At 43.5% G+C, this 71,865-nt stretch overlaps 3 protein-coding genes across 15 annotated transcripts in view; all 3 read left to right on the forward strand.

Annotated features, from left to right (window-relative positions):
• osbpl8 (oxysterol binding protein-like 8) overlaps positions 1-7,619 on the forward strand; it is a 93,457-nt gene extending 85,838 nt beyond the window's left edge. For 7 of the 10 annotated variants that reach the window (XM_076296790.1, XM_076296792.1, XM_076296796.1 and 4 more), the window contains 6 exons: positions 1-36; positions 764-949; positions 2,647-2,803; positions 4,379-4,484; positions 4,726-4,831; positions 5,178-7,619. The exon at positions 1-36 is cut by the window's left edge and continues 101 nt beyond it. In XM_076296790.1, coding sequence (XP_076152905.1) covers positions 1-36; positions 764-949; positions 2,647-2,803; positions 4,379-4,484; positions 4,726-4,831; positions 5,178-5,310 — 724 coding nt within the window. In that variant the 3' untranslated portion in view covers positions 5,311-7,619. The remainder of the gene's footprint in view (positions 37-763; positions 950-2,646; positions 2,804-4,378; positions 4,485-4,725; positions 4,832-5,177) is intronic. The other 3 variants (XM_076296795.1, XM_076296793.1, XM_076296794.1) reach the window with 3 other exon arrangements.
• Positions 7,620-32,180: 24,561 nt separating this feature from the next.
• nap1l1 (nucleosome assembly protein 1-like 1) lies at positions 32,181-60,640 on the forward strand. Of its 4 annotated transcripts, none has more exons than XM_076296800.1 (15): positions 32,181-32,279; positions 36,436-36,475; positions 37,771-37,853; positions 39,740-39,842; positions 49,076-49,217; positions 49,788-49,880; positions 50,565-50,699; positions 53,905-53,976; positions 54,118-54,257; positions 54,695-54,840; positions 54,941-54,960; positions 55,354-55,476; positions 55,581-55,613; positions 55,880-55,930; positions 58,584-60,640. In XM_076296800.1, exons 2-15 carry the CDS (start codon positions 36,459-36,461, stop codon positions 58,620-58,622), a joined length of 1,197 nt encoding a protein of 398 aa, XP_076152915.1. In that variant the 5' UTR covers positions 32,181-32,279; positions 36,436-36,458; the 3' UTR covers positions 58,623-60,640. The 4 variants fall into 4 exon arrangements, with proteins under 4 accessions (XP_076152915.1, XP_076152916.1, XP_076152917.1 ...); XM_076296801.1 differs by having other exon boundaries at positions 50,565-50,693; XM_076296802.1 differs by having other exon boundaries at positions 49,788-49,868.
• An 892-nt stretch (positions 60,641-61,532) lies between these two features.
• Positions 61,533-63,803, forward strand: phlda1 (pleckstrin homology-like domain, family A, member 1). Its single transcript, XM_076296804.1, has 2 exons — positions 61,533-62,173; positions 62,823-63,803. Exon 1 carries the CDS (start codon positions 61,676-61,678, stop codon positions 62,144-62,146), a length of 471 nt encoding a protein of 156 aa, XP_076152919.1. The 5' UTR covers positions 61,533-61,675; the 3' UTR covers positions 62,147-62,173; positions 62,823-63,803.
• The last annotated feature ends 8,062 nt before the right edge of the window (positions 63,804-71,865 follow it).

The raw sequence follows: 71,865 nt of genomic DNA on the forward strand, positions 1-71,865 counted from the left end.
CGCCCCTGAGGAGCAGGGCGAGTTTGAGTCCGAGAGGTCAGTCTCACGCAACTGGATATCAAGTGCTTTGTTTTTTTTAATTATTTTTTTATTTTAAGTTTAGAACCACAGTTTTTCATATTGGTCTCACCAGACTCTCGTGTGCTGCAATAGAGAGGCAAACATGTTTGTTCAAAAAGCATCCAGTGAGACCAAGTGAACCTGTAAAGAGGGTTAGACCGCATAATGAAGTATTATCTTCATTATAATGCATAGATTACCTCAATCCCAATCTCCACTTTGCCCCTGTCATATTAGGCTCATACAAGAACTCATATTATTAACACTTGCCTTGCTCTGGAGATTGTACACTCTTAAAACAAATGTGTTGAAAACAACACAATGTGTGTTGTTTTTAACATATGTCTGTGTCCAGATAGGGACAACACAGTTTGGGTTGTTTCCAAAACATGGCTTTTTGTTATTTGTTACAAAGTATGTGTTGAAAATAACACAACTTCCATTGAAAACAACATGCATTGTTTTTAACACATATCTGTGTCCAGATAGGGACAACACAGTTTGGGTTGGAAACAACACATTCGTTTTTAAGAGTGTATTGGTCACTTATCTCTTATTCGGATACTGCATATGGTCTGCGTTTGCCGTCACCCAGTCCTCACCCTCTCGTCCCTGTGTGTGTGTGTGTGTGTGTGTGTGTGTGTGTGTGTGTGTGTGTGTGTGTGTGTGTGTGTGTGTGTGTGTGTGTGTGGCGTTGGCGCAGGTTGTGGCAACATGTGACGCGTGCCATCAACAACAAGGACCAGACGGAGGCCACCAACGAGAAGTTCATCCTGGAGGAGGCGCAGAGGAAGTCGGCGCGAGAGCGCAAGGTCAAGTGCGAGGAGTGGAACCCCGCTCTGTTCGAACAGGACTCCATCACGGGAGAGTGGCACTACCGCTACGCAGAGTGAGTGGCACAATGTGATGCGCACACACACACACACACACACACACACACACACACACACACACACACATACACATATGTACAGCATATACGCAAACAGATTAAATACATGTTGGGAACAAACTAGCATCTGGCCAGTGAGCAGGGAGTTAATCAATACTCATTCGTCATGATTAACAAAGCCTGCATAACAAAGGACAAGCTAAGTCAACATTTGCAATAATTTCTGTGACTAGAATATCTAGGCAGGTAAATATCTGACATCTAGTGGCAATATTAAGCATTGCACACAGATGCAAATTGACTGCAAAGGCAATGCACCAATGCACACAATGGAGTGCATGGGTGAATGAATATAAATAGTCCTTAAAGGTAGAGTTTGTTCCAGTTTTGGGCTGGGTCATTGAAGACCATTGGGCCAGCTCAGCAGGTTCAGCTCAGAGTCCTGAAATCAACATAGATAAGCACTGAGTGTATTTCACTAATTTACGGATTGGGATAAATGCAGAGACCAAATTTCCCTCACAGGATCAAAAGAGTATATATACTATACTTATACTTTACTGAAAGCACCATAGATAAGCACTGGCTATTGATTAAACCTTGTTACAGAGCTCAGTAACTTTCCACTGGGCCCAGGGCTGAGAAACCAGAGGCCAGTGTGGAATGCAGACCACGAGCCAGCCTCAACTGTCCCATATTAGAGACTGACCTCACTAATGCCTCTGCGTCCACATTCACATAGAGGTCAGCTACCAACAGAACACAACAGAGGTTTTTATAGGAGTGAATGAGAGGTCGAAGTTCAAATACCAGATAGACATACAGCTGAATATGAAGATGAGCTGTTAACTTGCTGTTGATGTTGCTGTGTCTTGCTCAAGAACAATTTTAGCTGAAGCCTGGGATTTTCTAGTCTAGTTGCTAGGCGACTGCAAAATCATGCAGTTGAGGCGTCAGTCCATCAGTTCATTGTGATGTCACATGATATGATGTGACTGGACAAGAGGCTTTAGCAGGTATGGTGCATAAAAAGTGGAAACCTCCAAGGGCTTGATTTTAGATTATGTTTGTGAAAATGACAACATCAGTTTCTTTTTTTGTAGAAACTTATTCGTAAAACCCAACAGAAGTTAACATCTTTTTTTCTATATAGAAAAGATTTATAGCCTGTTAGTCACTCCTAAAATGGTGACTCAAGCCTCCTCACCCCTGACTTCAACTAATATGTTCATTTTACTTCTGGTCAGAGCACTTGAAATGGGAATTTTAATTGTAGCCATTCTGTTCATAGTAATCTTGAAATGGTGGCAGAGGTCCATTTGGATTATGAGCAGACTTAATCCTTATCAGAACATCTAATCTGCCCCTGGCACGCATTATTCATCATGGGTAGTGTGAGGAACAGTGACACCTGGTGGATATACAAAGTACTGTTATAAGAGAGAGTTGAACCAAACATATAAAATGCCAATTAACATTGATGCAAAACTGTAGAGCTACAAAACTCACTACAAATCTAATCCTGCATTTTTTAATGTATTCATGTGCTCAAATTCTTACCGGCTATATAAACACGTTTTATATTTTTGACTCATTAGTCCTTGATTGAGCTGTTAACTTGTTTATTGTGGCTACCTTTGATTTACAGATATGCTATTACTTACTCACCCTTCCTCTCTCTTTGTCTCATTCAGTACTCGGCCGTGGGATCCGCTGAACGATCTGATTCAGTTTGAGAAAGACGGCTTGATCCAGTCTAAAGTGCGCCACCGCACCCCTATGGTACGTTCTGGCAGTGTTATTAGTCTCAGTAACCAGGGGTCGCGGAGGGACAATTGCAAGTGCCAGCAGGTAGGTTAGAACCCAACCCACCCCACCCCACCTACTCATTACCCACTAATCCATCCATCCATCCATCCATCCATCCATCAGACCGACACATTTCCTCTTCCTTCCACCCAACCCCCATCCCTTACTCCTACCCCCATATCCCTTCTTTCTTTTCTCCCCTTTGACCTCCCATCTTCACCCCCTCCCCCCATCTCTCCCTATCCCTCACCGCCTTTGCTTCTGTCTCACCGGCCGTCTTGGTCTCGCCTGGCTGCCTGCACCATGCCACCGCCCCCCTCCCAAAAATAAAAGACCAAAAAAATAAAACAACAAGAGAAATAAAAGCTAAACATCCAACTAGAAAATATTCACCAAATTCAGAAAAGATTAAGGGGGAAAAAAAGAATAAAAAAATAGAAACAGCCAACCCAAACCAACGCCTGCAACGCCTGGCACCTGCTCGGCCAATCCCCTTTCACCAGGCCCGGCCGCCATCTTGTCTCACCGCCCACTCTCTGTTTGCTGTTGTTTATTCAGTTATTTATGTGCTCTTTGGTTTGTTTGTTTTTCATCAAAGTCTACTGTAATTTTGTCTTTGTTGTTGTCTTTGTTGATTCTGAGTTGTTTTGTGTGTTTGTTGGCCTTATGGCTACTTAATTTTCCTTTGTTAAAAGTTTGGAGTTGTATTCATCTTTGTCCTTTGTTTGTTTCTTTGTTTTGTTTGTTTTTCAATACCTTTGTTTACTGTTTGTTGTTTACTTTGATGTGCTCAGCTTAAGTGCTCGCCATATGTGCTTGAATGGCACTCTTGCATGCTTCACTGCATTGCAGTATTGATGATAAGCAAAGCATGCGTGTGTATTGTAACCTATTGCCTTACTTTTACTGTATTTTTCCCACCTTGGATGTTTTTCCTGTTTAGACTTTGCTGAGCAACTTGCATTTGCACTAAATGTATATTTTTCATATTTTCAACGTACAAACACCCTGACTTAAGATACTTAAGTATGAAAGACTGCGATAAAGGCTGTTGATAATTGAGCTCAATAAAATTGAACCCTCTCTTCCGCGTTCCCGAGGCAAAGCCTTGATTAGCTTGAAAAGTTTATGACTCACTCCAAGTCACCATGTTTGTTTTCCCAGATACAGAACCAGGTGACCGTTACGGCACTGGGAGGAGCTATTTGAAATTGACAAAAAAGTGTATTGGATTAGAATTGCATACCGCTCCTTTAACTCAAATTTTGGTATATCCACTTTGCACTGGTCATTTTAACTATACAGTGTCCAAATTGTAAACTTAGGCATTTTAAGTCAGATACACTTGAACTCATGAACATTGTATGACTTGTTTTTTAGTGTTTGTTGTGAGAGAATATGTGTGTTTGTGTGTGGGAGTGTTAGTGTGTGTGTAAATGGATGAGAGTGTAGTGTGTGTAAGGTTGCATGAGAGAGAGAAAGAAAGAGAAAGAGTGTGTGTGTGTGTTTGTGTGTGTGTGTGTGTGTGTGTGTGTGTATTTGAGTGTGTGTGTGTGTGTGTTCGAGTGTGTGCGCGTGTGCACCTAACTCAGGTGTGTGCATGTTACCATCCTCCAGGTGACGGGACCCAAGCGGAAGCTGAAGCAGGCTGATAAGCCCAAGAGTCCAGAGAGCGGCTGCTCCTCCCCAGAGCCTGATCGACAGGACTCCTCTGGCAGTGAGAGTACGACACACACACATACACACACGCACACACACACACACACACACACACACACACACACACACACACACGCAACCCATTTAGTGCATGCACACATACCCAAACCCATCCTTTCAACATGTCTACGTTCACACACACACACACACACACACACACACACACACACAAACACACACACAGATGTGCAGGGATGTGTCTGTGTGTGCTTTTGTCTAACATACAGTATGTGGTCTTGTGACAGGACACAAAAGCAAGCACAACAGCCGGTTAAGGAAAAAAGGAACAGACCTCAGTGAACTTCAAAGTGCCATTGAATCCATAAAGCAGACGCAAGAGGATATCAACAGGTAAGCAAATCGACTCAAATCCACAGTTTTGTATTTCCTGTAGTCTCAAGGTCACATGTGAGTCCTGTTGACTTTCTAGCCTCAGACATTTTAAGATTTGATGCAGGATCGGGTCCTGTCCAAATAAAGGCGAAAAGCGCAAAAAATCTACTTTAAAAAAAAAAAAAAGATTTGATGCAGGAGTCACAATGATCCTTCTGTGTCTCTCTTTGGATAAGACTATAACTGTAAATTAATTGATAAGTGCTGTTGGTGTCATACACTCTAAGATACATCTCTAACCATTGGTGTGTGTGTATGTGTGTCTGTGTGTGTGTGTGTTTGTTTGTTTCCATGGCATTGGCAGGAGTGTGAGCACGCTGCGTAGTCGGGCGGCAGGCCATGGGGCGTCGGAGGGAGGCTTCCTCCAGCAGCGAGACTACCTTATCATCTTCTTCCTCATCCTACTCCAGGTCTTCATCAACTTCCTTTTCAAGTAACGGCGGCAATGGACGCTTCAGTCTCTCCCTCTCACACGCACACACACACATACACACACACTCCTGTACATACACACAGAGCTGTGGTCACACAAGCGTCTGTCCCAAATCCCGCACTCATTCACACATACTCTCACTTAAGACAGACTGCTACCAGGAGCAAGGATGGAAGGAAGGAGAGAGAGAGGAGAGAAGAACGATTAGTGTCTTACCTGGAATACTTCTTTCCCTCTATCTTTTTATTTTATCCTCCCTCCCTCCCTCTCTCCTGGCCAATGTGGAGTGCGCAATCCTTATATTCCTCATACTTCTCTCTCTGTAGTTGTTATGAGGTCAGAGAAGGAAACAAACGTATTATTTATTGTTTTTTTTTGTTTTTTTTTTAATAAATAAATTAATAAACAAATCGTCATCAACATGGGAACACTCCACGCCTTTTCCAAAAGTTGCTCCCAGTGGATGACCCCCTTAGCATCTGGAGCACATCTGACCAATCCGATCCCACCAGGAAATGAACTGAACTGAACTGAACTGGACTTCACTGTGGGTGGTTGGATGTCTTTTTTATTATTATTTATCTCGTCTTGGACATCACTCCAGTCTTTATTACGGTTTCTCATCACAGGATCCACCACAACATCTGTTAAACACCTGGATGCTTTTATCTTTGGCTTCTTCCTTGGTTCTTTTATGTTTTTAACACATTGCTGATTTTAAAAAAAGAAAACTTTTTTTTATTACGATTATTATTACTTGATTTGTTGTCATGTATAGTCTAGAGATATGGATAAATAGGGGAGTTGAATTGCAGTGGTCCAACTTATTTGATGTCTAAACTGCTTTAAAGGAAGAAAACCTTTATAACGGAAAGTGATTTTAAAAAAAATGAAGATTTTGTATAACGGGAATTAAACAGCAAAAAACAAAAACAAGAGAGAATATCTTTTGGGAACAGTTTCATTCACAACTTCATCTCTTTGAGTATCGTTTTGCATTTTTGGTCTCACTCTGAATGGACGGAAATGCTCATTATATCTCAGCTGTATGAATAAGCATGTACAGAATGGAAACCTTTGCATTACACACTTGCCCGTGCCGTTTTAAACCTTTAGTCCTCCTAGATAATAGACACCTAGGGGAAAGAAAAAGAAGTGACTTTAATTTTGTAGTAGATGTTATTCTCTTCCTGAGAAGATGATTAGACGTAAAGTGGAGAGCCAAATACAATATATAGACTATAGAGAAATAAGTCCTGAAGACTTCCTGTAAATATTACTTGATTTGTTTTTTGTTTTTCGTAGCAGGTGTGTCTTGTTTTTAATGTTTTTGTTTTATTTTGTTTTAGATTCAGAGCTCTGTCCGTCTCTGTCCTTCATTATCCATGTGTCTTTGCTCAGTGGGCCTCTCTGTGTGTGTGTGTGTGTGTGTGTGTGTGTGTGTGTTTGTGTGTTTGTGTGTATGCGCACGTGTATGTGGGTCTGCGTGGGTTTGTACATAATGTGAGTGTGTGCACGTAGTCGCCTATTTGTCTGCTTACTGCTTACTCTATGTCAAAATGAAGCCAGACGATTTGAATGTGGTCATAATCACTTTAACGACAATTAACAGACAACAGTAAACAACTGTGCCTTTTAGCTGAGGTCCAAGATTTTTGGGGGGTGGGGTTAGAGATATCACATGGGGGAGTGGCTTAAAAATGAAGGAGGAGCTTTTCTTTTCTTCCATAATATGACTGGACGTGCCATAACAAGCCTTAGATGAGTGGTCCACTTGGCGACTGTGGCTCTCTGTCTGTCAATGACAAGTCTGTAGTGCTGCCCTGTGTGTGAGTCTATATGGCTGTATGTGTGTGTGTGTTTCTGGAGCTGACTCCTGCCACTGATGCCCTGGAGCTTTCTCTTTCTCTCTCTCTCTCTCTCTCTCTCTCTCTCTCTCTCTCTCTCTCCATCTCTCTCTTAATCTATATCTTTCTTCTTCTCTTCTCCACTGTGGCACCAAACTAAGGGAACAACTAATATGTCGGCTTTGTCTTTCTCATTTGATGTAAAAGAGCATTTTATTTTTACTTTCTTTTTCTATGTCACGTTTTTGCTTCTAGGGGTTAGTGCAACGCCTATTTTTCCAGCACCAATTTATACACACAAGGTAATTATCTTATTGTTCTGTGTCGTTCATTGTCACAAAGGAGACTCTGAGAATACGGAGCGACACCTCTCTCCCCACACATCCGTATTTATTTGTAATAATAACCTGGGGATGTGTTGTTGTCATATGTAACATATCACCAAATTAAACAGTGACATCCTTTACCACCTCATCCTGCCTGGTCATTTATGGGGTGTGTTTTGTACCTCTGTCTGTCGTGTGTGTGTGTGTGTGTGTGTGTGTGTGTGTGTGTGTGTGTGTGTGTCCGTGTCCTGTTTCCTTTGGGCCTTAATTTAAGTGATGGGAATTTTTTTTTTTAAATTAGGGGCCCTACTGTATTCGAGTTCCATTTACAATGGTAAAAGATGCATGCTCAAAATGCCATGTATAGAACAGGTTTGAAAGAAAGCTGGGTAAGAAATATGGGATTTCGGGGGGAAAAGAATAGAGTAAACATCAGTTTTGCTGAGCACCTTACAGTAACTCGCTTGCAATGTCAATCGAGTGCTGAACGCGCTTGTGTCGGTCATTCCATCAAACACATGCAGTTGATTTGGAGCGTTAACGCAGCGATAAGCGGTGGAGTTTATCATGCGCCAGACATTTATTTTGAATATCTGTGATGTTTCATAACCTTAAACCTTTTCACCACGAGGCGAAGGCGATGTAATTCACAGCTCTGCAGAACTTGCTAGAAGAAAATAAAAAGATAGAATGGTTATGCATTGTGTGTCTACAGCTGTCCAGTGGAGGGCGCTCAAGTACATTAGCAGAAGGGGATGTGCAGACTCATAGGCACTAATATACCTGACCTGATTTAAAAAATAAGATGCAATATAGGCAGAAATTATATAATTACATAATATGTAATATGCACTTGACAATGCAGTAAAACAGTTCCATTTCTCGAGAGATCTGCCATCTCAAGCGGCTTCACATTCAGTAGTCTATCAAGGCAAGAGGGCACAGCAAGGTATTAGGAAGATATATCCAGCTTCTAATTCTCCACACAAACTGTGTGTGTGTGTGTATGTGTTTGTTCCTTCAAAACATTTTTATCACTTTGCTATAATAACAAGCAAACTGGTGCAGACAGACAGTGATGACTAATTCATAGACACGGTGAATAAATTGGCTGTGTCGATGGGAGAGCGAGAGACAGATACAGAGACAATGAATTGACGCGAGGAGAAGAAAAGAGCCAAGCCTTATCGTATAACGCAGCTTGCATTTCAAAATCAGCGCTTTTGTTTCTTTGCCCTCCAACCCCACACCTTGGAGCTACTTAATCTGGCTCTAAACCCCTCAACACACACACACATCATCAACACTATTCATTTGCACTTTTCATTAGGTTTCATTTCACTGGGTGTCAGCAACTTCAATAGACAACAGTCATAAGTGAATCCTGTTTACAGCAGGGACTTGTTTATTCATAATCAATTCAGCATGCGGGTAATCATAACAGGGTGATTTAACCACAGCTTAACTCTTCTTTTATGCTTCCCTCGGAGGGTTTGCGTTGCTGAGTGCCACCGGTGATGTGTACAGGATGCCAGCCTCACGCATTGGCTGACGGGGCGGACACACACACAGCTCTGTCTGGGAGCAAGGCCACTGGGAAGTGGGAAGTAATTATATTCATCAGAGGGAGATCAGTCTGGCAGAGGCTGATGGGAAGGGTCCTTAAAGGGGCAAAAGGCCATAGCTTTTGCCCCACAAACAAATCCAGTGGCGTGTGTGTGTGAGAGAGAGAGTGTGTGTGGCTTATGTGGATTGCATTCGATTTCCTTGTCCCCGTTGTTGACTAGTAGCAGCAGCACATTTCAGCTCAGAACTGGCATCTTCGTAAAAGCCATCTCAACACGAGATAGGGTTTCTCCCACTCTCTTATTTTATTTATATCTTCCCCCTCGAGCACGTAGCTTTAATGAATTTGATGAAAGTCTGCCAAAAAAAGAGCTCTGCCACTCTGATGTGACCCAGCTGGTGGCCATGTCAGCTGGTCCAGATGTGGCAGTGACCGATGTGGGTTAGCGTCTCCTCTCTGTGGGTCCCAGCCCATGTCCCACCCACCGTGTACAAAAATGGCCGCTAAATAAATGCTGTGTGTTCCCTCACTCAAAATGGATCTTTTTTTCTCTCTCTTTTTTCCCCTCTTCATTTTGAGCTCACGTGTCGACACGAGCAGACAGGGAATCTGACCCCAAACCTCTCACCTCTTGATGGCGCAACGGCTTCCCTGATGCATGTCGTCGCCACGGCAAAGATTCTTCATCACCGGTCTTGGCGCCTTGCGAGAAAGACAAGCGGGCTGGTTTGAGGTCAGCTGTCTTGTTCTGCCGGGCTTCTGTATGGACGCAGGAGTGGACAGGAAAAGAGAGAGGGAGGGAAGATGGGGGTGGCTCGGTGGAGTGTGAGGGGGGAAAGAGAGGAGAGATTGAACAGCTGGAGCTGGTTCTTATTTCTTAATCCCCCCTCCATCCCAATGCATGCTGGGATAGCGCAGCGTCCCAGGGCCCTGCGGCTCATCCCACCTGTCAGTCGGGATTGCATCATCAGCCTTTACACTCACACACACGCAGACACACGTTCACTTTCACACACAGATACAAACTTAGTACATGCATAGAGTCTCGTACTTTTCCATGCATTCACTACCTATTAAGAGCTTCACACAATCAGCCACTGTATTTGAGTTTGACAGACAAAACCTTTTGTCGGTGCTGAAAATAGCCCTAGTGTGCTGCTTCCTTCAGCTTTAAAGATATCATTGTTACAGCATTGATTGACTTGAGAGCAGCATACCTGCAGCATTGGCAATGTACTGAAATGTTCCCAGTGGTGGAACGCCCTCTTCTCCTCTCTGGAGGTTGTTGATGTGCACAGGTAGCCTACAATCTCAGAGGGAAGTAACTTCCCTCATAACAAATGCTACTTTATCTTGTGTTCAGACAGGGATTGCTACTCCCTAAACCAGTTTCTGTTTGGTACAGGTTGATACCTGAGTCTGCCTCAAAGGTGAGATGGGTGAACACGATGAATGTCATTTGTATGGTTTTGCATGTGTTGCTAATAAATAACCAGAAATTATCCAGAGTGCTGTGAGGCCGAGGGTTCTCCCATCTGAGCCCTCCAAGTGAACAGGGGCTCAGATATTGTGTTTGTGTGTGTGTGTGAGAGAGAGAGTTTTCTGAGCAGAGGGTAGCGGCACCCCTCCCCTCCGTGCTTAAAATGCAGGTGCTGAGCCACCATGCCTCACAGCTCAGAGCCACCCCCCCACATGCCCTGAGAGTTCCTCCACACACCATAGAGGAACCACTCAGATTAATCCCCCTCATCATAATATTTGCCTAATTCAACAACAAAGACTGCTCTCCTAACAGGAGATGGCTCTCCCCTTCTGCAAAATACATGCACGTGATCTTCCCCTCATTATACTGGTTTGACATTGTGAAATCCGCTACCTGTTACTGATTCTATCAGGCCTTCTAGGTGTTGGCCATGTTGGGCTACAAGGTTTCCTCACAAAATGCAGGTGATTCTCTCTTCCCTAATGACTCCGACCTTACCACTCTCTGTCCAGTCCCCTATCACATCTACTGTGAGCATCCGCCAGTGTCCTCCAACAGGCCAGTAGCATCCCCCTCTGCCTTAATGCTGCAGATGATCCATCCCTTCATTCCTACCTAGGGGACCGTCCCAACATCTGCATTGAGAAACACTATGAGACCTTCCCAACATCTCATGCGTTAAGAATTAGTATGCATTTTAAAAGTGACAGTCTCTCTCTCTTTCTCTCTCACTCTCTCTCTCTCTCTCTCTCTCTCTCTCTCTCTCTCTCTCTCTCTCTCTCTCTCTCTCTCTCTCTCTCTCTCTCTCTCTCTCTCTCTCTTTACCACATGCTTGTCTGTACAGAGCTGGACCTGTACCTGGCTGTGGGGATTCTGAGGTACAGACCTTGTAACAGTTTCCAAAAATAGTACCTGCCTCAGGCCTTGTAAGTAGATTATTAATGGTCAGCTGTGTATTTCAGCCTCTTTGTACTCTTTGTACTCTATATCTACTCTGTAGATATTATAGCTCTTCTGTCGCTTTGCTTTGTAACAGATATCTGACTCTTTTTCTTTTCTTGCCCACGCCGACAGGCTTGAGAGGGACCCGCGTTGATAAGTCTGAGGGATTCAGTGGCAGAGCAGATAATTGGCTACCTGCACCTTTGATCACCACAGAAGCAAGGCCGACTGTAATCCTCTCACACGCTCACAAAAGCACAGTTTCTTTTACATCCTGCAGCTTCTGGCAGACTTCTCTTCAGTAGGAATAATAGTGATGCCTTAGTGAACATTCTGCATAGCCAGTCAAGCGCTAAGCTACGTGCTACGTGCTACATTAGTGATGACCATTTCCCTTGAATACCTGAGGGACGTTGGCAGTTCGGTGGTGGGGGTGGGTGGGGGGCAGGGGGGTTTTGTATGGCAGGATTTCCTTGTCCTCATTGGCAGATTCTACACCCATATTTGGCACACTTTTGCCTGACAGAGAGAGGACTGTTGCTAAGCTACCCCATCTCCGACAAGGCTTTAGGATGCTACAGTTTGGGTTTTTATTTATTTTATTTATTTTGAGAGAGTGGCAACTGGAGCAGTGGCAGTGAGAATGTGTCGCGCATGGTGTGGATGTGTGTGTGTGTGTGTGTGTGTGTGTGTGTGTGTGTGTGTGTGTGTGTGTGTGTGTGTGTGTGTGTGTGTGTGTGTGTGTGTGTGCACAGATAGTGGCAGGCATTTGAGCTGTCGGTATTCAGTGCTAAGGTAGAGAAAGCCTCTCTCACATTCTGCACTGAAAAAGGGATCCCCTCCCTGGCTGTGCAGGAGTGTACATAGAGTGAAGGAGAAGGAAAAGAGAGAGAGCTAAAGGGAGGGAAGGAGAGGAGATGAAGGGAGTGAGAGAGACAGAAAGAGAAAGAAGGAGGGAGAGAGAGAAATGGGTGTAGAGGGGGAGGACACGGATAGAGAAACCAGAGCAAAAGAACATTCTCAGGGGCGGAGGGAGAGGAGAGGAGTACCCTCATTTTTAATGCACTCATTATGCAATAGCAATACTCAGTACCCCTCCTTTCCCAAACTCTATCCCTCTCTCTTTGTCCTATCTCTCTCTCCCCCACCTCCCTCTTGCACAAACATGCTTACACACACACACATACACACACACAACTGTATGCCCTCATAATCCGACGAACAAGGCATTTCTCTTTATCACGAGGCAGCCGCTCACAACACTCACTAAAGCCTCCACCCTGAAACAGAAGCTGGGTCTCTCTCTGCACTCCCCCATCACTGGCGGGGGGGGGGGTCACGTGTGTCCTCTACCTCATCCACCCCCCACCCCATCTCCACCACTGACCCATCCTTTTGGTCAGGACCTTGAATCCCGTCGCATGTCCCCTGGCCTCCCCATGTGCCGGACCTTTAAGCTGAAACAGAGGAATGCCCTCACATAAAAGCGCCGGAGGCTAGGGCAGGGACAGGGTGTGGTGTGTGGCATGGCATGGTGGTGTTGGTGTTGGTGTGGCGTGGTGTGGACGCGAGTGAGCAGCGGGTGGTTGCGGGTGTGGACGCTGCTGCCTCAGCACTGTCTTTGTCCCCACTGGAATGGCCGGCACATAAAAGAATTGCTGCAGAGCGGCTCCCATTCAGCGGCGGGATTAGCGGTGCATTACTGTCCCCCTGCCCTCTGTCTGATGCACACACACACACACACACACACACACACATATGCACACATGTGCATGGACACACACACATACACACACGTGCATGGACACACATGTGTGCATGAACACACACAGACACTCAAAAACATGCTCACACACACACAAAACACATATACACACACACACACATGCATACATACATACATGTGCATGAACACAGACACACACACACACACACACACACATTTGCATTCATTTATCCCATACATAAACCTGCTCAAATGTATGCAAACATTCACAATCGTGTACATATCTTATATTCTCATATTTCACATATGTAGACAGATTTGTACATTCGGTCTCTCTTGAACACACACACACACACACACACACACACACACACACACACACACACACACAGACATAATGCCGATACAAACACTCACACCTAAAGCATGAATTGTTGTGTCAGGGGGCCAGTGCAGCAACGCACTCCCATCAGCACAGTTTGTTTCTGTCTTTTGTTTGTTTTTTGGTGCATTTTCATTAGACTTTTCTCTGGCGGTTCTCCCGCTTAGAGGGGGGGGGGCGATATTTTTGAACCATTCTATTTATAGCTGTGCAGTGTATGACCGAGAGGGGAAACCCTGCTGCTGGCTGTCCTGTAGCCCCAAACAGCCCCCTCCCCTCCAAGTCCCCTCCACTGACTGCCGCCATCTCCCCTCTCCTTTCTCCTCTCCTCCTTTCTCCTCTCCTCTCTCATCCCCTCCTATCCTCTCCTTTCTTCTCATCCCATCTCCACTCTGCTCTTCTCCTCTCCTCTCTTCTCCACCTTCTCTCTCATCTCTTCTCCTCTCCTTTCTTCTCTTCTCCTCTTCTCTCCACCTTTTCTCTCCTCTCTTCTCCTCTCCTCTTCTCTCTACCTCTCTCCTCTCTTCTTCTCTCCTCTCTTCTCCACCTTCTCTCTCCTCTCTTCTCCTCTCCTCTCTTCTCCACCTTCTCTCTCCTCTCTTCTCCTCTCATCTCTTCTCTCTCCTCTCATCTCTTCTCCTCTCTTCTCCTCTCCTCTCTTCTCCACCTTCTCTCTCTTCTCCTCTCCTCTCCTATCTTCTCCTCTGCTCTGCACTCCTCTCCTCCCCACCTCTCCCCCCACCAACTGGCCCCAGATCAGTCACGCTGTGGCGTGCGCCATCCACCTCCACCAGCATTCACTGGAACCACCACAGCCACTCTGCAGCTGCAATGGAAACCCAGCTTGCAAGGAAGCGTACAACCAGTGCAACAAAGTGCCACGCTCAGATATGTGCAGCATACTGCAGTCGTTCGTCAGTGAGAGTGTAAGAGCATGACTTAATCTTAGAAATTCAGCCCCCCGGGCAGTAGCGGTATGCATATTCTCTGTGCTATAAATTACCCCCAGACAGACAGGTATTCTTAACTTAAGAATCAAACTGAATGAATCATATCACAAATTTAGGCGTGCGTGTGTCATATATTCATTAATTCGAAATGAGTCTCTCGTTTGTCAGGATGTCCTATTTTCAGACGATAATTTGATAGTGCAGTGTGAGGATGAGTCACTGGTCATAAGTACCACACAGCATTGGAGACTGAGGAAGAGCATGAGGAGTAGGAGCTAGGAGCAGTTCCATGGGCTTGGGATACAGCTGCCCTTAAAAGCCTGATGTGCTTCGAGGCACTGAACAACACAGTGTGTGTGTGTGTGTGTGTGTGTGTGTGCGTGTGCGCGCGCGCCTGTGTGACAGCAGAGACATGCATGGTGGTGTGAGTGATAGGTCTCATCTGCTGGTCTGGGTGAGGTTCCTCTTGCCACCTCCGCAACCTCTGTGCTCTTCTAATTCTTCTCTTCCCCGCTGTTGTGCAGTGAGGGTTTGTGTGTGTCTGTCTGTCTGTCTTTCAGTCAGTCAGTCAGTCAGTCAGTCAGTCTCTGTCTGTCTGTGTGTCTCTCTGTCTGTCTGTCTGTATACTGTATAAAGGTGAACTTTTGTAAATCTTTACCTGAGTCTGTCAGTATATGTTTGTTGTCCATGTTTGTAATTGTATGTGTGTGCATATATGTTTGTGTGTGTGCGAATGCACGCACGTGTTTCTTTTCACTCTCATCTGTGTGGGCGACTTGTGAATGTGTCATGTAGATGAATGAGTGCTTTAGTGTTTGCGTGTCTGCACTCGTGTGTGTGTGTGTGTGTGTGGGTGAGAAAGAGAGCGTTCTCCTGTAACAGCAAACATTGACCATAGCCACCCTCGGTCTGTGGGCAGGCATCCTCACAAAGTGTCTGTAAATACAGCCGCCTCTCTGGGGGACTTCAGCCATGGACGACAGGAACTAGTGGGTGTTTTACTGCACCTCACCGTACGTGTCAGAACCGAGAAGAGGCGACAATGGCTCTGACACCGGTCCAAAAATAGTCTGTTCAAAGTGGTGTGACAGTTTGGGCTCTGCTTGAAAGGCCACTCAGACTGTGTCTTTGTTTGTAGTCATTCCAAGCTGTTATGTCGCCATTCTAAGCTGTTCAGTAGCGCCTAACATAGTTGAGGCATACCTCCTATTTACAGTATATTCAATGAGTGTTGTCATTTCAGTGGAAACCTGGAAAAAAACTATTGAGAGCGAGGTCAGGCTTGCTTTTGTAATATATCATCCGACTGTAACCAGTACACACATAGCCTGTAGCAGCTGGAGGATCTGGGTACTGTTAACATCTGTTAGCTGTTAGGCTGTTAAACTGTAGGCTAAGTAAAATGTTTATTTTTTTCCTTTTGTCTCTGAAAAGACACACACACACATACACACAGACAACTTACACGTTTGAAAATGGAAGAATCGTGCATTCATCACATCATTTAGGCTGCCGTGTGTTTTGCTCCTGTAGTGCTGCTGATGGAAGAAGGTTCTAACAACATCAATATTATGGTTGTGAGTGACACGTAAGAACCACAAATGCTGAACATCTTTAAATATCTTAACAATACCAGTCACTTTTGACAAAAGCGTCTGCTAAGTGACTAACATAATAAATAATACAGGCTACAACTGTCCGATGTTACTGGCTGAAGAACAGACAGACAAGTGCCCAGAATGATAATCACAGAACGCCTCCTTGACCTTGGGTGACCTCCAAGACATGCGGGGGAGCAGGGACACCAGACGGTGAGGGAAATGAGACAAGTGCCATCCTGTCTGATTCCATGGTGACGCGCCGGCTTATTTTAGGCAACCAGGAGAGCCTTGATGGCCTCTTAGCACCAGCCATAATGATTACAGTAAGTAATGAATCATGTCTGTCTATTTTTTTTATTGTTACCTCTAGGAAAGCATGGTACATCTAACATGAAGGTATTAATTTGTGTTTGTTTTGACAGAAAATGAAGCCCAATAGCACAAGTACGATGAGCCATCTGCGACAACAGCTTGAGAATCTCTGCCTTAAGACCTTAACCACATTCTGGAGAAGCATTCACACTTCTCCCCCGTGACACTTTTCTGTTCTGTGGTCTTTCTGTTGCGGGTTTTTGTTCTGAATCGAGTCTGTTTGCAGAGTTTGCGTTGTTTATATGTGGTTATACTGCACTCTTCCAGTAGCAAGTTGTGTCTCCTACTATCTCCATCTCTCTCTCTCTCTCCATCTCTCTCTCCCCCCTCTCTCTCTCTCTCTCTCTCTCTCTCAGTGCTGCTCTGTTCAGCTGGATACAGGCCCTAGAGGTTAGTGAGGAGCATGTTGTTGATGAACCTGATGACCTCTGGGAAATTAAGCCACGTAGACAGCCACACCTGCCATTGATTTTTCTTTCAGCCTTTGCTATGTTGTGTGGGACTCTGTTAGTTTGGTGAAAGGACCTGTCGTGATCTTTTCTTGCCTCTCTCTCTCTCTCTTTCTCTCTCTCTGTTCTATTTCTTCTTGCTTTTTTCACTTTTCATGTCTTTCTATAGGCTATGTTCTTCTCATTTGACTCACCCCCCACCTTTTCCTCTCCTTTTTCTAAACTTTCATCCTCATCCATCCTTTCATGTCCTCCTTGACCCCAACAGCACCGTACAAACTCCCACTGGGTCTCTGGGGGTGTGGTGAGTACCTGCAGAGTTACTGTACAAACATGAGGCATACACATCCACCACTATTAATAGGTTCAGAGGGTGTGTGTGTGTGTGTGTGTGTGTGTGTGTGTGTGTGTGTGTGTGTGTGTGTGTGTGTGTGTGTGTGTGTGTGTGTGTGTGTGTGTGTGTGTGTGTGTGTGTGTGTGTGTGTGTGTGTGTGTGTGTGTGTGTGTGTGTGTGTGTGTGTGTGTGTGTGTGTGTGTGTGTGTGTGTGTGTGTGTGTGTGTGTGTGTGTGTGTGTGTGTGTCTGTATGACTGACTGTGTGTCAGTGGTTGTATATGGTAATAGTAAACATGGTATATGTATACCATGATGTAGTTACTCAGTCAAACTCATTTGATATGTTACATGCTTCATCAAAGCCTCAGTTACAATGCACCGCTAAAGCAACATGGTATCTACAAACCTTACAATCACTATTTACTTGACTTGACTTGACTTTGAAAATGAAGTCTATCGGACTGCATCAAGAATGCCACATCGTGCATCAAAAAATGCCATTCACTGACATGCCATTCATTCCTCAAGCCTGTGAGTCTCCAAAACACTGTCTGTTGTTTGTCATTTGTAGAGGTACTGTTCACGTTAGACACTGCTCACACCTCAAATGTGACACGTGCTGACACTCAGGAAAAATCCTTTCATTTGTGTATTTTAATTGTGTACCTGGACACATAAACACACACACACTCTCTCTCTCTCTCTCTCTCTCTCTCACTCACTCACTCACTCACTCACTCACTCACTCACTCACACACACACACACACACACTCACTCACACACACTTACACACATACACACATACACACACACACACACTTACACACACACTCTTAAAGAGTACACTGCCTGTTCCTTTATAGTCTCTGCCTCCCATTATTCTCACCTTTGTTCTCTATGAAGTGAATGGGTCTGTTGTTTGTGAATCAGCCCAATGCCCATGCCTGCAAGCCCTCTCCTGGAAGAGGCCATAAGAGAATAGCGATGGAGGAGACTGACTCAGTGAGTGTGTGTGTGTGTGTGTGTGTGTGTGTGTGTGTGTGTGTGTGTGTGTGTGTGTGTGTGTGTGTGTGTGTGTGTGTGTGTGTGTGTGTGTGTGTGTGTGTGTGTGTGTGTGTGTGTGTGTGTGTGTGTGTGTGTGTGTGTGTGTGTGTGTGTGTGTGTGTGTGTGTGTGTGTGTGTGTGTGTGTGTGTGTGTGTGTGTGTGTGTGTGTGTGTGTGAGTGTGTATGCATGTGTATGTGCGTTTATGTGCGCATGTGTGTGTTTGAGCATTTGTATTATGTGTGAGTGTTTGTGTGCCTGCCTGTGTCTGTTTGTGCATGTTTCGCTATATGTTTGTGTGTGTGCATATGAGGTGTGGTGTGTGTGTGTGTGTGTGTGTGTGTGTGTGTGTGTGTGTGTGTGTGTAGGTGTTCCTGTATGTCTAGTGTGTGAGTGGGTGCTCATCCCAGCTCCACTGTGCATGTGGCCAGGAGTGCTCTTCAGTCGCTTCACCTCCAGCCTCCTCCACCACCTTCAATTACCGCGCTCAATACACACTTTTGTGAATGGCTGCTGCCAGTGCCAACATACGCGATGACTTCGACCTTGTCTCCAAGATCATCTTCATAAATAACCCCCAACCCCCACGCCCCCATCCATTTTGTTGTGGGATGATTTTGTTTTTGTCTTTCGATTATTGCTAATTTATGCCGCACCGGCTAAGATTATGCTCCCACTGAGCCAAGGTTGAGGCAGTCTAATTGAATATTGGCCCGCAGAGTTTGCTAATAGATTCTTATCTCTTAATTGGATGATCATTAACTCAGGAAATGGGGGATCGCATCGCACTGTCTTGGAGTCCAGGGAGACCAAAGACATGTGACTCTGGACATGGGACGCGGGAGGTGTGGGTGGGAGGGGGTCACAACGGCAGTTGAGGCGGAGGTGCTGGTGCTGCTGTCAGACAGGGGTGACAATGGCTATGACCGGCCGCCTGAACCAGCCGATGTGGCAGTTTTCTTTTTCGAGGGAGGATTAGTGTGACAGGTCTGTCGGCAGCCAGAGCTGGAGGTCCCGAACAAAAGGGGGAAAGCATGGAGGCTGTCAAAGCAACTTGGCTAGTCAGTCACAAAGGGAGAAAGAGTCATCGAGCCAGCCCCACTAACCTCTTTGCATTAAGCTGCACTTGTCCAAATGCATGCAAATGCATTACTTCTTACTCCACCATACACACTACTAAATGTCCTTGATAACTATAGTCGTTTATTCTAAGCTAACTCTCAAGTCACACATTGGGCTCAAAATGGTCCTTATAATAATGATGTGGATAGACGCACGGTGTTCATATACATATTTAACAGTGTGTTGATGAGGTAGGCAGTTCATTAGCTATTATCAATTTGTAATTAAGGTACAAGTAATGTATTCAGCTTGCTGCATAACTTATGGAATCCACAGGGTCCCTGGTATACTGTATGAATAATTTATTGGCAGCCAAATTAAATTTAAAGTTTGTTTCATTAGAGGCAGTAAGACAAAAAGTTATGTGGGTTGGCATGTATGTGTATGTGCATGTGTGTCTGAATGTAGATGTTCTGAAATGAGACTGAGTGTGAGTGTGAGTGTGAGTGTGAGTGTGAGTGTGAGTGTGAGTGTGAGCGTGTGCGTGTGCGTGTGCGTGTGTCTGTGTGTCTGTGTGTGTGTGTGTGTGTGTGTGTGTGTGTGTGTGTGTGTGTGTGTGTGTGTGTGTGTGTGTGTGTGTGTGTGTGTGTGTGTGTGTGTGTGTGTGTGTGTGTGTATGTGTGTGTGTATGTGTGTGCGCGTGTGTGCGTGTGCTTGTGTGTATGTGTGTATTTGTGTGTGTGTGTGTGTTTGTGTGTGTGTGTTTCTGAAGCTGGGGAGCCGTTGCTTTCATGTCTGATGCTTAGTGCTATTTCCAGCCTGAGCAGTGCAGCATAGGTGAAATCACAGAGAGCTTTTTTGCTTTTGCATTAATATTTTGGGAAGGCCACTCATCAACAGCTCAGCCTTCAAAAGCTCTCTGATATCTTTGTTCAGCAGAGGCAGGGAAGAATCGAAAAGACTTCGCTAACTGAATTGAAATATACCCTGATGAGCCAAAACATTATGAACAGTACAGTTGAAGCGAATAGGATTGATTAGCTTTGCTGCCTGTCAAGGTCTGAATATTTCGGCTGGTCAGTGAACGACCAGTTCTCAGTGTTGCTGGATGTGGGAAAAATAGGTAAAGAAGAGGTAAAGAAGTAAACAGGTAAAGAATCAAATTGTCATGGACAGATAACTGGATTGGAGTGTCATCTGGACTGGAGCACCAATAATGTAGGCTATCTTGCCTGGTCCAAACTGTCTGAAGTGGTTCCTTGGCTAGTCGCAGATCATTGTTATGAGAGGAACATTTGGGGAGAGCCTCAGACCATGCGCTCAGTTGCCATGCCAATCCCTGTTGTCAAAAACACGAAATACCTACAACAGCCATGTCCGTCTCACAACTGGACCTTGGAGAAGTGGAAAAAGGTTTGTCTGGCCCAGTGAGTCCTGTTTTCTTTCACATGGGAAGTCTGCAACTGGAGAAGCAAGACACTGTGAGGCACTGTGGGAAGAGAAACAAGTTGGTGGAGAGAGTGTGATGGGCAACCCGGAGGAGTCTGGTGCATTCATCTGATGTGTGTGGTGTGGTGTGTAGTGTAGTGTCAGTTTGCCTGTACAAACATCACCCCTTCAGGTATTCCCCCATGGCAGAGGCCTCTTTCAGCAGGGTGATGCGCTTTGTCATACTGTACTGTGCCACATTGTTCAGGGATGGTTCGAGACACATGGTAAACAATTCAAGGATTCCAAATGTCCCAGTTCAGCTCAGCTGGGAAGACTTACCGATTTTTAAGCCCGATTCATGGGAAATTTGAGGGAGTCAACAGTTATGGTGTTCAGATGCGGCAGGAATCGTTGTGTATGTTTAGGTGATGGATTAAAATCCTTTGAATTATTTCCGTTGTCGACACTATCCAGATTCAATCAAATGTGTTTGGTGTTATCTTGACCGGTCTGTTCTATGGTCACCATGGTTATAATCATGACATTAAACAGCCAAACAGAGCTCAGTCGTTATGTTTGTGCTCATAACTAACTCCCAATCATACCAGACTTGGTCTCAATCTTGTTCTTATTGGGTGCGATGGAAAAAAAACGGGAGGTCTCTCCCCATCTTAAGATGTGATGGGACAGAGGGGAAGTCTGAGGCTCCACTGCACAACTGACAGGATGTGCTGTGTACCACCGGGGGCATAGATATTAGAAAGCTAGATATCGCATTGGGCTCCAGAACATACATAAATAGCGCCACCATCATGGTGGGGGCAATGATCACTGGAGGCCAATGGAGAAACAGTTGTCTCTGAGTCTGATTGGAAATCAGACAGGTGTCTCTGTTTGCGGGCAAGTGTTGCCCATAGACAGTAAGGTGTTTGCCCCCAGCAATATGGCGGCCACGTTCACCTATGCCACCTAATATAACTCGATGGACAATGTCGTATCTAGCTTTCTAATATCTATGCCACAGGGTACCTTGTCGAGTCCATTTCCTGGTACATGGCGGACCAACAGCATAGTGTTCATTGGATTAATTGCATTGAAACATTATACATGAATACTGCAATATTGCTTGAAGTTCAAGTGTAATTTATGTAATTTATCAATAGCAGTAGGTTATAGCTTACAAAACCAGGCATGTAATCGCCTAATATCTTAGGCATATCTAAGTCCAATTGTGAAATGCATGTGTTAAAATACATGTGCCAGCTCCGTTTCCTGTGAAGTCTGTGCCAGTCCTGGTGAAACGTGATCCCTCACACAGAGCACTCTCACTCCACTGGCTACTTGGCACAGAGCCATCAGAGGGGTCAACAAGGTCTCAGCCTCAGCATCTCTGCCCGTCTCAGACTGCATTTCAACAGCCCACTTCTACTAACTGACTGTCAAAACGAATCATAATGTGCAACTGTCTAATCTGCAGCAAACAGATTTTTGTTTGATTTGAAGTATGTGTTAAGCTAGTTTCTTTTTAGAACATTATCAAACTCCTTTTGATTATGCAGTGATGTGAAAGAAAGGGCAAACACATATCAATCACATATGTCTGTAGGCCTATCATGAGCCTAATGATAATATTGTTTTTATATAATAAACAACATGCCTTCTCTTTTGACAATGGTAAGTCAAATAGGACAAAATAGGCTAGCCTACAATGCAAAATGTGAAAGAGAACCCAGGGTAATTTGTATTCGCAATGCACAGATAATGTGACCTGTGCCGCAGACTTCAAAGCGAACCGTGCCGAGACTACCTCTTGAGGTGGTCTCAGTTTGGTTCGTGTTAGAGGAAAAAAATGCGGAGTCATCAATCTGAGTTTGTTTAGAAGTCTGAAAGGGACCAAGTGTGAAAACACCCTTAATTTTCATTTCCTTACCAAGCAGGTTGGTGGATTCTGAAAAAAGAAACAATCTTAAGTATATATACTTTTTTGATCCCGTGAGGGAAATTTGGTCTCTGCATTTAACCCAATCGGTGAATTAGTGAAACACAAACAGCACACAGTGAACACACAGTGAGGTGAAGCACACACTAATCCCAGCGCAGTGAGCTGCCTGCTACAACGGCGGCGCTCGGGGAGCAGTGAGGGGTTTGGTGCCTTGCTCAAGGGCACTTCAGCCGCGGCCCACTGGTCGGGGCTCGAACCGGCAACCCTCCGGTTACAAGTCCAGAGTGCTAACCAGTGGGCCACGGCTGCTCATTAATCTTTGAATCACCCTGGCTGTTTTTTCCATATAGTTTTGTGGTTCAGTTGTGAAAGAAACAGGTTATACAGGCTGACACCATCAACGACACCACAGATATTCTTTCCCTATCTCCCTGGGCCGTTTGTGGTGTTTACAAGGCAGGACTGTGTTGGTGTCAATCAGGTAATGTCCCTTTAATATGTCATGTTAACCATAACCCAGAATGGTGAATTGTGGGTCAAATTACCATGGTTGCCAAAATGCTGCCAAAACACCTGTCTGGGGAACTCCATAGCTCCCCAGACACTGCGGAACACCATACCTCCCAGCACACTATTAACAAGGGTCCTCTCCTAACAGGCTAGTGTTCTCTACAGGGGGGCTTGAGCCAGAGAGAGGAGTGGGATGGAGGAGGATGCATGGTGAGGGTGGTGAGGAGGTCAATAAGGGAGAGAGATGGAGATCAGGTGGAAGAGGAGATGGAGGGACAATGAGAAAGTGCTCCATGAATAAGTCAGTGGAGCTGAAGGGGTCAAAACGGTGTCTCCATGTGTGGCTGTGCGTGTGTGTGTGTGTGGGTGCGCGTGCGTACACATGAGTGTGTGTGTGTGTTTGTGTGTGTGAGAAAGTGAAAGGTTATGCATGATGTGTCCATGCATGCCTGTCTGCATTTAAATGATTGAAGTGAAGGTATCATGTTTGAAAAAGGACTACCTCATCATTTCTGCCAGTATATGCAGAGGGGGAAAAAAAGCTCCTCTTCACCTCAAACCCAAATATCAAGACCTTGAAATGAAACTGAAAAGGTCACATTTGCTATGCTAATCTCAATCTTGAACTAAAGATCCTTGATTACTAACCCCCCGGAGTCTCTGGGCTTGGTGTAGAGTGGACAGGACTGGACTGCGGTGGTAAGCACTGGCTCCTGCCTCGCCCTGTGCCTGGTGCCCTGAGACAGCCAGCACGCAGGAACAGGAAGCCCAGCCAAGTCTGCCAGCCAGCACCGCCACTCGATAGAGAGAGAGAGAGAAAAGGAGTGAGGAGAGATGAGCTGGGGAGGGAGGGAAGAGAATAGATAGGAGGGGAAGAGTGGGAAAGGTGAAACTGACAGAATACGGGGAGAGAGAAAAGAGAAGAGGAGAGAAAAAAGGAAAAGAGAAGGCTTATTTCCTCCTCTACAGTCCCATTCTCATTTTTTGAGAGGATAGCCTCTCTCTCTCTCTCTCGCTCCCACTCTGTGAAGTCTCTCACCCGATGCCCATTTATCGCTCTCACTTTTGTCTGTCTCAATCTTCATCTGCACCTCTCCCTCCCTCCATCTCTCTCTCCTTCCCTCTCCCTTATTCCCTCTCTCTTATTCCCTAATTCTTCTCACTATACCGTCTGTCTGTTTGTCTCTTCATTCCCAATCTCTCTGTCACTGCGTCTCTGTTAATCTCTCTCGCTCACTCGGTTTATGTCTCATTCTCTGTCTGTCCCATTCTCTGAGCCAGAAGGCAGGGAGGGAGGGAGAGAGAGTTGCCATGGGAATCCTGGTGCAATACCCGTCTGCTAGACCTCCAGATGTTTTAAGATTATCCCGCGTTTCATCAAGGAGGGGGAACCCTGTGAGAGACGCCTCCTATAATAGGGTTATTTTTTACTAATACACACAGTACATATGTGCATTGGACCAGCTCAAACACATACGCCTATGCACACACATAAAGACAGACAGACAGACAGACACACACACACACACACACACACACACACACACACATATGCAACTACTTGCTGTGGGCATACATTATATATATTTCCAAAAATACACATACACATGACACACACATGCACATGCACAAATACACAAAACACACTCATACACATATATATTTATGCTTTACTATTCTAGCCATCCTCAATGTTGCCTCATTGCTTGGCTGTGTCTTATATAACGCTGTTGTAGCCTTTATGCCTCAGTCAGGTAGTTAAGTATTTATAATGCGCCTTCAACACGCAGGCGAGGGTGGGTCTCTGCTGCCACATTCCTCCTCGTTTTCTGCCTTCTCTTATTCAACGCCAAGTCCACCCCCCACCATCCATTCCATCCTCTCCTCTCCACTCCTTTTACTCTCTCTCTCTCTGTCTTCCTCTGTCTCTCTTTCTTTTTCTCTCTCATTCTGTGTGTCGTGACGGCGTGGGCAAACATAGGGTGCCCAGATGTGTCTACCCGGTGCGCTGGCACAAAGAACAGAAAGCCCTAAGCAGGGTGCCCCACCACAGACGCCGATCGAGTCCCTGAGCTGTGGAAACTGTGCAGCAGGATGACTGGAACAGGCGCTGCTGCTAGCTTCACTTGGGAATACTGAGTACATGTGTATACCTACAGACTTCTGCATGAATATAGAGAATGTGCACCATATTTATTCAGTGTATGGATTTGGTGTTCCATCATCCGTGTTGTATGATGACACCTCACATGCAGGCAGCTTCCTAAAAGCAAACATTCAGAAAATACAGTGCACATTTGTAATACTGGATAATATTTGACAATAAATAAACGTGCAAGTAAAATATTTTTATCTCATTCGTTTACAGTTTTTCTGGATTGCTTTGACCCAAAGAAACTGGATCCTCTTGGTCTTCATGAACACCTTCTTTGCACAGCCATATCTTGCAAATGTATTTGCGTGAAAACACACATTTTCATTGGGTTCACACCTTTCTCACACCTTTTTGCAAAAAATGCAGATGTCATTCAAAGACCCCAAACTCTATTGGTTTCCCTGTGCTAAACAAAAGGAAAACATCTATTAACAGGTGAGATTCCTTGCATAAGTCTGAATCTCTGATACACCTGTGTGAAACTCCTTTGCAAAATTCTTCAATCAGCAATCATTCATTATCCAAAAGAGATATCATGTCTGTTTTGTGTTGCTATTTGCAAGAGTGGCTCTAAGGTACATTTAGAGAAAGTATTGCCTATTTGGTGACGAAAACAGTACAAAGGGTGACAAGTCTAGGTGTTTGGTCTATTTCAATAAAAAATTACAAGTTATAGTTCAAGGAAATTTGTCATTTCTAGACACTTACTGTAGGTCTTACATGTCAATGGCAGGTACATCTTGGGAGAAATTGAAATGAAAAAGAAATGGCACAGACATAGCAAAAATGAAGGTTGAAACTCCTAATTTTGAGAACAGTGTTTAGCATTTTGTTGTGCAGTGTGTAATGATTGATTGAAAGCGAACAGTGATTTGACTACAAGTTGTGTTGTTTGAAAGCAAAATGGGATTTTACTACGTGTTTTAAATGTTGTTATAGTGTTACAGTCTTTTGGAAACAAAATGTGTCATTCTGGGCCAGAGTGATTCTGTTTATACCTGTGTGTTAACTGTTTTGACAACGTGATGTCAGAGTTGACGAAGGCATTTAAGCAATCGAGAAAAAACTGTAATTAGATGTCTTTAAATAAAGATCTGTTCATACTCACAAACTTTCAAGCTGAACTGAATTTCATTGTTGGTGTGATCTTACAAATCCAAAGTGATTCTCTGCTACACGTATAAAATGGAAATCGTTACATGTTTTGGTTCAAATCATCTAAACTGTGGTGATGCGATGATGGCTTTGCTTGGTTCCTCCCCTCTCTGACTCTCTGTTACTGTAATACTCATTCCAATTGCTACCATTTGCATGCTCCTGTTTGTGAGACACACTGTTTGTTACAGTAATTTCCCCAAGGCCTTTGGGAGGTGTTGAGGGACACTTTGCCTTCCCCAAATCCACAGTGTCAAGAGACCACTTGTTTACTCATCCATTTATTCTGAAGGACAACAACAACCATGGCAACATTTTAAGGATGGATTCTGGCTCTGGCCTTGCAGAATGCTCTAGAGGGTGGGTGTGCTTTATTCATGTCTACTGTCCACCCAGCTGTTCCAGTAACTCACTAGGATCCAGCCTGTGTGCTTACTGCAGTACATGGTTGTAATGGAATGTGTTGAGAGCTGTCCATGATTGTATAACACCACATGGCTGTCTTTATGATCAGTGACTTTATTATGTACTTCATGCTTGAAAGATGGATTGGGATGTTCTGCATCTGATATTAGTATACTATGATGTACTGTGGTGAAGGTTAGAGATTAGTTTTGAAGTACTATGTGCATCGTGAAGCCAAAATAGAGTGGGACTTTAAGTCGCTTGTCATGTGAAACACTGCTTTCTCATCTATATGTGAGGATCGTGTCATGTGTCCATCTCCCACTTTCCTGGACACTATAATGTGTGTTGTGCATTTGTGTGTGTGTGTCAGTGTGTGAGAGTACCTGTTCATGTGTGTGTGCATACACGTGTGTGGCATGCGTACATGTGTCACCCTCAGGAATGCTGAGTCAAAGTCTCCCTCTGAAGGGTTAAGGCTGGCGTGGTGAGTCCTCTGCATTAATATTTAAATCTTGTGGGCATCTATATGTCATCTCCTCTTACAGTCAATGGCAAAGCTATGAGAGTGGAACTGAAGCCTCAGCAGCCACTGATAGCAGTCAAAGACAAACAAGAGAGGAGAATTGAGTGAGATGCTCTCTCTCTCTTTCTCTCTCTCTCTCTCTCTGTCTGTCTCTCTCTCTCTCTCTCTGTCTTTCTCTTTTCTCATTGTACAAAGGTGCGGCTTGTCACCAAAGACTGAAATATTTATTTAAGTGCTTGCTTTTGTTCTCTGTGTCAGCATTTGAAACAGCTATTTTTTAACTTCATAAACAAGCCTGCATCAGTGCTCAGAGAAGGGTCCTAAAATGGAAACTGTCTAAAGTAGAAATGCCATTATAATAATACTGACGCTCGGATGATGCATAGCATCATATTCACCTTATCCCACATTTGTGGCAACACATCATCTAGCTACTGAGTAGCCATTTTATTGGTGTCATATTGAGCAGAAGGGTTACATTAAGTACTTTAATTGCTTGTTTATTTTTTAATGGCAGCTTTATACACTGTGGTGCAGATGCCTTTCATTGGACCTAAAATGATCTCTGTGTCACCATGACGTGAAGTGAAGTTCCTGTTTGTTCAGCTGGTGCAGGTAATTAACAATGAGCCAGATCAGTGACCCTTAAAGCCCTTAAAGGTGTACTGTCACACTGCTGTGACTGGAATGTTGGACAATGAACGTTCTAAAGAATATCTGGGTTCATTCAGAGCCTTTGTACGGCTCTGGGTTCATTGATTTCAACCAGAGACGTGTTCTAAAGGATTTTTGATTCAACACAGAATTTTAGAACCTTGAATTGTTGCGAAACAGAATCCTATGTTAGAATGTTCAAAAACCCACACCTGGCCTGTTAGAAGCTTAGTGTGATCACACTGCTGCTGTGACGGAAACTTCAGGGGAAAAATAAACAAAGCACTCCAGGCGATACCGTTTGCATACGACCATGCCATTAAGGGCTCAATCAGAGACTTTCTAATGAGGAGACACAGCACTCAAAAATACCTCCATAGAAATGCATAGGCTTAGTTTGTAACGCCAATATGGCAGTTGTCTACACATATCACACCCCTTCCGCGGCAAAAGGTCGACATGTGTATACATTGAGCCAATCATGTGCTGTGTTGTGAATACATTGAGCCAATAATGTGGTGTGTTTTGAAGACATTGTGCCAATCATGTGTTGTGATCTCGCCGCTGGAGCAAGATTGGTGTCGTGAAGCCTTACGCACGCACATTTCTGCTGAAATGGATGCCCGATGAGTGCCCAAAAAGCGTTGCAATATGGCCGCCGAGTGGAGGGACTTGCCTAAAAGGACTTTGGCTCAATTAGGAGCCCTGGTGCCGCTGTGCCAAAATGCTTTATCATCTGATTGGGTTTCGGAGCATTCTCATATAGTAGTATAATAAGCACTTAATAAGTGTCTCATCCTCTGTGACCTGTCAGCTGGACTCGCATCACAAACATTTCCCCCAGTGTCTTCTTCATTTCTAAAAAGTGGCTTGTATCAGAAGCTTCTCCATGATGTCTCTTCTTTTCCATGCAAACGACTTGAAACCGATGTGCCAGGTCCGCTATTAATTTTAAGGTGTGAAAAGGGAGTAAAGGAGTAACAGACAGAGAAACTGATTAAATCATCAATTATTTCCATCCTCTGAGACAAGAGAAGGGTTGTTTTTTCATCATTAATCGTCTCAGCTCACACTTATTTTGAGCCAACCAAGGTATGAAATCTGCACCAATTTGTAGCTGACAGTATGTTTTATTCATTAACAACACATCATACGCTTGAACACATCTGATGACAACCTTGGCTATGCTGTCATTAGCAGTGTTGCTTGGTTCATCTTCAACCCTCAGGGTGCATTTAACACCCCCCCCCCCCCCCCCCCCCCCCGCCCTAATCCACATTGAGCACATCTCCTAAGAATCCTATAGGACCCTACTCCCTGACGTTAACAATATTCATGGAAAAATGAGTCATGAGCCTATATGTGAAGTCAACCTGTGACATCATCATCAGAAACATACAATTATCCCTTGGAGACATTGCCCATAGTCTTGAACCCAATGTTTTTAAATGTATTTTGTATGTCAAAGTTTTAACACATTAGAGTGCTTTGATGTCTATAGTGAAAATAAATCCCCCTTCTCCCCCATCAAAGAGGCTGGCCTATACGAGAGGATAGTTCCAGGCCACCGCTCCCTATTACTTACTTACATACTTTTGTGCATGCGTTGTGGAGGGGTGTCTGAACAATAGACAAACTCCTATCTAGGGGAGCAGGGGTCAACCTTGGGGTCACAAAGATCAGGCCAGAGGTCACAATCCTTTGCTGAGTAATCTCTCCTCAAAAGATGAGGCAAGTCAAATGCTCAACATGACACAGCAGTAAATTTTATCTTCATCTTCAGCATCGCTCATTTTATTGTGCAAGACTGCCATTTAGCTATCCCTGAACCAATTGCGGAGTTGTTATTGTTGTTATGCTTAGGCGATGCATGTTCTATGCGGCGGTTGTTTAATATTCTGTGCAATGTTTATTTTCTTTGCTCTCAAGTCCCTTTGTTAAATAATGCAACACGAGGGAGCATCTTTAATTTTCAAGCTGAATGGATTTGCGCTAACTATCTGGTGCACATTTGCTGTGGAGCGTATCGGGGACAGTGTTACTGTGTTTGGGAACAAAGCGAGTCTATTTATAATCTCAAAATTTGATAGCAAGTGTGAATTACCTTATGCTAAAAGGAAGGTTGCACTGTGGTGTGATTATGTGGCAGAGGCAACAACGATACGAGACTGTGACATTTAAAGGTTAAAAGGTAACTCTTGTCTAATTAATACTTTCGAAGATACCATCTAGTCAACAGCAGGTCCTAGCTCAACTCTCTCTCTCTCTCTCCCTCTCTCTCTCTCTCTCTCACACACACACACACACACTCACTGTAAATCATTTAGTAATTTCTCTCATTCATTGTGTCACCTCAAGATACACCTCAACCATCATATACTGTGGAGGCTGTACATTCAAAAGAGAGTGAAACACACTCACACTGCTTTAATGTCTTTATTTTTTTCAAAATGTGTAGTTAAGACCCACCATTCACCACCTCTAATATTAAACAGTGAAGAAAATAAAGACTCCTTTATTCAATAGTGATGTTTTCAAGACTTCTGAAGATATCCCTGTATTTAGATCATTCGGAGACAACTGGTTCTTTGACAATCTGATCTTTCTTTTACTCTGCCTTGCGTTGCTGCTTCTTGGAAAATGCTGCCATGTTCCAACCCAGTGGAATGCAATGTGAACAAAGCCTTTGGCCAAAAGACATCTGAGAGCACTACTTGGTCACTTGTATGTGATCACTCCATTAGTTTCTTCACAACCAGATCTTTGAAAATTACATGACTTCCCTGCATGGACAAACTGAGTCAGTATCTATTGGAATGGAGATTGGAAGGGGACAATTTATCACATGACATCCACAGACTCACCTGGAGTTATTTAGGATACAGTTGTAACTTCTCTTGCATAATGATGACAACACCTACCTATTACTATAAGGCCTTCTTTTCTTTTTACTAACGGGAATTACTTTTTGCCACTTTTTGCGCTATACCACTGAACTTCAGCTCAATGCTCACTGAAAATGCACCATAATATATGCTCTCTAGGCTATATTTATTGACGCCACAGTCAAATATTCCTTTATTTTTTAAGCAACAGATCAATGAATTTTCTCAGCAACAGATCAATGAATTGTTATAAATTGTTAAACTGCACATTATAGGATAGGCCTACACAGTTTTAAAAAGAAACATGAAAGCAGAGGATGCAAAGTGAGGGCAAATAGAATAGAACAGTGGTGCCATAATGGAGAACAGCACTGATAAACACTTCAGAAAATGCCATATGTGTGGCTGGTGAAATTTATCTTGAAACACTAGAACAGGAGTCAATTAATGAATGAAGACAAGGATAGTACAGAGGTTAAAGAGGCTGGCTTTAATTAGACCATATGAGTAGCCTACATTTTATGGAAACATTTGGACATAGGCTATAGGCCTAGTCCAACACAACAATGAAGAAAACAGTTAAAACCACAGCAACAAAGTCCAGGTCCCTATACTGAATATCCAGGTTACAAGACTGTTTTTTTCATGAGTCATTTTGAAACAAAGAACACATTGGGCTATAGGTAATTAAACATTAGCCTACATTATACATAGGCCTACTTCCTTTCATTGTTAACTGCAAACTAATAGTCTCAGGGAAATAGTGCCAGCAGTGGTGGTGTCATGTTCTCTTGGCTTTACACATTGTCAACCATGATAGGCTATAGGTATCAGTCCAAAACTATCGGTAGGCTATACCTGCCCTGGATCACCTTATAGTATTGTAACGTCGGCGTGGGAGAACGCTACGCAATGTCTTGTGCGCCGACGTTACAGTATGCTCAAACTGAGCCTGTTCCACATGTATGGAAGACTATAAAGTATAACCTAGGCTACTCTTTGCCTATCATCCAGAAAACTAGACCCATTCAATTCCCTCAAAAATGTCAGCCCCTCCCATTGTACCGCGTTGTCCTGGTGACTGGCGGGTTACGTGATGACGCTAGATGTATATGAGCGCACGCGGCGGGATCTCTCTCCCTTTTACCGCCATCAGATCTGGGTCCTTTTCTCTCTCAGGCTGCCTCACTGCGCACCACATCACAGCCGAATCGTCAGCTAAAGGTAAGGGTTCACTTGGGAAGCTTCTCCGGTGACTTTTAATATTAGCTTCGAGCGTTGACATTTCGTCTTATACTGCCAACTGTCATCGAAGATTTGTCGCTCGAATTGGTGGTGCAAAGAATGGATACCTCGCCCGCCACAGTGTTAAATCAGAAAGCAGCCATTGAGACGGGAGCACCTCCATGATGTGTTACATGATGACGAAAAATGGCTGTAACGTTAATTCACTGTCCCAGTTGGGAACATTTTCTAGAAACAATGAAGCATAATGCAATGTGCATGTGCTTTTTATAGCGAATGTGGTAAACTGATAGGTTGGATATTTACGTCAACGCAAACTTGACCTTATTTCTTGAGTAGACTAATGGGAGGGGAACTATGGGAGGGAGGGAGAGGTGGCGGGCGCAAGTTTTTAGTTAGCGGTAGCTTGTATCTGAGCACATTGAGACCTTACATGGGAGTAATAACAAACATTTGGAATGTCGGTTATGCAAAAATTTAAACTCCTACCAGTCAATGATTAATCATTAGTTGTTACATTTCTTGTTACGACAGTCATCGATTGTCTGAATGTGTGTGGCGTTGTCGATTGGCAAGTTGCTAGGCAGAGATGTTTCTTCAGTGGCAGCTTGGGCTGTTTCATTTAGCTACTTGGCTGGCTAACGTTAGCTAGATGGCTAGCAAGCAAGCTTTGCCATCCTCTGTCTGATCCAAACATTAAGTTATGTACACACACATGGAGTAACCGACCTAAGGCATTCAACGGGGTGTTTTTAAAGTTTAGTAGTAAAGATTGCTGTTGCTCAGGTGCTTTTCACTGGACGTGGTTGCGTGTCAAGAGACAAAGTCCGCGTCATGTGAGGAAACGAGGATTAAATTGGCCTGTACCTAGCGTACAGTGGGTAACTTGAATGTAGCTAGCGAGACTGGCACTCTCTTAACGACGAAGATTAGCAAGCTACGCACACTTGTCAGTCGTACTTGTGCCTGCATGGCCTTTGTCATGATAGCCGACTAGCAGATGCCAGCTAGCTAGCCAGTCATCCAACTTGTCGGGTTAGCTAGCTAGTCAATAAGAGCAACACGTGGTGATGAGGACGGGAAGCAAGATGCATCTTGCAAGTTACTTTTTGTAACCAACGTTAACTCGCCGCTTGGATAAGAAGAATTCTTTGTTTAAATTTGTAGTGGTTGGTTTACGCTCGCCACCTTGTCAGTTTTAATACTCGGATGTCCCAACTTGTGAGGCAATCTAAAATGACTTATGTAATTTCCCAGGGTGGAAACCTGATAAGTGCTTGGAATGTCACTAGTATAAACCGAAGCATCTCGGTAATGTTAGTCATGCATCTGTTGGGAGTCCCATGTGTATGTGAAAGGGGCCTTGCTTTAAAACTGGATGGAACCAGGTTACTATTTAAACACTTGTCCTTGAACCTCTCTGGTTTGACTTTTGTAGAAATATAATTGTTCTATTAACTCAACCTTATGTGGAGGTTTGTTATGATTTGGATTAAACAATTGGTTGTATCAAAGATTTCAATATTTTTTTTTGGTCAAAAATTCCCATGGACACCTGCTGGAGCATGATCTGTATAGAACTGATGCCAACTTTTGGGCAGTGTTTCAATTTGACCTTTTATTTCCCCCACACCTCTGCAAACCACTGTAGCCTCTGTGTGTCTGTTGTGTTTACGTAATGACAGTTTCTGGCTAGGCAGCAGGGATTTTGGTGTTTTGTAGCATCATGCGGTAAGCTCCCTGTCAGAATAAGCCTTTGGGCACTTTTTTGTTTTTTTGACATGTACAGGTGAGGTGCCCTTCCCAGGAGGTTGTTCTCTCGGGCTTTAGTGTACCTGGTCAGCAGGGAGGCGAGGGCAGTCTATAGTGGGATTTGTTAGAGATTTAAACAATACCAGAGGTCCCACATCCCCTTTTTGCCCTCTTTGGGCAGATGTTGTGGAGTTGGATGCTCACAGAGGTCAAAATGCAAGTTGGCCTAGCAAATTGAAAGCAAGTCTTTCTGCCCTACCTTGTCCTAGAATCCATCACTTGGTTTCTCATGTTTAGTTGACATCCTGGAGGCCTGGGCTTCCTGCATCCTCACCTCTGGGTGAAGAATGCCTGTAGGGATATTTGTCCACACCACTTTTTCATAGAAAAACAAAAAAAGCCCTCACATGCTGAAGCTTTTGTTTCTCCCAGCCATTCAGGACAGCCGGTCCCATTTTGACCTTTGTCTGAAAAGTTGACCATGTAGTGACCCAAGTTGTTTACCTGCAGTGTTGAGAGTAAATAATAGGCCAGTCATTTCTAGGTGGCATTTCACTGATTTGAATATGTTTAGTCTATAGCTAAAAGGAAAATGAAAGTACTTTCATGATTAAAATAATGTGACTTACAATCCGGCTCTTGGTGTCAGAAGTTTCATGAAAAATGTAGTCTTACCAACACATTGTTATTGCAGTCTTCCCCCAGTTTGAGTTATTTTAATCCTTGGTTGTGATCCCTATATATACAATTGTCATAGTCTGTGGATGAACAAGATGCTCAGTTTTAACATCCACTGCTGGGAAAGGGGGGGCAGCCGGGGGGGTGGGGGGTTTGTGTTTAAGCAGGTGGCAGCCGCCTCCAGTTGCCTCAGTGTATTGGAGCGAGCGACAGCCTACCCATCGGACCCCCCCCACACACATACACACAGAACCTTCACCTCTTCACTCCTCCATTCATTGCATGCCAAACTTGCATCGTCATGCTCCCAGTCAGAGCCGTCCAGCCCCCCCCCCCCCCCACCCCCCCTTAAGTCAGTCTCTGGCACGTGAAGCCTGCCGCAGCCACGCGGCGTGCCGGGATGACCAGAGTGACTCACTCCCTCAGCCCCCGGTGTGACATCAGGCTCAAGTGTTCCCTCGGCCAAGAAATCCTGAATGCCCACCCGTCCATCTCGCACACCGCTGTGAATTAGGCTTAATAAGTCTTAAAAGCTAAATAAATGTGAAACGAGTGTGTGTGTGTGGTAATGGACTGATGCCTGGTGAAGGCAGGCGAAATGGCAGCAGATCGGAACGCTGCTGACCGCTTGCTCGATTGGGCTGATCTGATTGGGTGTGATGGTGGGCAGCTGGCCGGTAGGTCCAGACGTGTTGGCCTGTCTCCGCGGGACGAGCGAGGGCGGGCGAGACGAGTGAGTGGGAAGGAGCAGTCGATGCCTTCGGTGACTGGGACCCAGTGGCGCTGTGGTATGCTCCAGCTTTTCGTTCGCTCCCGCTCGCTAGAGGACCTCCACCCACCCCCACCACACACACACACACACACACTGCTGTGAGGTTATCTGATGTTTGTGTGTGTTGGCAGTGTAAAGCTGCAGCAGTAGTGAGGATTGCAGAGGCTTGGCGACTGTTTAAGGCACTAACTCCATTTTTGTTCTCCTCTGGGATCTCAGCAGGAAGGTTGCATTGGTGCACACAGTGCTGTGACTACAAAGCGCTGTACTCTGATAATCACAGAAAATGACTTTCTTGTTATTTTTGAACACTTACGTTTAGCAGAGGAGGTTATAGTGTGCCGATGGTTATGGGAGCACTGCTCTGAAGGATGCTCTGACTGATGCTTGTGTGCCAACCCTGGTTGCACTTCTGTGTCTGCCCCCCCCTCCTCCATCCCCCTCCCAAAAGTGGCGTAACACCCCCAGACGGATTCGTTTGGAGCCGTTTTGCTGTAAGCAACCAGGCAAAAAGAGATTTTAAGCGGTTCAGTGGCAAGACCTGACTGCGAAAGCTCTTAATGGGTATTTGTAACCCAAATAGTGGCACACTAAATGTGCTTGTGTGTACACGCACACATGTGCGAGTGCGCTTGTATGTGTGCATGATGCGTTGCATCATCTCCCAAAAACTGTTGACCTACATATGATCTTTATTTATACAACACAACCAGTCAAACAATTACACCCTCACCCCACCCCCTTTCCTGGTCTGCTGTGGTTATTAGCAAACTGCAGGCTGGAATAGATGATAAGGGTGAGAAATATGAACTATTGTCAGGGTGTTTGTAAGCCGCATGCTTTTTTTGTTTACTTTTTTTAATCTTGGTTAAAAATGTAATGTGTTCTTTCTTTCCTTCCCCCTTTTTTTCTTTCTATTCATCTCTTGGACAGAAATAAACCAGTCAAGCTACAACATGGCAGACATTGACAAGTAAGTGCCTCTGGTTTTGGAAACCACCTTCTCCACCACGCATGCAGGAAGGGACACACTTAAACACACGCACACACATACACACGCTTGATCATGACTCAACAGCAGCACAAAACATTGTCCAGCCTACCCCCTGTTCATCTACTCCTGAATGGTTGACTAGATGCTGCCACATCACAGGCTTCAGCTTAGTTCTTCTCCCATGAGCCTCCTTGGCCCCGGGCTGCACGTTGCATGTTCAGCACGTTGACGCGCCGCTTGAGATTCTAGGATCATTACTAGCTCATAGTCTTTAATCTAAAGGCCTGGTGTAGAATTCTGAGAAATGAAGTTTCTCAGCGGAAACTTGGGAACATCATAGACTTTTGATGTTGCCCCCCACACACACGTGCACACACACACACGCACACACAAGTCAGTTGAGTGCACTTTGCCACCCAGTTGGCTTGTCCACCGGTGACCCTTGTCTCACTTTGAGCAGTAACATTAGAGTGTTGATGAGCTGTCATGGGTGCTTGCTAACTTGGCAGGTGTCAAAAGCTTCTCTTCCTCTTGGTGCCATAGATAAACTTGGAGAGGGTGTTGGTTGTCAACAGGGGTAACTGAGCCGCCTCGAAGCCCATCTCCCAGCTGCAGGGTCCCTCATTGCGTGTGTGTGTGTGTGTGTGTGTGTGTGGTTCCTCCTGGCCTGGGTGGCCATTTCCCTTTGCCTGTCCTGCACAGGATCTCATGGCTCTTGTTTCCATGAGTGTACTGACTTTGGATGCCATCACTCTCTCCCTAATCACACACACATGCACGCTTGCACACTAATACACAGCAGTTCATCTTGGGCCTTACATTACCCATGTGTAGCTTTTGATCAGCTTTGATTGCTCCCCACTGGGTGCTCTCACATGCGTGCACACACACACACACCTACACACACCTGTACCTCCCTTTGCCAGAGTACAAGAGTACAGTCTCTCAGTCTTTTATACACACAACAGCAACTATTTGCCATCACGCACACACAGGTGCCACTAGATCTTGGCATCAGTCCTACCCTTTGAGGTTAACAGGAACCCCCCCCCCCCCTTTACAGAACCAAAATTAAGTTGTCTTTGGTGCAAGTTTTGTACAACTCCTGATGTGAAGCGTGAAGGTATCTTAAATACGACCAGAGAAGAAGGATATTGTGAAATATATATATATATATATATGCTACAAACAGATGTTAGATTGCTCTGAAGTTGGGTTGTCTAATATGCTTTCATGTACCTGTGTGTGTGATCCATGCTTCTCTTTATCTGCAGCAAAGACCAAGCTGAAATGGACCCCGCAGATATGGAGGACGTAGAAGAAGTCGAGGAGGAGGAGACTGGAGAGGACAGCAAAGGTGGACGTCACTCTCTCTGCTAAACTCTCTGAGGCTAGAGGGATGTGTGTGTGTGTGTGTGTGCGCAGTGTTTCCCACAGAATTGGATTAAATTTGTGGCGGTAGCTGACTTGGACAACAGGGGCGGGGGGGGGGGGTACTTCTTGGGACAAGCACTTGAATTTTGGAAAACACTTTTCCATTTACATCGGGATTTTGCAAACATTCAGTGTCAGAGTCAATAAAATGAGTCCTTCAACGAAATTGACAAGCAGCTGTTAAGTAGGCTAAGCATGCTAAATTCGACATCCAAACAGTAGTCCAACGTTAGCTTTGAGATACTGCTTGATTTGCATAACTTAGTTTAGTCTCTTCAATGTAGCCTACTATGTTGTGATAAGATCTTAGCAGAGTTAACTTCAATGCAGCAGTTTTGAACAAATTTGCGCAGCATGGTCACGATGCTAAGCGGATTTAATAGCAATTTAGCCAGACGTCTTCTATGCTATGCTTCTATGTGGCAACAACAATCCTTCAACAATCGTGAATATTTTGTTAAATGCACATGCAGAGGAGGGGCAGCGGGCTACGAGAGAGAGCGGGGCGGGACAAGGAAAGGCTGCGTGCGTAAAAAGGCAGCTCAATGGCAATGCAAGGATTTGATCTTATATTTAATTTAAATTAAACGATTTTTATTTTGTGGCGCCCCGCCACAGATTAGTCAATGTATGGGAAACACTGGTGTGCTATTTTATTTAACTGTCCTAGCCAAAATCTAGGCAATTAGGGGTATGTCTCTTATCCAAACAAACAAAGAGATAAATTATTACATGATTAATATCTGCATGGCTAGTATGAGTTCAGGGGATTATTCCCAATAAAACCATTATCTTTCATTAGCTGTATTTTGTCTGCTCTTGTCTATTGTCTTTAAATGCCGGTCTGCCTTTAGGCCATTACCTTTTAAATGCCATGTCAGTCGCTGCTAGTCCTGCTAGACTTGAGCTTGCCATTGATCTGATGTTTGGGCTGTGTGTGTGCTAGATTTGAATGTGACCTTTTAATCAGGAGGAAATGGTGACTGCAGGGAGGTCTAGGTCTGTGGTGCTTTAGTGAATTACTGCACAGTCACCTCACATTAGTGCCCTTACAATAGAGCCCAAGCTGATATGTCAACATCCTCAGCCATATTATATTATTGGTTTGTCAGACAAAATGAAATGCAATGGCCTCATAAGGCATGGCCGGACGTCACTCTTGATCTGAGAACTGATCTATGCTGAGAGACTAACTAGAGCACCACGCTAAATCCTCCAGCCCATTGATTTGACTGACTTCACCTGGTCGTCACCTGTGCTTTTTGTAGTCCTATATAGCCAAATCTATAGACAACTCTGCGTTCTTCAGTAACATTGTTTAAATGTGTTTCCTGTAGCATAAATTTGGACACCCACTTCTAACACAATACTGAGTTAATGCTAGAGTAGGAGGAAACGATAGATTAAGAGAATCTGTCTCGCCTTGTGTTGAGCAGGTGGTGCATTACTTGAGTTAAAAGTGGCCAATGAAATGTTTTTCTAGTGACTGTTTCTTTATCTAATCCATAAAGTTTTTGCATGGCTCAGTCTTGGCCCACGTCCCTGTAGTCGCGCCTCCCTGTGTGTGATTTCTATTAAAGGTGGTGCGGGTTTATTTGGAGTACCCAGCACGCCGTGGCCGCGGTGTGCGCCCCTGCTGGGCGGATGCTGAGCGCTGACCTCCATGTCCTAGTTACCAGGCTTCCACTGCTGTTTCATGTCCTGGTTATGCTGCTGGAAAAGTGTTGTGTTAATCGTGACTGGTAATGTTGTGTCTTCTGTATAATATATTGATTTTTTTTCTTTTCTTTTTTTCTTTCATTTTTGCAGCTCGTCAGCTCACAGTGCAGATGATGCAGAACCCACAGATCCTGGCAGCGCTGCAGGAGCGATTGGACGGACTGGTTGGCTCACCGTCTGGTTACATGGAGAGGTGAGGGAACAATGCATGTGCACGCACGCACACAGGCCAGGCACCTGTGCGTTTCTCCCAGTCGTTGTCTGTGGGTCTTACTCCTCCCACTCTTAAAAAGCCATGTTTATATTGTGATGAAAGAAATGGAATATTTTGAGACTTTAATGGATCACTTGATTGCCTGCTGTCAATCTCAGTAATGAGAGTTATGACTTAAGATTTAATCTCACAGCTTTGACTGTTTACTTGGATGTAAGTGATCCATGTCAAAAAAGAAATTAGACCTACATTCTTCTTCAAATGCAAACTTGGCCTTAAAATGTCCTTTTAGGAATAGTTTTTGAGCCATTCATTATGGCTGTGTGTAATTACACTGTCTGAAAGAAATAGATATGTTAACATTTAGTTTTAAGACTAATGAGCTTGGAATGGCATGTAATCCTGGTTTGTCTAATTAAATAGGATTGTGTAATGCTAATAAATCTGCTGTGTCTACTTTACTCTACTCCCCTCTCAACTCTACTGCTTACTTGAGGCACAATAATTGTGCGTCACCATAGTGTGTTCATAATTTACTCAACTCAGACTTGAGTGTGTGTGATGCTAATAGCAGTATTTCTAACAGCTCAAAATAACAGGTTTTTGCAGTTGCTAGTCTCCTGTTTCCTCCCGATACTGTTAGTGCTTTGTTGTGGTTTTGCACAGGCCTTATTGCTCGTACACCTGTTTTTTTGTTTTGTTTTTTTTACGCATTTTTTAACACGGTTATTTTGGCATCTGCTCCACCCAAAAAAAAGTTCATCTTTCCTCACAGAAGGGATGCATGATATGTGATGGGCATAAAAGCGGTGGCATATTCAAGACTATTCGCTTATCGAGTCTTTATGGCGCTCATAAGTTCCTGCTTTGCACAGTTGGTGTCGGGGGGGTAAATCTCCATAAAAGTGTTCTTGGCAGTGGGTCCTCGTTGCAGGCTTTTAAGTGCAGGCATCACACTTGCCATCTAAGAGCTATGTAGTGTTTTGCTGCTACAGGGTTATGGTCCAATGTAGCATGCCGCTAGAGCAGATGAGCGTTTTCGGCCACTAAAACACATGGCTTTTCTTAGGGCTTTTTCTATTTCGCCCTCTCAGCTTTTAACCCTTTCATGCCCGTGCCGAACATTCAATTTTTGGTGCTGGATGACCTCCTCACACAAAAAACCTTATTTCTTGAATATAATACATACCATCAATGGGATATACATACCATTGTAATCAGAAGGATCAGTTCTATGAAATGATGTAAAATACATATGGTAATGTTGATATAGTAATGAACAGTATTTGAAAATCCTCTCAATGTATTTCATTCACATAAAAATGAATTTTCATCATATTTCTCTACAAGATAGAGAAAAATATAGAGTCTAAGAAATGTTCAGCAAGTTGTGGGCTATTTAACAAAAAAAGACTGTATTGGAATATAGGGATGTCCGATATTGGCTTTTTTGCCGATATCCGATATGCCGATATTGTCCAACTCTCAAATTTCGATTCCGATATCAGCCGATACCGATGTCGATATGTGGGTTATTTTTCCTCAAAACTAATTTAGGTAACATCACATATCTCCTGTTGTGGAATTAACACAACATGCTTAATGTTATTGTGATGCCCCACTGGATGCATTCTTGAATGCAACAAGGCTTTCCAAATGTTAACATTGTCTGTGCAAAATAAGAAAAATACTTCAACTTAATTTAGGGAAAAAGTGCCATGTTTATTTTTATTTTTTTTAATTGTCTTAAACAACAGTTTGGATTACACTCTCCCTGAGATAATCTTGACAATGCCCACAACAAATAGGGCAAATTTGACTTCTTCACAAATGATAAAACATTGTACCTGAACAACTATGTGCAACATAGCAGAATGTAAAGCCAACTGAAATAACAGGCATAGTGTATGACAGGCTACCCTTTTTCTGTGTTAAATGAGCCTGCATTTGTAGGATGCTTCATGAACTGTTTCTTTAACTAAAACTCAATCACCTTAATTGAATGAATGCACAAATATGAGTCAATTACAATGTGCCAACTTTACTGCACAATTTTGAAAACATTTGTTTGAGCTACAAAAAATACTTCAGGCTTGAGGTGAAGTACAAAAAATGAAACATTTAAGGTGTACAAATCTAAGCAGCCTGTGTCCCTAGCCCATTACTTGGGCTAATGCAATCATTTAAATTATAAACTGGGCTCAATCAGCACTGCTCTACATGAGCAACAACAAAGAGATGCAACATGAAGGTAGTGTGCAATAAGAACAAGGAAGGCACAAAGTTTCAGTCCAGACCTTCCAGAGTAGTAAACAAAGTCCTCCTTTAGTATTAGTCCAATGAACAGGGCTAAAAGACTGACTGGCCTTCATAACGGGCCATACCCACAATCAGGCTTAGAATTTCACCATTTTAGGGGCAAGGCCACTTGGCCTTCAGTTGGGCATATTTGGTGGGGGGGCACAAAGGCCACATGTCAGGGCACCAAGGCCAAAGTTAACTATACAGTAGTAGGCTATAAAAATGATCAAAGTTGTATTCACTGCAGTAGACCTGCATCACTGTATGAAACATTACAAAAACATAAAACATGACATATTATAACTGTAAATCATCTGATCATCTAATATTTTCAGACATCTAGGCTATATTTAACATTTATTTTATATTTGGCCTGTTATGAAATCATGTATTGAACAATTTAAGCACAGCTCAGCTTTAAGAAACTTAATAGATGCATGCTTAGCATTTTGTGATCATGAAGGCTACTTTCACAAACTCTTATAGTCAGCTGTCCTCTGATTTACCGATATCTAGGCGACATTTGTAATATTTGTTTTGTATTTGGCCCGTTATGAAATAATGTTGAACAATTTAAACACAGTGTAAAACTTAAATCCCAAATTTGGAGACATCCATGTATGTTGAAATTTACTGCAAATTCAAAACGGGATTAGTCTGGAACGGCTAACTGTACAGGGGACTGCTTTACACCTTTCTGTTCGGTAAGGTCTGCTGTTTATTCTGATATATGGTTTGTCATATGTTAAACGAAGGGTTCTGAAGTATTCCACCGAGATGAATGGGTAGGGAGATGGACGCAAAACCTTCGGTAGAATTTATGATTAAATTGACTGATATTATTTACTTTTCTCGCGAACCGTTCACCACAGCAATTAGCGGCTTACATCGTTTAAAAGCTGAGAAAAAGCTCTTTCATGTGATAATTGTGATGTCTGTGTGATGAGTAGGATGGGTTAATTTGGACGCACTTTCTTTCTTGCGCTGTCACTTTCTCCACTGCGTAATTTGGCCATAGGCCATAGGCTAAATATATATCGCTATTAGTAGGACGCAAAGCAGAATATTTAAAGAAGGGGGCACCAAGGCCACCGTGGCCTGTAAACCTCTGATTTTCAAAGGGGCGTCACGGCCAACGCAAGGGGCTACTACGGCCACAAGCAAGTTTGTTACTGCAGCCATCCACGCTTGTTTGTAACAGAGACGGTTGATAAAGGTTAACTATAGAATCTTTGTTTGTAAGCTTCAAGACGCAGATTGATGAGGTAATCATCTGTGCGCCGGTAAACGCTTCAGGAGCGCATAGGCACTATTTGGGTGTAACGCAAGCATTATTTTATCGGTTTTAAGGCAAAAAAAAATCCGATAACGATATTAACAGATATTACATTTTTATGCTAATATCGGGCCGATAATATCGGTTGGCCGATATTATCGGACATCTCTATTGGAATATCATTAACCTTTCAAAAGTTATGATAATTTTAGTGATCAGTGTAAAAAAATGCAGGAAACGGGATTTAGAATGTTGACAGAATTCACATTCACTTTCTCACCAACAACATAAAAGTATGTATAAAAACTAATAATCAAGTCAGAAACAATGGTTTAGATGTATTTGGTCTATACGAATAAACAATTTATTTGTATATAAGCAAATGCTAGTCAAAAACATACTGTACCTTACCAGTAATACAGGAAGTAAGTATACTGTATTCATTGAAGACAATTTCGGAAAAGAAACATAAAATACATTTGATTCAACAAATACAACTTCCTTATATAAATCATTATAATATGAAAATTATATACATATATAAAATGTATTATTATTCATGAAAAGCTAGGAATACAATCAACATCACTCAAAACTCTGTGTTCACTGTGTTCTAAACATTTGAAAGTGGATTACAGGATTACATACTTAGAACAAGCCTGTGGAGAATAAACACATACACACAAACTCATACCCACACACACACTTACAGAGGAGGATAGGGAAAGGTGGGGTGGGGAACCTGAAGGTTGAACACAGAAGAGCTATGACTCATTACTAAACGCATCCCCTTTTGCAGAATGCCAAATCTGACAGCAATTTGTTTATCAATAAAACAAATTCGCCTACCGTTACACTCCAGGGCCATACAAGCTACTTTAGTTTTATTATGTACGTTTTTTTATAACAAGCTCCTGCTGTACAGGAATATGTACTTGATGGAAAGATGACAGAGTAGTAGTTGGAGCAGCTGAAGGTGAGGCTGAAATTTCAACGGAAATGCCTACCAGCTGTTGTGATAGATTTCCTCCAAATTATTTCTGGTTGTAGCTACCAAACCTAGGTTCAACACCAGATTCTGCATTGCATTGTCAAACTTGAAATAACAAGAAGCTACTGACAACGGCAATGTCAATGGAGAAAAAGTGCTTTCTGGTATTTTGCGTTTTTTGGAGTACACAATATGTATTCATCATTTGGTCAATGTCCCCTGATTCCTGCCAAGACTTGGTTCCCCAGTAGCAATGGATATTAGGGAGGGAAGTGAACCTCATGTAAATGATCAATCCCAGAAACCTGTGAAACTCTTCTGGGGTCTTTGTCCCATGCCCCTGCACTGTTTGCATACGATGGCCTACTAAGCACAAGCTCCCATTCCTTCCGGTTGGTAAAACCACATATGCCTGGGACAACAATGTGAGTAAAAAAGAACATGAGTCTATTTCACAGTTTTTTAGTCTGCACCATCCTACGCACGGCACATAAATCTATACCTTCTTCCTCCATCCCCTCATGGTCTTCAGCATTGTGAGCGCAAGCTCATGAGCAGTCAGCTACCTCTTCAGGCTTGCGAGAAGGTCTGTGTAGGTCTTGTCATCCTCCATCTGAAACAAGAGCGAAATCATACAAATACCTTTATTAATGTAAAAAATAAAATCACAAAACTAGAGATTTGTGCATGTATGCACACAAAAGAGGTAGCCTAAACTATTAAAGCATCCTCAGAATATACTCAAAATATTTCTAAGTAGGCCTATGAAAAGTCATTATATTACATGGGTTTAGCTACCCTAAATCTGATTGCCTGGCTGGCATCAAGATAAAGACAGATTACATTTCACCTAATAACAAACTGCTGAAATGCAATAATGACATTTCTGACAGAATATGTGATTTCACATCATGTTTTCTATAACTAAATATTGAGAGGAGTTGTGCTTCATCTATTTCAAGTCATGCCATCTTAGAAAATGTTGAGACAAGCACGTCTGTTTGTCATTTAGATGTTAGCAAGCTAAAATAGTTCATTACAGACTGCACTACAGATAACAACCGGAGGAAAGGCAATAAGTTAATTACATTTCTGACCGAATATGTGATTTCACATCTTATTTTCTACAACTAACGTTACATATTGAGAGGAGTAAAAATATCGCTCAACTTATTTCATGTAAGAGAACGCAACTTAGAAACGCGGCGCCCATTGATTTATTCAGCTTTGATTTGCTATACTGTCTTGCCAATATAATGCTTACCTAACAAGCAAATTGGTACTAGAAAACAAACTTACCTACAGGTTATATACTAACAGGTTTTTAAATGAAACTGTCAAATGAAAATAACTGACATCAAAAGCAAACGATAATATTGCAAGCAGTTCAGAATTATACAGTTAGCTAAAGTTACGTGACGATGCACTAGCCCCCCGCTAAGCCATAATGTTGACACTGATGAGAAGGCATATTACTGTCAAATAACATGATTTAAGGACTTCAAATTAAGATAAACCATAACTAGAACCGATGTAAAAACAATATTACCTCAGGTTATCCAGCTGTGTGGTTTCCAGTCGAGGTAAACTCCACGTCAAATGCACCGACTCAAGTGAAAATATTTTTTCAAGACTCATCTTCAAGTATCCAAAACATTTCACGCCATAAACCCCTTAACCAATCATATCAAATTGAAGCTTATGTTGTCAGCATTACGGGGAAGATTTCAGAAATAAAATCAGTCATTGGACAGCTGAGATATTAGACGATTGGCCATCGTTACTTTTGTATCGAAATTAGAACGGTCGGGATCGTAAGGGTTAACAGGATGGAGCTGAGAATGAAGGCCTCACCATTCTTGTGTTTCCTCTAAGTAGTGTTGGCACTGTGTTCTCTCGGCCTTTCAAGTGGGGTTGTATTTGAGCTGACCTGTCCCTTTGGCTCTCATCGAGACCAATATATTCCAACGTCATCGAAACCTGACACCCTTTGCAGGCTGAGAAGGCTGGCAAAGACCTGTTTCTTTTCATCTGTCTGCCAGTTCATGAGGGGGATAGTCCGTGAAATGTGCACCAGTACATTATATGACTTAATTTAATATATTGATGCATGTTCTTGCAAGAAAATTTCTGTTCTGAGGGCAGTGAATTATCGGCCATTGTGGGGGTGTGCAGTAGAGCTTAGATCGGGCCCAAAAAATCAAGCCCGACCCTACCCGAGCCCGTGCACATTGTGCCCGACCCGGCCCGACACGTTAACTGTAATTATGAGCCCGAGCCCGATTTAAACCCGACATTTTTTAAATACGTGGGCCATTATAACTGACGTTCTCAACTAATTCCGAGCTGTTTGAGCTACAGAAATCCGTTTAAAGGACATTGAGAGGACAAAAGAGGACATTGAAGGCTGGCTATCATTATTTCTGCCATGGCAAGCCTGCTTCATGTTCATCTTAAAGTATTTTTGCTGTCATAGGTGAACATCGTGCGCACTTAATGCACGCAACAAAGCATACCTGACAAATGCATACCTCTGACTTTTCTCCAAACTTCCTCGAAGTTATTTCTCCTGTTTTCATTTTTTTTCTTTACATCTTCAAGCTTCACGTTGCACTTAAGCTACACAATACAGCACAGCAGGCCCGGTGTGATGTGTGCGAGTGGAGAAGCTGCGCATGACACTTGTTGCGCAGATGACATTACAAGTGACGTTTTGTAACTCTGAGCCTAACTTATTTAACTTTGTATACACTTGTTACTTAAGCTATGCCATAGTCAGACTCAGAAATATTTTATATTTATCAAAGTAGGCCTAAGCTCCCCACCCAAGTAGGCTAATGATTAGAAAGAAAAAAAAAAGCAAGCTTGATCAAGGACCCGGCCCGGCCTGGCCCGAGGATAGTGGCTGGAAATATCGTCCCGACCCGGCCCGCGGGTCTGGTCGGGTCAAGTTCGGGCTCGGGCAGAGAATCTAAACTCTAGTGTGCAGGCTGTAGTGCAGAATACGACGACGTGCAGACATCTCAGATCTGAACTGGATCTGTATCTGAACTGCTACTGGCGCTGGAAGACTGCCGCCGAATTCTCCTCCTAGTAGTCTTGGGCTGCGAGACGGTTCTCTTCCTAGTAGTCTTGGGCTGCGACACTGTTCTCTTCCTAGTACTCTTGTGCTGCAAGACTGTTCTCCTAGTAGTCTTGGGCTGCAAGACTGTTCTCCTAGTAGTCTTGGGCTGCAAGACGGTTCTCCTAGTACTCTTGTGCTGCAAGATGGTTCTCCTAGTAGTCTTTGGCTGCAAGACTGTTCTCCTAGTACTCTTGTGCTGCAAGACGGTTCTCCTAGTACTCTTGTGCTGCAAGATGGTTCTCCTAGTAGTCTTGGGCTGCAAGACTGTTCTCCTAGTAGTCTTGGGCTGCAAGACGGTTTTCATAATAATAATAATAATAATAATAAGCTTTATTTGTATAGCACCTTTCATGCACAGAATGCAGTTAAAAGTGCTTTACATTTGAAGCATGTAACAAAATAAAAGTCAGTCAGTCATTATCAATCACCTAGTAGTCTTGGGCTGCAAGACGGTTCTCCTAGTAGTCTTTGGCTGCAAGACGGTTCTCCTAGTAGTCTTGGGCTGCAAGACTGTTCTCCTAGTAGTCTTGGGCTGCGAGAGCGGTTCTCTTCCTAGTAGTCTTGGGCTGTGAGACGTGGGCTCTCCCCCTCTAGTCTACTACACAACGGGCTAATGAGACTCCTGAACACACTGGCTGCCCCTTAAGCGGCTTACCTGAGCAAGATGAGGGACTGGTGCCAGCTTAACCGAGCATTGTTTGCAGGCTTCCTCTCAGGAGGCGTGCTGGATAAGACTGACACTGTTGGCGTGCTGAATGTGGCTCTTCGTGTCCAGTCTGTGGGCTTGTGGGAAGAGGAGGAGCAGAGCAGGGCAGTGCCTGGCTCCCTCCCACCTCGCTCACCAGGGCCAATCTGGAGAATGGGGCAAAGGTGTTTGGGAGACACTCTGGCGTACACAGGAATGGCTTTTTTTTCCTGTGCTTTTTATGTATTATTTATTTAATTTATTTATTTGTGAGTATGAAGCTTGGGTTGTGTGGCCTCCACTCCTCGCCAAAAGGGGATTGGGGTCTTTTTTTTTTTTTTTTTTTCTCTCTCTCAAATAGGCCTCCAGTAGTCTTTCTGTCAGGCAAGTCATCAAATCTAAGACCCTAACGGTTTCCTTCCTGTCAGATAAAATTCAGGGATTTGTGCATGAACTTTACACCATATGTCTTACATTTGCAATCTTTTTTTTTTTTCCCCGGATATAATCTGGATTAAGGTTTACCTATTATAGTAACCAAACAAAAAATCTAATCTGGATGAACAGTTTGCTGTATTTTGGCACATTGTACAGTGTGGTCTGGAAGTCTTTAACCCATGGCCATGGTGTTTGCAAAGGGCTCTACCAGTTGAGCATGTAGTACTGTTTAGGTTGTGCTTTACATTCTCCCGCTCATTCATCAGTGTGTGTGTGTGTGTGTGTGTTGCCATCAAAATGCACATTGGTTTGAAGGTGTCTGCCAGCATAAAGCTGGCATAATGCATGTATTCATGTGAATAAAAGTGACTGACTGTGGCACTTGTTTTCCTACCAGCTTACCGAAGGTTGTGAAGAGGCGTGTGAACGCCCTGAAGAACCTGCAGGTGAAGTGCGCTCACATCGAGGCCAAGTTTTACGAGGAGGTGCACGAGTTGGAGAGAAAGTATGCTGCTCTTTACCAGCCTCTCTTTGACAAGGTGAGGAGCCATGAAAACCAGGGAGAGGCCGTGTGTGTGTGTGTGTGTGTGTGTGTGTGTGCGCGCGCGCCCCGCCCCGCCCTGAGAATTGTCATTCAAGGAGGAACCAATGTGGCGTCATTTAGCATTAAAGTGGTGTACAGCAGTGTGTTAAATAATACATGCACCCTGTTGACATTTGTGACAGGTGGCTGCAGAGACAGAAGAGAAATGTATAGGATTCATAAATTGGATTTTGTAAATTGGAATTTGTATCTAATGTGTGGAATTTTATATATATATATATATATATATATATATATATATATATATATATATATATATATATATATATATATATATATATATATATATATATATATATGCAAGAATTTTCATACAATCATGTTGTGGCTCAGATATGGTATTGATGGTATCGTTACTCATCACCGCAGTGGTCATTGCCATCCTCACTTTTAGTAGCAGGTTAAAATGGGTCCTTAACAGTTTTTACCTTGGGCCATTTTATTTTACCTTTTGGTCTTTTGTATGGTTGTATAAATGATTCATGCTTTGTGTGTGTGTCAACAGCGTAGTGAAATCGTCAAGGCAGCATATGAGCCCACAGATGAGGAGTGTGAGTGGAAGGCAGATGACGAGGAAGAGCTGAGCGTAAGTAAGCAGGTACAGGTGACTCAATACCTGCATGCTCTCTTCTTGCACAAAATTTCACCCCTCCTCTTGCACTAAATTTCATCTTATTCAGCTACTTGCAAAGACATGGGATACATCTTCTGCCCTGCAACCCCCTCCTTTAAAAAATAAATTAAAAAAAAAAGTGTTGTTTTTGCTATTTACTTGTGGCCTCATAAATTAGCACAATGTAGTTATTTTACCTAAATTACTGCTTCAAACTAATCATTGTTGATCCACACCCAGTGGCGTGTTTCTCAAAACCATAGTTGCTAATCAGCAACTTTGTTGGTTGGCAATGGGGGGAATTGCATTGCAACCAACAAAGTTGCTAAAAGGTTAGCAACTATGGTTTTGGGAAACGCACCCCAGAACATTTGGTGTTGCTCTATGCAACATTGTTGCATGCAGGAGCAAGACCCTTTTAATCAGTTTTTGAAGAGTTAACCCTTTGCTAAATTGGTGCCCAGTATGTTGGAAATTGACAAAAAGGTGATTTCCTGCATTGTGTTACTTTCAGTGACCATAGGCCATTTTCTGTTTGTTTTTTTTAGCCCTTTCTGTTCCTCTTGCTGTCTCTTAATCACTTCCCAGAAAAACTGATGTAAATTACCAAGCCATTTTATTTTTTTCTGCCGTCTACAAGGCTGAATTTAATCTCTCTCTCCATGTCAGGATGAGATGAAGGACAAGGCTAAAGTGGAGGAGGAGAAGAAGGACGAGGAGAAGGAGGACCCCAAAGGCATCCCCGAGTTCTGGTTGACCGTCTTTAAGAACGTGGACCTGCTTAGCGACATGTTGCAGGTGCGGGTGTGTAGTCGAACTAGCACGATCACCGTTTATGCACGCACAGCCCATCCTTTAACACTAGTGCAGCATCAGACAATGGCAGCTGATTTTAAGTAGGTCATTCACTGCAGAGAGACTTGTTTCCTTGTTTTTGTTTAAGTGATAAACATGCTACACTGCTGCCACCTAGTGGTGGACAGAACAGTTTGGTTTTTGCCATCTCCAGCTGGGGTCTCAGGACTTCATTTTCTCTGCAATCAAAGCTGCTGCCAATTTAGCTTTGCTTCTCCAGCATATTCATATTCCAGCATATTCCAACATATCAGTTCTGACACTCACAGTCTGTGTGAAAACAAATCTGCTATAACCCAGTTTTCTAATACACATTTAAAAGTAGGAATATGTGTAATGATCAATGTTTCAAAAAATCACCTGGAGGAGGGGAATGGGAATTATGTGAGGATGCTGTTCATTGACTTTAGTTCAGCATTCAACACGATAGTACCTCTCACCTTGGTCACAAAGATGAAGGCCTTAGGACTGAACACCACCCTGTGTCACTGGATATTTGACTTCCTCACCAACCGTTCACAAGTGGTTAGAGTGGGGGGTCTGACATCTGACTCATTAACCATCTGCACTGGTGCTCCCCAAGGCTGTGTTTTGAGTCCACTGCTGTACAACATCTCCTAGGGCTGGGCGATATAAACGGTATAAGCGGTATGCGATAAAAATTTGGCCAACGATAGAGATTTTTGTTATACCGGCATATTGCGATAGGTCATTATGTCATCAAATTGCAACACGCTTGGCCTGCCGGGACCGGCAGCAACCACGAGGAGGCCACAGGTGTGGAAAAATGGCTGCGAGCGGTGAAGGTATTGTAACGATTTGATAGCGACACAGACAGTTGTCCAATCAAAAGGTTTATTTGCTGAAAACGAGAGCAGGGACACAGACCCAGAACACAATACACACGGAGCAGGTCAAGTACACACAAACGCTACACATACAGGGGTGGACGCAGCCCCACACACAAAAAGGATCACACACGATGGAGAACTAAAAGGGAAACATGTCATGATAAAGACGCTAACTTTAGACTTATAACTTAGGAGAAATACAGACATAAACCCCCAAACAGGGTAGGAATTTCACGGCGGCCACGTCGTTGCTTCTTGCGTTGGCCGTGAGGCCCCTTTGAAAATCAGAGGTTTACAGGCCACGTGGCCTTGGTGCCCCCTTCTTTCAATATTCTGCTTTGCGTCCTACTAATAGCGATTTTTATTTAGCCTGTGTGGCCTGTCAAAATAATCTAAGCATTCACAGCGCAAATTAATTGAGTATTTTACGCAGTGGAGAAAGTGACAGTGCAAGTAAGAAAGTGCGTCCAAATTCCATTCATCTCAGTTGAACTACTCGCGAAGTAGTCTATTCATCACACAGACATCACAAGTATCACACGAAAGAGCTTTTTCTCAGCTTTTAAACAATGTTACCCGATAATTGCTTAGTTGAACGGTTCGCGAGAAAAGTAAATAATATAATTCAATTTAATCATACATTCTACTGAAGGTTTTGCGTGATCCCCATGATCTCCCAACCCATTCATCTCGGTGGAATACTTCACGAACCCTTCTTTTAACACACGACAAACCTTATATCAAAATAAACAGCAGACCTTACCGAACACAAAGGTGTAAATCAGTCCCCTGTACAGTTAGCCGTTCCAGAGTAATCCAGTTTTGAATTTGCAGTAAATTTCGACATGCATGGATGTCTCCAAATTTGGGCTTTAAGTTTTACAATGTGTTTAAATTGTTCCACATGATTTCATAACATGCCAAATACAAAATAAATGTTACAATTATCGCCTAGATATTGGTAAATCAGAGGACAGCTGACTGAGTTTGTGAAAGTAGCCTTAGCCTAATGATCACAAAATGCTAAGCATGCATCTAGGCTATTTGAGTTTCTTAAAGCTGAGCAGTGGTTAAATTGTTCAATACACGATTTTATTACAGGCCAAATATAAAATAAATGTTATATATAGCCTAGATATCTGTAAATATTAGATCAGATGATTTACAGTTCTATGTAATATGTAATGTTTCATGTTTTTGTAATGTTTCATACAGTGATGCCGGTCTACTGCAGTGAATAGGCTAAATAAAACTTTGATCATTTTTATAGCCAATACATTTTTAAATAAGTAACAATCTTGACTATTTTATGCAAGAACCTGCTAGACCTATATTGAAATTCACACACCAAATTATACCGCAATATATACCGTTTACCGTCTGTGTCCCAAATTATACCGCAATATGAATTGTAGGCCATATCGCCCACCCCTAACATCTACACACATGACTGCAAAGCCAACAGTAGTCATACCTCCATCAAGTTTGCAGATGACACAGTGATCTTGGGCCTGATTAGTAACAACAATGAACAGCTCTACTTGGATCAGGTTGATGAGGTGGCACAGTGGTGTCAATCTAACAGCTTGACACTGAATGTCAATAAAACCAAGGAAATGGTAGTGGATTACAGAAGGCAGCAGCAGAACTACAGTTACACCCCACTAATGATCAGCGGGCAACCTGTAGAGAGTCACAAGTTTTAAATACCTTGGTGTCCACATTACTGAAGACTTAACATGGACTGTTAACACTCAATATGTTCTGAAGAAGTCCAGACAACGACTCTACTTCCTTCGTCAGCTAAGGAAATTCAAAGTTTCTACATCCATCATGAAGGCCTTCTACACTTCAGCGGTTGAGAGTGTTCTAACTGGTAGCATCATCACCTGGTATGGGAACTCCACAGTTAGAGATTGTAGTACTCTGCAGAGAGTAGTGCGCTCAGCTGAACGTACTATAAGAACTCAACTCCCTGCTCTACAAGATATCTATTCCAGAAGAGTACTCCTAAGAGCCCAAAAGATTCTGAAGGACTCTTCTCATCCTAACAATGGATTATTCCTACCGCTGAAATCAAGAAGACTCCACCACTGGCTGACACCAGACATAATTTCACTGCATTTCTTACTTCCAGTAACTATATGCATGTGATAAACTTCCTTGTATCCTTGTTTTGTTAAATTTGAACCCAGTTGTGAAGGGTCAATTCAGAAACTGGTCAGTTCATGTAGGTAAAAAATGTCAGTGTTATACATTTTTCGCCATTTAAATTGATGGCAATTTTTTTCTCCCCTCTTCAGGAGCATGACGAGCCCATTCTTAAGCACTTACAGGACATTAAAGTGAAATTTTCAGATGCTGGCCAGCCAATGGTAAGGCTTTTGAAAAGATCACATGTAAAATGGCAATTATATGCACCTTTTTAAAGTTGTACAGGCTAGTAAAGGTTTCAGTCCATTTTGCATCAGTCAACTCTTCTCATTTTGGTTTGGCCCTTTCTGTGTTCCCTGTAGAGCTTCACATTAGAATTCTTCTTTGAGCCCAACGACTTCTTCACAAACACATTGCTGACAAAAACGTACATAATGCGCTCTGAACCCGACGAGTCGGACCCCTTCTCCTTCGACGGACCAGAGATCATGCGCTGCACAGGGTAAGAAACATTAGCCTGCTTTCACCAGACTCACTGCTTTGTTTCACTTTGTGAAATGTTTCCAACCCTGGCATTGTACTGGGCCTTATATTTGGTTAGGCTCGACCAATGATTTCAAACGTGTTCATCATGGATTCTTAACGTTATTTCCTACTTTGCCTAACTTTTACAAACTGATAATAAACCACATTGGCAGTCAGAAAGCAATGTAATTACCTGTGTATTATTTTTACCACAGCTACTTTCGATTTTGAAAATTGCCTTTAGTGGCAGATTGGCCCTCCACTAAAGGGCACTAAAGGCAATTGCTAGCAAGCTCACCAGATTAGTCTTGAGTTGTACTTGTTATGGTCCAGATATTCTAGAGAAGAATTAGCCTCTTTGGGCCTGCCCCCTGCTCTCTACTCTGGCTCATGTGCCCTGTGACTTTGTGCCAGGTGTCCGATTGACTGGACGAAGGGCAAGAATGTCACGCTGAAGACAATCAAGAAGAAGCAGAAGCACAAGGGCCGCGGAACTGTCCGGACGGTCACCAAGACCGTTCCCAACGACTCCTTCTTCAACTTCTTCTCTCCCCCAGAAGGTAATAGACCTACTCATGAGTCCATGTCTGGTTTTTTTGTGTGTGTTTGTGTAATGGTTTGATCTAACCCATTTTCTTTTTACATTTCTTCCCCCTGTAGTCCCAGAAAGTGGTGAAATGGTAAGTCTGTTAAAGTTGACATTTCATTTGGTTGTTAAAGGAGAATTCCGGTGTGATATTGACCTAAAGTGTATTGAAACATGATACCGAGTGTGAACGTATGTCTCATAGCCCATCTCAGCTTGTCCCCTGCACTCCAAAATCTGGCGATAGTTAGCCGATGCTACCAACAGCTTTTTCAATTGTGGTGCTTCGGCATCGGGCTAGCCATGAAAATAAATCACTGTTTTACACCATTTACGAGGCTCAATGTATCTCCACACTTCATTGGTAGACTTCCGAGGGCCCTGACATTTAAAACGAGACATTGAGAACTTTGAAAAAGCACTATATACAATTCAATATTCTTAGTCGTTATTCACCTACAACACAACTTTCTGTCATATCTGCCAGGATGAGGACTCTGAGGCTGTGCTGGCTGCTGACTTTGAGATCGGTCACTTCATCCGCGAGCGTATTGTTCCCCGGGCAGTACTCTACTTCACAGGAGAGGCCATCGAAGATGACGACGATGATGTGAGCACTCCTCTCTGTGTCTCTTGTCTGTCTATCGCATTTTGTTTATCCGCCAGGGATGTGCCTTGTCTAACCCATTTCCATATTTTTCTCGTCCTTTGCAGTATGATGAGGAAGGGGAAGAAGCTGATGATGAGGTATGTCTTTACGGACTATTATGTCACCATTACACCTTGTGTACTCAAATGTATGGCAAGACTTGTTCCCATCTTGTAATGGTACAATGACTTGGCTTGTTTACCACTCAGTCATTTCTGATAACACTGGTCATTTGTTGGGTCCTACGGTCTTCAACTATTGGGGAAACACAACTAACCTTCTATTGCTAACAGGAATTGGCATTATTTGTAAAATACGGTTAAATGATATTGGCATGACTAAAGCTTTGACCAAATTTTCTTAGGAGGGAGAGGAAGAGGCAGATGAAGAGAACGATCCAGAATACGATCCCAAGGTGGGTGCTATGGCATGACTGGGCTGGTCAGCTGATCAGGGCATTGGACAGATTTCAACATACAGAACACATCAGTGGACTCAGATTCACAATAGAACTCTAAACTAGTCGGTGCAGCCATGTGCTTGTCATAAGCATATTTGGCATGAAATACAATTTCAATGCTATTATAAATAATATTCTAGTTGGTGTGTAACATTATCTATGGTAATCCTATGAAGTAGTTTTCATTTTTGTAATAGAAGTTATTTGTCTTATGGAGGAATATATGTGGGGAGAAATTGTTCTTTTTTGTTTATTTAAAAGAAATGCTTTTGATTGCATGCCACCATGAGTGTTTGCATTGAGCATCTTTGCTAAACTTTTAAAACTGCATGTCATTAAGCCCATAGAAATTTTAAAAAGCACCAGTGCGATCCAGTCTAGCAAACATTATCTTTGGGGAAATTCATCCAATCTCCACAATATTACTAAAACAGATTCTCCTTTGATGTGTGGCATGCATTCTCAACCAACTTAAGCGTGTCTGTTGTGAAGCTTTTTACTCTGCCAGATGCTTTTTTAAAAATTTATTTCTTTGATTTGATCATAATTTATTTACTTTTTAAAAAAAAAAAATCATTAATGTTTTTTCATCTCCAATCACTTGGGCACTTTTGTCAGCTCCTTTCTAAATTTTTCCTTACTAGGTGTAAATGATGTCTATAGAAATAACCCTATCTATCCTGGTAGGTACAGCTTGTAACTTGTTGGCTTAATGCACCCCGGCATCATCCCTTCCTCCCCCTCCATCCCCCTTTCATTCTCTACACATTCCCTCGTTCCTTTTCTACTCCTCTTCCTTGTTGGCCTTTCATCCATTTCTTGTCTCTCTTTTGCACTTATGACTAACATAAACTAACATAGTTGGTTGCCTTTTTTGGTTTGTTTGTTTGTTTAATTTGTTAAGGTTTTTGTTTTTTTCCCCTCCCTCCTCTTAACTGTAGTTAGTTTACATCAGTGCCTTTATTCTGTATGTTGAAGATTGCCCAAACCCTCTCTTTGACCCTAGTTCTCTGTTTTTGGAAAAATTGTTTCTATGCCAACTTGCCTTTTAGTTACGATGAAAATGTTCTCTTGGTTGGTCGGGGAAAAGAACCTGATTGTGGTGATTTTAGTGTGCGTGTTTTTGTATTTAATTTTATTATTTGAAATGCACTCCGTGAACAGACTGTCTCATTTAGTCATTTTGGTGTGCCATTTTCCCCAAATCTCATTTGTGCCGTTTTGTCTGTTATGAAGCCAGGGTGCCTTTTGATCCCTCCCCACAATGTCACTGCTTCACTTCCTGTATCCTCCATGCCTGGCTCCTCCTCTCGTCTCGTCTCCTCCCTTCCCCTCCCCTCACTCTCTTCCCTTTCGATTAGAAAGGACTTTGTTCTGATCTCCTACAGTGCTACTGTACAAGTTAGATCTTAAATGGTCCTGTGCAGTAAAAACCCTCAGCCCTGATGTGCATTGGTTTATTGTAGTTTTTAATTCTGCTGTTCTTAGGCCACAGTAAATAAGCAGTCGTTTTTTTTTTTTTTTTAATTGGATTAGATTAAACCTTATTGTCATTGTGCAGAGTACAAATACAGAGACAATGAAATGCAGTTTGCATCTAACCAGAAGTGCAGAAAAGTGCAACGTGATACACAGTAATAGGCAGGTGGTGCATAAATGGTTTAAAATGAGTGTGTGTGTGTGTGTGTGTGTGTACGTACGTACATACATACATACATACATACATACATACATACAGAGACTATGTTGGCCAATCGGAGACCTGAAAACATTTAAAAAGAAAGGTCACGTCACAATCCAAGAACTCGTTTTTTTTTTTTTTTTCCTGTCCACATGCAAACACTGAAACTGAGTTTTTGAAAATCTTCACTTTGACTGGAGTTTTTAAAAATAACTGTTTTCAGTGATCGAAAACAGTTTTCGTCTAGACAAATCTAGACCAAAAGGCCAAAACGCATAAAAAATATCTGTTTTAAATATACCTGGCTACGTATAGATATGGCCTTAGTAACTATACTTATCATTCTTGGCTTTGAAGTGTATCTACCATGGATGGGGGCATTTTGATCCCTTTTAGCACTTTCTCAGTGTAGTTTGTGCACAGCTGCACACTCTGCGGCAGGTTTTCACTTAAGTGATCGTGGTACCTCCTAACAGTGCCAAGAAGGAAACATTTCCCTGAGCACTGTAGGCCTGTGAGTTAGTCATGCATATCATCTCACCTGTAGACTCCCCATTTCCTCTGGTGACTGGTTTCTGGGACTGGCAAAGAAACAGTGTTGACGTTTTTAAACTGCATGCTTAATCGGCAGACTTATCAGATGCCTTGTGGTGCACTAGTTAAAAAATTTATGCAGTTTGTCTCATTGTTGACGTGACTTTAGTTCTCAGTAATCGGTCACCTTCCAGCACATACCAGAAACAACTAGTGTTGTGAGACGGTGTTGGGCATCTGATGTATGTGTGAGTGATTTTGTTTGGAGTGTTATTGTGTTTTTTTTTTTTTTTACTTATTTTTTTATCTACCTTCATTTTGAGTGCTTTTGTGTTCTTTCACTGCTTGTTTGAATCACTGTAGCTTCTAAATCTCATCATGTTTGTCTTGCAGAAGGACGCCAACCCCCCAGCGGAGTGCAAGCAACAGTGATGCCTGTGCCCCTTCCCCATCCGACGGCCTTGAGGATCAACTGCACTGTAACAGCTTCTGAAACAAAACATAGTTACTTAACGCCTTATAATGTTTTGTATTTTTCTTGGTAGAAATGATTTCACTAAACCAACAACAAAAAAAACGGATTCAGAATTTTTGTTACAACGAAGAAGAAAAAAAAAATGAAACTCGGATAATGTGAGCCGTGGCTCTACATGCATAGTATTTTATTAGCTTTTTTTTGTTCTCTTATAATTTTTTTCCTCTGTACAAATAGTTAGGATGCAGAAAATCCCTCAGAGAGGAAAAAAAAGCATGAACTTCACTGCTTAAAACAAAATGGAAAAAAAATAGTTTGGGTTTTTGTGAAGTCTTTTGTCGTATCGCTCTTGGACAACAGCTGTGGAACAAATGTCTGCGTTGGGCAATGAGGGGGAGGGTGGGGTGGAAAAAAAAAAAGTGCACAAAAACCCTTGTTTATACGTTCCAACTCTGTAACCAATTCCGTGCCCCACTGAAAAGTAACCAAAGCTGTGGATGCCCTGGCTGCATGAAGTGAACAGTGTGCATGTGTGTGTATGTCTGTGTTTGAAGTTTTTACACACCCAATGAAAATAAGACGTTAAATGTATCCTACATTCTAGAACATGGCCTCTGGCGCTCTGCGAACCTAGGGGAAAAGAGGCAGCCCAAGTAACTTGCAGCCAGTTACTGCAAGCCAAGTAATTTCCAACATTCTGATTATACAGCCGCCATTCAGAACATTCGGATATGCATATTGATCTCTGAGCTAATATAGTTTTAAGGACCGCCTGAGCATTTTTACAGTATTTGGATGACCAATTATTAATCTTTCTCTACCTGATTTCTGGGGTTATGCTGAAATTTTAACGCCGTCAAGGGTAGGGTATCAAACACATGGCTTGTTGTGGCCTTGCATCACCCTTACATTCCAGCAGATTGGGTTCCATCTGTCTCATGGAAGAAACAAGGACAGGGTTGGAGAACCGTCAGCGAGCCAGTGCCTAAACTGAGTTCCTTGATTGAGGCTCTTAGACCCACTGTTGCATGTCTAATCTTTTCTATAGCAGTTTGTACTATTTTAGAACATGTAGGCAGTGGTGTCCTTCCCCTAGAAAGCACTTTTGCCCCCGGTTAAAGTATTCCTACTCCCCCAACACCCCTGATTATTTTTCACAAATCTGAGAATTGTGTGCTTAGAGTAGCCTTACCAACGAAGCACTAGTGGCAGGCCAGGTTCCTATTCTGGAATTGTTTGAGTCGGTGGATTCTGTTTGGGTTCTCATTTGTCGCACATGGAAGCTTCTCCACTTCTATTTGATCTTCCTTGCCCTGTTTGTTTTGGGAGGAATCAGTTTCAATCTAGTTGCTGACGTTAACAGCCCAGGGGTGTATGAGCGCGCTTGGGTGCGTGTGCGCATGCCGTGTGGACATGGCCCTGAGTGAGACCCAGTCAGTATCTTGGGGGTTCGGACTCTGGTCTGTCCCGTCCCTTGCCGCTGAGAGTAAGGCCCATCACTGTGAAGGGGAAGTGTGTGTGTGCGTGTTGTAGAGAGGATGGTCTCCACATCATTGGTGACTGCTTGGGGATTGATGTTTTCTTGTAGCTCAACCCAGCAGGACTCTCCTCAACCAGACGAGCAATACTGTTTAAGGGGAACAAAGTGTAAAATAACACCGGTTCCGTTGGTCCTGTCAGTTAAACATTTTATGTGTGAACAGGGTGTGGGTGTGTGTGTGTGTGTGTGTGCGCGTGCCTGCGTTTGTTTGAGAGGCACAGGTGTCTAGCCTCTGCAGTGCTCCCTGGTATAGTACAGATAAGCCGTGGGATGAATAATGTTGAAGAATGAGTACCTGTTGGGGGTCTAAATGGGATTGTGTTTGGATCCTCTAAAGCAGCTGTTGTCAAAGCAAAATGCCATGCTACAAAATACTAATGTACTCAATAAATCTGTACGTGTATGTATATTCATGAATAAATTGGTTAAACGTGACCCCTTTTTGTTCTGTGGTCTGTTTTTGTTTTTGCCAGTATGGAGTCCATGGTGTGGACAAGAGCTTGGAAGAGACTAGTTCTGAAATAATACAGTATAATGTATATAAGTAGTTTTATGTGAGTAGGTGTTGATTCTGACCATAAGAAACAATTTTACCTATAGCGGAGTCCGTATGTTAAATTGGAGGGAGTTAATGGCTTAACATAAACTGGTCCCTTCCTTTTGCTTGCCACAGATGGCAGTGTTGCATTGACAGTGAATAATCAATTACAAGAACAGTTTTATAGAGCCCAACTTATCCGGGTTATGTGGGTTATATGAATGATTTGTAGTTTTGAGAGAGGGTTAAGGAATAATATGTTCATTGATTTGGTACACCATAAGAAAAATAATTCTGGAATGCCTTATTTTGACTCACATTTTTCACATGGCATTGTGTGGTCTGGTGTTTTAACAGAATAAGTTTAACTTTTAGACTTCAACCATAGAACTACCTAGTGTAAAAAATGGAAGTGGAAACTAGTTTAGAAGCCATAGCCATTAGTTGGACAACCTAAGCCATAATCTGACACATGATCTTATGGAAAATGCTGGCATGTTTTTCATTTGGAGACCCATTTCCTAATTGCATTCGATTCTCTTGTGTTCATTTCAATAGCTGAAAACGTGTAGCCTAGTCCTAAATTTGTGTTATGGAATGTTAGGTTACATGTGGGCCCATTAGTGTGGTAATGCTTTGCATTGAGAGTGACTGACATTCACTACAGTAGCCATGTGTGTCAGGTTTTCTGCAACATGAGACTGTTTCCTCTGGATGTCATTGGGGGGCGGTCCGCACAGCCGTAGCCGAAGAAAACCCTCGTCGAGAACAACTACATATCTCAGTTACCGCTGCTCTCTGGTTGACATCGGAGCCCGCACGGGAGATAAGGAACCGTCCTGCCTGGCTGATGTTCACACACTGATCTCTGAGCTAAGCGCCTGGGTCTTTCACCCTACTCGCATCCAAGAACGATTTGGCGTCCTCTGATCATGCTGGAGAACGGCGGCAAGGTGCTGAAAGAGGGGCTGCTGGAGAAGAGAAGTGACGGCTTGCTGCAGCTGTGGAAAAAGAAACGCTGCGTGCTGACAGAGGACGGACTGCTGCTACACCCGCCGAAACAGCATGACCACCCGAACTACCACCATAATCATGACCATCCGCACCACCATCATTTCGGCAAAGTCAAAGAGCTGCACTTTGCCAACATGAAGACGGTGGACTGCGTGGAAAGAAAGGGGAAATACGTCTACTTCACTGTAGTCATGACGGAGGGCAAGGAGATAGATTTCAGGTGTCCGCAGGACGAGGGCTGGAACGCAGAAATCACTCTGCAGATGGTGCAGTACAAAAACCGTCAGGCGATCTTGGCGGTGAAGTCTACGCGACAGAAACAGCAGCTACTCGTGGCTCAGATACCAGGAGGTCAGAAGATGATCAGGAACTCGCCAAATGTTGCCTGAACCCCGCAATCGACATTGACATTTGTGGTAAGCCGTTTATGTGATCAAGAGAGAGAGCAAGCTCTTTGTAGTCGGGCACACTCAGAGCGCACAAATCCACGCTTAGCCGCAGCCATATAAGGAATATCTCTTTCATGCAAAATGCTACAGCACTTTAGCAACCTCTGATATTTGATAAGGTTCAGGGTAGTCTCATTAGGTAGTCTCATTATCTTGCTTTGCCTAGTGATACTGCATAGTGTATAGCAGTCATTACGCGTAGCCTAAGGTCCAGGCTACTAGGCGTTTCTACTAGGTGTTTTTATTTTTACACAGAATTTAACACACCAGAGGTTTGAAGACCTCTGCTATGACATAACATCATATTTCAGTTTATCTTAAGTTGGTAGAATTTTGAAGGAGCCTTGCTTCAAGCACGAATAAGAAGATTCATTACATTTCGTTTACAATATTCTATAGCCTACAGCTTACCAAGTGAACCGCTGTAAAAGCTATAGGTGACAGGTTATGAAATAGTACATATCCTTTGCTGTATTCTTTTCACCCGTGTGTAATTTGGATACTTCCCCTTCGAGCCCTCATGCTATTTTGGTTGACGCACGGAAGTGTTTCCAGTTGGCGCGCGGATGGTTCTATGACCCTTGACCTGAGTCGGTATCATTTTTTTTGCCCGCAGGTTACTCGGACGTTGCGCGCGGGGTGAATGGAGTGGTCCGGCCACCGGGTTCGAGACATCCGAGCACCAGCCAAGGAGCTCCGTGCTGAGGAAAGACAAGATGCTTCCTCAGTTCGTAGCTCCCTCTCACCTCAACCTCTTTGACTCTGACTCGGCTTCTTCTGTACGGGACTGTTCAATGGAAGAAGAAAAGCAGAGAGAGAGAGGGAAAAATGGAGGACAGATGGTGATGTGTTTGTCATGAACGACATCGACTGACTCAAACGATGTTGCCTGCAGTATGGTTGTCTTATTTATTCTTAAGTGTATATATTTTTTATATCTGACCATATAAATTTAACCTTTTGTGAACGATGATCAGTTGTGCATCTGAGAGTCCTGTTAAAAATCTCAAGAAAATTCCAGAATAGTGACTGTTTCCATACCATTTCCCTGGAAGTAGGCCGATAGACTTTATTCAGACAAAGCATGTAATGGCTCAAACATCCTCTCAGCTGATTTTCTCATCTTTTAATTAAACCAAAGATTCACATTCTTTATTTTACAATAATGAAGACAACTAATCTTTAAAGACAAGCAGTTAAGTGATATGAAATAATCCAATCAATTGTGTCAAATCAAGATGTCTCCTTATAAACATGCCATTATTGCAAATGAAACATGTTATTTGAACAATTATGTCTGCTCTGAGAGCACCATGAAGAAGCTAGCTAAGGAACATGATCAGACATATGAGTTCATCTTTGCTGATGTCCTGCAAAGGCTAGTTTTACCCCAGAAGATTTTGGGGTTCTGTCGGACTGTCAGTGGCTGCACCTCCACTCCACCCCATGCTCTTGAGATACAGAGGACTTCTGCCTCACTGCTGATGATTTATGACTTACTGTTTGATTGTTTGTTTGTTTGTTTGTTTGTTTTGTGCTTATTTTGATCTGAGAGTTATTTTCATACTACTTAAAATATACATTCCATTTCCAATGAGCAGTGGCTGTTGTGGTATATTGGTCTTTTCTTCTTATGATGTGTGTGTGTGTGTGTGTGCGCGCATGCATGTGTGTGCATGTTTTGGTAGTTGTCAGGCAAGGTGAACCAAAACAAAGTGGGTCACACTTGTCGCCTTTATTCATTTACACTGTGACTCTCAAGAGTGCCGTCTGTCTCTCCCTCTCCAGCCATTTGCTGTGAACTGTACACCCCACTGCTCTGGCTATAAGTAGCCCCAGTTCTCAGAATGACATTTCCCTGTCCAGGGCTGTCATTGAGATAAACTGTCAGCCAGGCGCTTGTGCCTAACCCCTGCCACCCCCAAAACCCCCCAAGCTCAGTCAGGCGAACTCAATTACTGCCCTCGCAGGACAGGCCAAGCGTGTGGCTTCCACTGGCTGGTCAGTATATTTTGGAGATTGTGGTGGGGTGAGGTGGGGGTAGTGGACCACATGCACATAGGGAAGAACTGCAAACAGTCTTGTTTGGCGTATAACAAGTCAGCTTCTGTGCGGCATTATGTGTGGGATGTGCACTGGATGTAGGTGTGTGGGGCAGCCGTGGCCTACTGGTTAGCACTTTGGACCTGTAACTGGAGGGTTGCCGGTTCGAACCCCGACCAGTAGGCACGGCTGAAGTGCCCTTGAGCAAGGCACCTAACCCCTCACTGCTCCCCGAGCGCCGCTGTTGATGCAGGCAGCTCACTGCGCCGGGATTAGTGTGTGCTTCACCTCACTGTGTGTACACTGTGTGCTGTGTTTGTTTCACTAATTCACGGATTGGGATAAATGCAGAGACCAAATTTCCCTCACGGGATCAAAAGAGTATATATACATATATTTATACGTGTGTGCCTGTCTGTGCTCTTTTTGGAAGAGATGTCTAGACACGTGTCTATTGTGTCTTCACAGCCTGAAATGAGTATCCTATGTGTGTGTGTCTGTGTATCCTGTGTTTGTGTGTGTGTGTTTGTGTATCCTGTGTGTGTGTGTCTGTGTATCTTGTATGTGTGTGTGTGTGTGTGTGTGTGTGTGTGTTTGTGTGTGTTTGTGCTGTCCTCAGTCGTGTGGCCCCACACAGCAGCTTGTACGCGGCATCACGCGTGGCGTGTGGCCTGCCGCCTACAGCTTACAGATGATTAAGTCATGCTGACAGACTGACGAGCCCAGCCACTGGCTCTGCTGGTCTCCATGGCACGGATGAATGGGATTCCTTCAAGCCCTCCTCCAGTGCATCATGGGAAAAAATGTTACCAGATAAATATGTGGCTGACGTGCAGTATGGAATCGCATACATCCATAAATGCTTACAGCCGACACACAGCCAAGATTGCACATCAGAAGTACACACAAGCCATTACCAGATAAATATGCTTCTAATGTAGCCTAGAAATCTAGACGCACCCTAGTTAATTTGCTCAGCCTGTACGTCTAGTATCGAACCATAGGAATTTCTATTGGCTTAACACCGTGGATGTTCTCCAATCACAGCGCTCTATTTCGTTAGAGAGTCTTAAGGCGGGCTTAACAGGATAACGACATCCTGCGACGGTGAACAACAAGGAAGGTGGCTTTGGCGAACGAAGAGTGGTTGTTTGAATCGGCGTTGGCGTCAACTTTGGAGGAGTTGGACTTGTGCTTTTCTTTGAAAGTAGAGCAACACAATGCACTTAAGTCATTCCTTTCGAAGAAGGATGTATTTGCCGTTTTGCCGACCGGATACGGATATGGTCGTAGCGCTGCCTATTGCATGCCTAGGCAGTTTGAAAGACAATTCTCTGCCCGCCCCTTGGATTAAGCAGGTGAATGATTCGATTCCAGACTATACATTTCAATGATATAGGATGGCCCGCCAGGCTACTTCTAATGCACTGTGGAAACACAGATACAACACAGAGATACTCAGACACAAATCCATCACAGCACACACACACACACACACACATACACACACACACATCCTTTTCTAGCTAAATTGATTTCTGCTGGTGTGGAATGTCATTCACATGACTGCCAGAGGATGTTGACCCATTGTGATCTGCACCACCCACCCATAGTAACATGAGGCTCTGTTCAGTGGCACACCCTGAGTCACTTAAACCACACTTCCTGTAATTATTGACCTATTATGGGCCCATTGTGTGAAACTCTTAGTCACAGATTAATAAGAAAGTGTACACTAAGGTACGTGGTGAGGGTACCGACATTACATGGAGTCCACATAATCTTATCACCATGTGCATGACGCCATTTCCTGGCCAGCATACTTTTCTGTGTGGCAGTGTGTTTTTGGCAGTGTTAGTGCGTGTTGTTCAGAGGCTTGGCGCGACATCTGGCACTGGAGCCGTTCCCATATCTGGAGAGGGAAACCAATGGTTAATCAGTGGTGTGAAGAAACACATTTCTTTTTTCACCCATCTGTGGCTCTCCTCTTTTCGCCCTCTTAGGTTTCTCTCCCTCTCCTCTCTTCCTCGTCTCTCTTCCTCGTACCTTCCGTCCATTTCCCACCCCCTCCCTGTCTGTCACTTTCTGTTTTTTAGTCTCCCTCACTTTCTCACGTCCCTCTCTCATTTTCCATGCCTTGTCAATTCACGGCATATCTGTATCCACTCTCTTTTTTTCTTCCTTGCTTTCTCTCATTATCTCACTATCTCATCATGCTCTCTCTACTTTCTCTCATTCTGTCTGTGTCTTAAAGAAGTATGTTTTTTTATGAGAAAAAACAAGCCTCCATCAGTGAGTGCAGTATAATAGGCCTCTCTCTCTCTCTCTCTCTCTTCTCAAATTCAAATTTAAATAAGCTTTATTGGCAAGACAATAATATTGTGTTGCCAAAGCTTATATATTTGGTATAATAATACAGATAAGAAATAATGAAAGAAAATCTCTCTCTCTCTTTCCCTCTCCCTCTCTTGCTCTATCTCTCTTCCCCACTCTCTCACTCCCACACTGCCTCTCCTAGCGTCTGAGACGCACAACGGAGGCGAGGGAAGATAACCTTGAGCTTTTTTTTTCTCTCTCTCTCTCTCTTTATTTCCCGTCCCTTATCGCTCCCTTTGTGTGGCTTTGATAGCGCGTAACAGGATCCTGGAAAGAGCAGCAGTGCCCCGTGCATTTAAAGCAGAGATGCCACACTCTCACAGAAAAAAAGAGAGAACGGCACAGAAGGGAGTACACGGGTGAACACAAATATATATATAAAAACGATGAGCACGAAGAAACAGAAACAGCAAAGTTTCCCTTGTAGAGTGTGAAAAGAGCTGACGCAGGTCTGCTATGGCGGCAGGGTTTCCCCACCCGTTCTGGAACATAAAGCCCACCAGGTCCGGTCCAAATGCCAGGTCAGCTCTCATGTCAGTTTGGACCCACTGAACATAATTAGCTCAGTGAACCATTGATTTCCATGACGGGCTGCCCTGCTCTATGCTGTTCCCTGGAAATGGCCTGACGTGACTGAAAATACTGAGAAAGTGTGTGTATGTGTGTGGGTGCATCAGTGTTGGACTTAGAGAGAGAGAGAGAGAGAGAAACACAGTGGGTAGCAGAGAAAGAGAGAGAAGGAGAGGTTGTTCACATACTTTTGTTGAGATTATGAAGTGCTCTTAATGGCTAGAACAGCAAAATAAATCAGTCCTAATCAAAGCTTCACCATAACTATTTATATGGCTGTACGCATGAATGGAGGAGGACATAGTAGAAACAGAAGACACATGTCTCCAGTCACAATACAGTATACAGTACTCCAGTAAACAGCATCACATAGCATAGAAATGAGAAAAAATCAGTTTCAGTTCAACAGCACATGAGGCTGTGGAGCTGGTTTGAAACCATGGGTCCTCTCTCTCTCTCCCCTCCCCCCTCGTTATGGTATAAGAGCTGGGAACGCAGCAGCAGGGGTAAGAGATCCGACTGCAAGAGAGTGCAGGAACAGAGGCGTCGTTCTGCTCCTAAATCAGCCGTCTCTGAAGGGCATATATCTACTCGCTCCGCACCTGTTCCACGACCACCGCAGCGCTCCCCCCCCCCTCCTCTCTCTCTCTCTCTCTCTCTCTCTCTCTCTCTCTCTCTCTCTCTCTCTCTCTCTCTCTCTCTCTCTCTCTCTCTCTCTCTCTCTCTCTCTCTCTCTCTCTCTCTCTCTCTCTCTCTCTCTCTATTTCTCTCTCCAGCAGCAGTGGTGGCGGCAGCAACAGCGGGGTAGAATTAGTTCAGCTGTTGCCCCTTCTCAAGCGCCGCCCCGCGTGCACCACTGGATGTACTGTATGAGCGTAGGAAGTGGTGTCTCCTGGCCCCACATTGCCCTCTGCCCCTCCTGGTCTCTCCAATGGCCGCAGAATTCACAGCAACACAGGCCCCCGCACCACGAGCAAGTCATAAGCAAGAGCTGAGACCACAGAAGAGACATACTAAAACTGCACAAGAGGGCATGAGACTTTGCTTATGCTTCGTTAGTGCTTGGAAAGCGTGCTTGCTGCGTGACATTAATTGCATGCAGGAATAGATTTAGAGACATTTACATTCATAAGTTTAATGAGCTATGTGCCAAAGAAAAAAAAAGAAAGTGCTAGTAAATCTGCATTTTTGAGTTCATGAAATCCCTATATTCATTGTGTAAGATACTACAAATACCCATTTCTATGTCAAATGCATAGTGTTTATTGGGAATGTCTTGGGAAAGGGTAGCCATTTGAGTTCACCACCATCATGTGGATGAAAATCAAATATTAACCCTGATGGTTTGCTCTGTTGCTCTGTCTCTAAATTTCCGTTGTCGTCTGTAGTCTCCGAAGTTCCGTTGCTGTCAGCATTCGGATAAATGCAGAGTCAGTAAGGTGCCTCAGGGTCAAACAGGAAGAGGTGGACAAGGGGACATGTCCCTTGCTTTTCTAGCTCTGTCATACACACACACACACACAAACATTGTTTCATGTAGACACACACACACACTCACACAGAGAGAGAGAGAGAGAGAGAGAGAGAGAGAGAGAGAGAGAGAGGCACCCACAGACACACACACACACTCTCACAAAGTTTTAGAGTTTTTATGTCAACAGCCAGGTTGGATCTTTTATGTCTTGATCAAATTAGAGTACAAACGGATGTGGTCTGTATGTTTTCATGGGACTAGTGTTCCATAGTCAAGCGCTCCCGAAGTTCAGAACCTCTTACAGGAGGAAACAACCACTGTGATGGAAACAGAACCTCGCAGGAGGAAGCAACCACTGTGATGGATACCTCATAAGCCATAAGCCTCCCACTCTACAGTGCATTCGACAGCACTTCTTCTGTTGTTGCCTACAGCTTTATCTTTTGTGTGAAAGGAAATAGTTTGTGTTTGTATCGGAAACTAAACTGTAGTCTGTGGAATGGGAGTCTGGAAAACAGGCAAATACAAAGCCCTGTGGTTGAGCCTTATTTGCATGAACTGAAGGCTGCGTGGGGTTTATCTGCCTTAACTGAAAAGCAAACGATTTCCTTTAGAGAGACGTTTAGCACTGTGGGGAGTCAATGGAAATCAGGTGAACTGAACAATGCTTCTCCTAATACAGGAGTGAAGACGGCTGCCATTTGACTCCAAAATTGAACATCAACTCGTTTGAATGACTACAATAGTTGAATTATTTGTAGGAAATGATGTAAATTGTATCCTAGCTGGGTAGGTCATTTTCAAATGAAAATGATCTGGCATGTGCTGCATGCTCTTTATAGTTGAATCCATCATCCTTTGAGTTTGTGTCAGAGGACAGACCACATGCATCAGTGTTGCCAAAGAGTGCACGACATTCATGTGGTCAAAAGCCAGCTCTTTTAAGTGTGCCATCTGAAAGTAATAACTGGGTTGTTGTGTCATGCATGAAAAAAAAATGGTGCACATGGTGCAAAACTGTGTCAGTTTGAACCCTCTTGTGAGAGAGAGAGAGCCTAATCTGCAACTGCCACTTTTGTTTAACCAGAAAGCAGTATGCATTCAATGCAATGCAATAAAGCCATCATAAAACTCAGACAGGTGGTATTTGCATACGAGGAAATTGACGACACAGGTGTTTGCAGATCACTGAGGCGGTGATCTCAAAAGCATGCCTTTATTTGATCTATTTATACGACTGTATGACTGTGTCCGTATAATCTATTCTTTCTAATCTGATGTCTTGTGCATGATTAATAGGGTGCATATACTCCTACAATTACAGCTATTAGAGATATCATGTATAACTGCTGACTCAGTCAATGCAGTTCCTTGCATACTACTGTTATATACACTTTGAAAAAGTGACGAACAAAGGACACTACAACAGCCACAGCATGTAGCCCTGATGACATCCTCCCAGGGTCCACTTTTGAATACATCTCTATAGACCCTTTCAACAGCATACACAAACATGTGCGTTCCCACGGTATTTCCGGTGGCACAGAAAACAACATTGAGCCAATGGTAACTTTTGGGACAAAATATATATATATATATATATTTTAAAATCGACATTTTGTAGAGCATTCGGCTAAAGTCAGATTCATTTTCATTTTGGTTTCGAACGTAACCTTTGTTCGAAACCAACAAAATGTTCGTTTCGAACCGGAAACCTTCTAGGAACAGATTGAAAGGGTCTATACTGGGAAGTATACTCTCCCACTGATCCTGCACTGTGGCCCACACTCTTCCTCTCCTCTCCTGTAGGCTACTCTCCATAGCCTCCACCTCTACACACCTGCATGAATGTGTGCTCAAGGCACCGCAGGCTGTTACAAGATAAACGGCCTCGTGTTCGGATGTGCGCTATCCACAGCTAAAGCCCCTAGGGGCTCGACGGGGGATGATTCACCTAGCTGACAGGAGCTCTGCAGTAACAATGCGCTTGTCAGACGAATATGCTTCTCGGATGTCTCCGGAAGGGCGTTCTGGTGCCTGCTGGTGAGACTGGTAGAAAGGGCACTCCCTTAGCTAGCTCCCTTTATTTCCACTCTCCGAAGGCTAGATCCCTTCATTCCGCACTAGCCTTTTAGCAGATTAAAGGTCTGAGGTGCCTATATTCTGTGGTAAATTTCCGTCTGAAACTTGGGTGTGTCATTATGTAGTAATGTGTAGTAAATGTGTGTGTGTGTGTGTGTGTGTGTGTGTGCGCGTGTGAGTCGGCATGTCAGTGTTGTTTTGAATACACTAGGAGTGAGTCAGCAATAGAGTTTTATTATAGCAACAGAGCAGTCATTGTGTGTGTGTGTGTGTGTGTGTGTGTGTGTGTGTGTATGTGTGTGTGTTTGTCTCAGATGCAGGTATATTATGGCTGCGGAGAAAAGAGAGACATACCCTCTTGGCCCCGGCATCCTACATTTCAGACTCTGCATCAACAAAACACAGCTTGAGACTCCTCTCCTTTCTGTGTTTTTGCAGTGGCCGCATCCACTCTCGATAGTTAAAAGTACTATGTTGCCTCCATAGAACACCAGCAGCACGTGTCAAATCTTATCTCTATTTGTGGATGCAACTCGGCAATTAAAACAAAAAACAAATACTGATTTAGTTTTACAGAAAGAACATAATAAAGAAGCCAGTAAAATCATGATACTCCTCAAACGTTTCTTACAGTGACATTTGTCTTGTGTCTCTCAGTTTGTGAGCTCGCGTCTAAAAAAAAAAAAGGAAAAAGATTCACGCTGTTAAGTACCCAGTGCGGAAAATTATAGCCTGAGGTGGTGGCAAACGTCTTCAGGTGTTCCAAGTGGCGCTTGAATGTCAGCTGAGACTGATTTGAGAGCATTGCGTCAGTGCACCATGGTTGGCGCCTGCCTGTGGGTGGGAGGCATACGATATATGAGAGGCGACACGCCTTGCTTCGCACCCCCCCCTCCCCCTATCATCATGGCTTTCGTGAAAACCGATCAATCCCCCCCCCCTCCCCTCCCCAACCTAAACTGATGTCACCAGGGATTCTTCAATGAGCACACACAGGAAGTCACAGATACTCATTACCTCCTTCCCCACCACCACCACCGCCACCAGTCATCTAGTCAGTATGTGAAATAATCAGATGACATGGTTGGTAACAGTGGCGTGTTGAAGCATTGAC

The sequence above is a fragment of the Alosa pseudoharengus genome, unplaced genomic scaffold (genome assembly GCF_046254945.1).
Source record: "Alosa pseudoharengus isolate Yale_2024_CS ecotype anadromous, Long Island Sound unplaced genomic scaffold, YU_APseudo_1.1 YU_APseudo_1.1_scf_20, whole genome shotgun sequence".
NCBI lineage: Eukaryota > Metazoa > Chordata > Actinopteri > Clupeiformes > Clupeidae > Alosa > Alosa pseudoharengus.

Bases quoted from the DNA above. Each gene is read 5' to 3' on its own strand.
- phlda1 (XM_076296804.1), top strand. From the start codon at position 61,676: ATGCTGGAGAACGGCGGCAAGGTGCTGAAAGAGGGGCTGCTGGAGAAG.
- nap1l1 (XM_076296800.1), top strand. The intron at 53,977-54,117 runs GTAAGGCTTTTG...TGTTCCCTGTAG, and splicing joins CAGATGCTGGCCAGCCAATG to AGCTTCACATTAGAATTCTT. The intron at 54,961-55,353 runs GTAAGTCTGTTA...CATATCTGCCAG, and splicing joins TCCCAGAAAGTGGTGAAATG to GATGAGGACTCTGAGGCTGT.